The following is a 72,089-nucleotide window of genomic DNA, read 5'->3' on the forward strand; positions in this document are numbered from 1 at the left end:
CCATTTATCCATTCCTCCAGCCGTTTCCTCACACCTCCTTCATCCCACTCATTTCCAATCACATGCCCAGCCCCTGTGCATCTGCATTTGCAGCACCTATTCCTGCCATCATTGCTGTCCTGGCCACTTGTCACCAGTTCCCCTGGGTCCACACAGGGCCCTGGACCTGCCCTCCCAAAGTTACCTCCCACTCTGATTCCTCTTGAGCCCTCCAGGCAGAAAGGAAGTTCACTCCTTGATCCTTGAAAAGTCCCTCCTTCCTCCAAGCCTCTGCTCATGCCATTACCCTTGTGGGGCAGGCTTTCCCTATTTTTCCTTTAGCAACTAAATTTTTTTTCAATATTACTAGCATATATATTGTTACAAATCGTAATTATTCTTTATGCCCCTTGTCCAATCTTTCTCCTTCCCCCATTTCCTCCCCCTCCCCCCTCTAATTGCCCTCGATTTCTTCTCTCCTTCTGAAAGAACAATGGTTACTCTGTTAATTTGCTGCCTAGATGATCTGTCCAATGCTGAGAGATGTGATCAGGTCCCCCAATATTATCATAGAGCAGATACTTCTTTAGTCACTCTGAAATGGGCTTTGTGGAAAGAGACATCTTCTTTTCTTTGTCTCTGCTGGTGACTCTCCTTGTGTGAATGCACTCCAGTGGTTGGCGGACCATCTGCATGGTGGTTGTGGTGTCTAGTCACTTTCGTGGCAGCTATGGTTATTGCGGAGGCTGTGGTGGGCCACGCACATGGAGGTGCTGTTTTTGGCATGCTCCTTGGCACTGGTGGTATGCCTGGTTGTGGGGTGTGTCTGGTCCCCTTCTCCATGCCTCTGGTCACCAGGTGAGACCCAAGGAACTGGCTTGGTGTGCCTGGTTGGAAGGGGGGTCCAGTCCCCTTCTCCATACCCCAGGTCCCTGGGTGGGCCCTGAGGCACTGGTGTGGTGTGCCTGGTTGAAGGAGGGCAGTCTGGTCCCCTTCTCCATGCTCCAGGTCTCTGGGCAGGCCCTGAGGCACTGGCATGGTGCACCTGGTTGTGGGAGAGAGGTCCCATCCCCTTCTCCATGCCTTGGAACCCCGGGCATACCCTGATGCGCTGGCATGGCATGCCTGGTTGTGGGAGGAGGGTCCGGTCCCCTTCTCCATGCCCTGGGTCCCTGGGTGAACTCCAAGGTTCTGGCGTGATGTGTCTAGTTGTAGGAGGGTGGTCCAGTCCCCTTCTCCATGCCCTGGGTCCCTGGGCAGGCCATGAGGCACTGGCCTGGTGTGCCTGGTTGTGGGAGGAGGGTCTGGTCCCCTTCTCCATGCCCTGGGTCCCCAGGTGGGCCCTGAGGCACTGGCTAGGTGTGCCTGGTTGTGGGAGAGAGGTCCGGTCCCCTTCTCCTTGCCTCTGGTCACTGGGTGGGCCCCGAGGTGCTGGCGTGGTGTGCCTGGTTGTGGGAGGGGGGTCCAGTCTCCTTCTCTATGCCTCGGGTCCCCAGGGTGGCCCCAAGGCACTGGCACAGTTTGCCTGGAAGTGGGAGTGGGGGTCTGGTCCTGGGATCCAAGCCTCCAGTTCCCAGGCAGGACCGAAGGTGCTAGTGGTATGCCTGGGGTGGAACTAATTCTTTGTCCTTTGCTTCTAACACAGGGGAACTTCCTGTGGAACCAGTACTTGAGCTGTGTGGTTGTTTAAATTGTTGCTTTGCTGCTGTTTCCCTAGGGAAGGCTTTTTGTGCAGCTCAGGGTTTAATGGTTGACCTTATAGGTACTTCCAGCTCTCCAGAGACCCGGTGGATCTGTGTTCTGTAGAATCTCTGATCTGGGCCTGAGTTTTTTCATCAAACTGCACCCCGTGCAATTCTGCATTCCTGACCATTCTCCTCTGAGTGGTCCTGTGCTGATTGGTGGGCAGATCAGCTGTCCTTGCTGTGCCCCAGTGTTCTCCTGGTGTTCCCATCTTGCCCACCACCCATGCTCCAAACACTTCCCATGGGAGGGGCCCTGCACCGGTCCCTTGCAATGACTCACCGGCCTCTGAATGGCTCCCTTTTTTCAGTTGTTCTGGCTCCTCGCTCCTGCATGGGCCTATGGGAACGCTATTAGTGGTCTTGCTGTCCTTAGGGTGCCAAGGCCCTCTTCTCTCCTGCTGCCTCCAAGTAACTCAATTTGAAGGGCACAGCTGTGGCTTCTGCTGGCTCCTGCTCCATGTGCTCATCAGCTCGAGCCTTAAAGCAGCCACAGCCCAAAATGCTCAGAGCAGTTTTTTCTTTCTCTCATAGTTTCTCCCGCCTTCATGAACTCCGTAGGTCTCTCCTCCTCTTCCCCTGAGCTCCAGTGGCCCCAGCTTGGCTGATGTTATAGTTTTATAGTTGTAAATTGGTTGATTTGTGGGAGAGAGAGATGCTGGGAACTGTCTATTCCACCATCTTGACTGGAACTCTGAGATAAAGGATTTTTAAGCATTACCTGATGGGGAAATTTTTTTTCTTCCTTTTTAAAATTTTTATTTTTTTAAACTTTTTTTTTTGTTTTTTACTTTTTCTTTTTTGTTTTTCCTTGGCAATTTTTTTTTTATATGAAGTGTTTCTCTCTCTCCTAATATCCCACCTCCCTGATAAGGAGAATCTATGATTAAAGAGAAGAATTTCAAGGGAAGAGGATACAATTTCTAGCAGAAAGCCATGCAAATTAAGGAGACTAGAGAGTAAGACCTCCATGGTCCTTCAGCTGTTTTTCTTCCTCTGACAGCTAGCAGTGGGTATGGTTACAAAAACTGCTGCCTTCCCTGAGCTGGATGTGTCAAATGGTTTATAACTCCAAGGTAACCATCATTAGAGTCCCCTCACCTCCTGCCTGTGCCTGTCTGCCAGTGCACAGGTGCCACAGAAGAGGAGCACCATTCAGAGGATCATGCATTTGCCTCAGAATCTTAATCCCAAACCCACTTCAAGATTTGGGGGAAAATGAACAGGGGCAGCTACCCCTGATGTTAAACATGAAAAGTCACTCTTTTGTAGAAGGCATGATTGAATTGTCACGATTTGGAAAGGGCTTGTAACAGTGTGTAATTTGCCTAGAGGCACTCTCCAAAACACCAAGAATCCTCCAGGAATCCTTTCATCTTTTTGAAGCCCAGTTTGCATTTCCGGGAGCCATGCTGACCTGCTGAGCACAGTGTTTTGTAAAGGCAGAATTTGTTTTTCAGTTAAAGATGGTGGGAGGAACAGCAGAGTGGTGTCCATATTTTTTAGAAAGAGATGGGAACTCATTTCTGAAAGGGAGATGGGCATAGAGAGCATTAGGCTGCCCAGGCGTGTGGGCGAGCAGTGGGGACATGAGGCATTAGCAGACAAAAGTAACTCCTGTGCTAGGTTTGCCAAGAGAAACAGAAACTGGTCTTTTCAAGATGAGATTCCCCCTCAGGGGTCTAGGAAATATGGTCTGCTGGGTATGGAGGCACTAAATAAACAGTAATGAGTAATGACTCCCTTTGTACCAGTCACCAACCCTGGCAGCAGTGCCAAAATGCCTTACTGCCTGAGGAATTTACAACTCAGAGCGGTTACGTCACAGGCCAACGTGGTAGGTGGAGGATCTGGCTATCAGAAGATAGAACGCTGCCCTCATGCCCAGGTGCCTACTCCTCCTGTACACCACATAGCATTTCCCTTAAACTGGTGACTGAGACTTGAATTTTCATTAACCTATGTTAGAAGGCAAGTCGAGAATGACTAAGCCAGCTGAGCTGAGGGAAGAACTGAAGGCTGGGGCATGCTATTTGTGAAACCTGTCTTCTTCCCTTGGTCCCCTTCTTAAAAGCACCTGTGCTGTCCAGCTGCATCCTTCTCTTTCCAGAAGCTGGTGGTCCAGTTTTTTTTTTTAAAAGATGACCGGTAAGGGGATCTCAACCCTTGGCTTGGTGTTATCAGCACCACACTCTACCGAGTGAGCCACTGGCCAGCCCTGGTGGTCCAGTTTTAATTGTTAACAGAGATGGTTCAAGTGTAGCTAAAGAATGACTTACTCCATCAGGATCTCTGCTGTGGCTGAGCGAGGCGCGGTGGAAGGGCAGGAGAGCGTACAGATGGCCTGCAGAGGCTGTGTGGGTCCTCCCTGCTCTGGCTGGCTTTTCTGAGCCTGTTTCCTTCGCTGTAAAGTCAGGGCTGTTAAAACTGTAAGAAGTAAAGAAACTAAAGTGCTTAACACAGGGTCTGGCCCAGTGGGTTTTAATTTCCTCCTCTTCTCTGGGTGAGGGAAGGGTGATGAGGCCAGGTGGCATGGAAGGGCCTGCCTGGGAGAAGGCGCCGGCAGGTGTGGGTGCGCCGGGGCGGGGGTGGGAAGGCTCCTGGATCGTGGAGGGGCTAGGGGCTTCCTTGCCAGCTGGGAAGCCCTGGCCCGACTCCTCACACACCGGACCTCCAGGGCAGACCGGCGTGAGAGCTGAGCCGCGGGCTGAATTCTCACCGTGAGAGCGCTCCCCGGGGCTCTTTGGTCTCCTCAGCTTCTTGGTAGGCGTGCGAGGCTGGCCGTCGGGTCTCGGGGTAGGGTCAGGGGATGACTGGGAGGCGGTGACTGGAGGGAGTCCTAGGCTGCTGATGGCTGGGTATGAGGAGGCTGAGCCCTGGACCCTCCCCCAGGTGCCTGCAGGAGACTTGGTGGCACCCTCTTCGGCCTTGCCCGGGGTTTACACCTCTGCTGGAGCTGGGGCACGTGGGCCGCAGGTGTGGAGACCTTCTCAGGTTTGGGGTGGTGGAAGTGTAAGACCTGTGCACCGTGCACAAATCCCACACGTCGGGATGGCTCACCTCACAAAGACCATGAGACAGAGACTGTTGCAATTAAGCAAGAGGAGTTTATTTCAGCATGCTGTGGTTGCTCAGTCTCCTGGACAGGAGCGGCCCCGAGCCCTTAACACAGGTGCCTTTTATACAGTTTTTTAGACAGACTTTTGCAACAGGATGAGTTGTATACTGCTTATGGGTTATCTGTGGTGACCTTTAGATTTATTGGTGGTCCTTAGTGGGCTGGCACACCGATAAGGAGCAGTATATTTCCCAGTTGTTTATCTTTCTTGTGGTCAGGCCAGGTGGCCTCTAGATAAGGAGCTGGTCCCTGGAACCGGGTGGTGGTTCCTCCCTTCCTGGAATCTAGCATGCCTGGGCCCACCTTGACTCTGCTTGGCCTCTACATGACCCCTTAGAAACTGCCTTACTTAAAATGGCATTAGTTATGTTTTCTCGTTTTTAGCAAGCATTAGTACAGAAGCAAATTGCGTATGTTAAAGTTATATTTTTCTCTACATTCCCCCCTTTTTCTTGTGCGTATTTCAGTCATGAAATACTGATTCCTGTTGGTTTAATGCCTGATATTGTTGTCTTAACATCATAATCTGAACAGTGTTAATGCGTTCCCTAACAAAAGCTAGTAAGTGATTTAAAATTCAGGGACCAAAAGTCAGAAGCAATATTAAAATAATTAGTGGTCTTAACAGGGTCGACACGAAGGTCATGAGCCAGGGGGAAGAGTTGAACCATGACTGAAACCAGCCCTGATTTTGTTCTCTCTCTCTCTTTCTTTTGGCTAGGCCTTCCCTAATTTTGGCCATGGAGTTTTTAATTACCCCTGAGTGATCAATGTAAAAACAACATTCTTCTTTTAGTGCAGTGCAGAGCCCCCCTTGCTGAAGGAACAAGAGGTCTAATCCCCTTCTATTTTGTAGGACCACCTCAGAAAGAGAGGTGAGGGACTCTTGTAATTTAGTGATTGAATTTTCTATTTCTTTAATATCAGCATCTATGGCTGCCTGCAAACTTTGGTAATTCTGATGTTGAATAACTAGAGCTGAAGCTCCTGTAGCTGCCCCAGCTGCTCCCAATCCTAAGCCTAAGAGGACAGAGAGCGTGATACTTAGGGGCTCCCTTTTGGTTCAGTAGTTCCTGTTATTTTCATCCCAGCATGATAATAGTTCTTCATAGGGATGGTAAACAAGCCAAGGCAACAACCGAACCAAGACACAGAAATCTTGGGTCTCCTCTAGGGCCTGTAAGCTAACACAGGGTGTGACCCCAGTAGCACAGGCCAACCATCCTTCTGGAGGGGGTAACAGATATGTGTCACCAGACCACTTGGTCAAGTTAAGAGGCTGGTTGCACAGCTGGCTGTGTTAGGAGGGGATCTTTCCCACACATGTTCCTTGCCCCGTAACAGCTGACAGAGTGAGTTTGACCTGTCGTTGCTGCCAATGACAGTTGGAGACATCAGTTGTAGTATTAACTTCACTTTTGAAGGCTATTCCTTCATAATATGGGAGTGCAACATTATAACAAAGCCAGCAGGAGCAGGTAGCATTGGGGTTGGTACTATTTAAGACCTTGAAGGCTTCAGAAATTAAGTGGAATAACCCAGGTTGTTTTTGAGGCCTAGGCTCAGGGGGCTGAGTTATTTCTGCAGCTTTTGACCCTACAGTGGGGATTGAGGATGGGGTAGTCTTTGGCTTAACCCCTGGAACTGGGGTAGTCCTTGGCTTAACCCCTGGAACTGGGGTAGTCCTTGGCTTAACCCCTGGAACTAGGTATTTATTTGGCCCTATGGCAGTATACTGGGTTTCTATTTTGAGCTTGATGGTAAACAACAGCCCATCATCATTTCCCTCTTTATAAAACCTTAATCCCCACATAAACCCTTTTTCCCATCCAGTGGCCCTTTTTCCTGGGTCTTTAAAAGATACTCGGAGGGGGTGACACCATCCACTGCAGGCAGGAACGTTGTTCCCACCTGGATTCGTATGGTCCCACTGTTGGTGAGTATAATTAGCAGTTACCCTAATATAGTCCCAGGATGATGTCGGGTCCCAGTATGTGTCCCCCGATGTTTCACAGCCCCAGCTTGCACAGAAATAGTCTAGTTTTTCTCCACAGTTGTAGTTTAGATGGTGGAACACAGGGCACACATAAAAAGTAAGCGTTCTTAAAGCGCTCCTCCTCCTCTGGGTTGAACAGCCCATTCTTGCCCCTATGACAGACTGGTGGTTAGGAGGAGCAGTAGAGGGGGGCTTACAGCTATCAAAGTGTGATTCTAAATCCCAATTGGGTGGGGCTCCCAAAGCTAGTTTGCACACATCTGGAAATAAGTCAGGCCACCACTTTCCCATAGTGACCTTGGATTGGCTCCAGATTGTGTTTCCCACTCCATTTACAACATACCAAGTTAAGTTTTTCGGGGTATGTGGACTGCTAGCTCCTGGGCCCTCGGAAAAGATTTTTAGGCATAAGAAAAGCAAGAGAGTTTTCATCTTACAACACTTAGGATGTCTGAACAATTTTCAGTCTTAATGGGTGTTCCTTGGAACTCTGGACTCTCCAGGCAGCGTCTCTTGGTCCTTGGTCCTCTGGCAGTGCAGGTTTCACGTGCGAGGTGTGGATCCAAGTGGAGATCCCGTCTACCTTTACAGCCGATGGTGTCGTAAAGAGCACCAGGTAAGGTCCTTTCCAGCGGGGTTCCAAGGTCTGGGAGTGATGTCGTCTCACATAGACTGTGTCTCCAACCTGGAACTGGTGAGAAACCTCAGGGGTCCCAGGTTCATAGGCGGCTGCCAGCTGCATCCAGACTTCCTTCTGCACCACTTGCAGTCCTTTTAACCTGGCATATAAGTCACTATTACTGTGGCAAGTGGGTTCAAAGGCATCCCCCAGTAAAGTCAAGGGGGCAGGGGTACCATAGAGAATTTCAAAGGGAGTCAGGTTGAACCGGGAGGGGGTGTTCCTAGCTCTAAATATGGCCAAGGGAAGGAGCACCACCCAGTCCATGCCAGTCTCCATGGTTAATTTAGTCAGGGTCTCTTTTAGAGTTCTGTTCATCCTTTCTACCTGTCCTGAACTCTGGGGTCTGTAGATACAATGTAATTTCCAATCGACCCCTAGGTATCTGGCCACTCCCTGGCTTACCTTGGCAACGAAGGCAGGTCCATTGTTGGACCCGATTACCTTGGGTACCCCAAAGCGTGGGAAGATTTCTTCCAGGATTTTCTTGACCACAACTGTGGCTGTTTCTTGTTTTGTTGGGAACTCTTCTACCCATCCGGAGAAGGTGTCTATAAAAACTAGGAGATACTTAAAAAACAAAACAAACAAACAAACAAAAAAAACCTAGGAGATACTTGTAACCATATCTGCCTGGCTTGATCTCTGTAAAATCTACTTCCCAATACATCCCTGGTCTGTCTCCCCTGAGTCTCTTGCCAGGTCCTGCTGTATTTTTGCAAACATTTACTTTTTGACAAGGTACATAGCTTTTAACTATCTGCTCTGCTAATTGTTTTAGCCCTATGATATGATATTTTGTCCTTAGGGCAGTCTGGACCAATTTGTTTACTCCCAGATGAGTCCATTCCTGCATTTGTTTGATCATGGCGCGTGCTTGTTCTTGTGGCAAGATAGGCTTGCCTGATGCTGCATGCAAGCACCCCTTTTCCCGATCATAGTAGTTATTAGAGTCCCTTGAGATCACTGCTACGTTCTCAGCAGAGTATTTAAACTTGGGCTTTTTAAGCTCAGGGACGTTAACTAACAGAATAGACATGGACCCGTGGGCTGCCGCCCTTGCCTCAGAATCGGCCAAGTTGTTTCCCCTGGCGATGGGGGAATCCCCTTTCTGGTGGCCCAGGCAGTGTATAATACTCACTTTTAGTGGTCAGTGAAGGGCCTCTAGCAGGGCTACAATCTCTGCCTTGTTTTTGATTTCTTTTCCTCCAGAGGTTAGCAGACCCCGCTGTTGATAGATGGCACCGTGCACATGGGCAGTGGCAAAGGCATACCTGCTGTCCGTATAGATGTTGATTCTTTTGCCCTCTCCTAGTTCAAGGGCTTTTGTGAGGGCGATGAATTCTGCCTTCTGGGCGGACGTTCCTGCAGGTAAGGTCTGTGCCCATATCAGGTTCTGGCCATCTACTATAGTGGCTCCTGCCTTTCGTACTCCTTCCTCCAGGAACCTGCTGCCATCAGTAAACCAGGTGGTTTCGCGTCCATCAGAGGCTGATCTGACAAGTCTTTCCGCCATCCATGTGCCTCAGCAAGCACTTGTTGGCAGTCATGGATAGGAGGGTCAAAGTCAGGGTCTGGGAGCAATGTGGCTGGATTTAAGCTCGCTGGGGGAGCGAAAGCAACCCGGTCTGAGTTCAGTAACAGAGTCTGATAGTGAGTCATGCGAGCATTTGTGAGCCAGTGGTCGGGGGGCTGGCGGACAATACTCTCTAAGGCATGAGGTGCTGAGATTACCAACTCTGTCCCATAGTCAACTTGTCAGCATCTTTTACCAGAACTGCGACTGCCGCTGTGATTCTTAGACAAGCTGGCCACCCCGAGGCTACAGGGTCTAATTTTTAGACAGATATGCTACAGGCCTTTTCCAGGGGCCCAGTTTTTGAGTTAGGACCCTCTTTGCAACCCCCTTATTTTCTGCCACATACAAGTGGAAGGGCTTGGTTACGTAGGGGAGCCCCAGAGCCGGTGCGGACATCAAGGCCATCTTGATGTTGTCAAAAGCTCCTCTTTTCCCCACTTGAAGGGCTGACTGTTTTTAGTGAGGGGATATAATGGGGCTGCCATCTCAGCAAAATCAGGTATCCAAAGGCGGCAGAACCCGGCAGTACCTAAAAATTCCCTTACTTGTCTTGGATTAGTGGGTGGCGGAATGTGAAACACTGTCTCTTTTCTGGCCTCAGACAACCATCTTTTCCCATCTTTAAGTAGGTATGCCAGGTAACTGACCTGTCACTTGCAGATCTGAGCCTTTTTGGTGGAGGCTCGATAGCCCAGTTCTCCCAACTCTGTGAGGAGACGCTTTGTTCCTTCCAGACACAGTTCTTCATCGGCTGCTGCCAAGAGGAGATCATCTATATACTGTAACAGAGTTACCTGGGGGTTAGAGGCCCGGAACATAGCCAAGTCTTGGTGGAGGGCCTTGTCAAAGGTGGTAGGCGAGTTTTTGAATCCTTGAGGCAAACAGGTCCACGTGAGTTGCCCTGCTAGGCCAGTCTCTGGGTCTTTCCACTCAAAAGCGAAGTATTCTTGACTTTTTACAGCTAGCAGCAGGCAGAAGAATGCGTCCTTGAGGTCCAGCACTGAGTACCAGGTCCTGTCTGGGGGTAGAGAGCTTAAAAGATTATAGGGGTTAGGAGCTGTAGAGTGGAGTTTGGCCACCTGCTTGTTTACCTCTCGGAGGTCTTGGACCGGTCGGTAGTCATTAGTCCCAGGTTTTCGGACGGGCAGCAAGGGCATGTTCCAGGCTGATTGGCACTTCCATAGGATCCCCAGCTGGAGCAAATGGGCAATGTGGGGTCAGATGCCTTCATGTGCCTCTCGGAACATTGGGTATTGTTGGACAGCTATAGGACTGGCCTGAGCCTTCAGCTCTACGTGGATGGGGGGCCGGTTTTTAGCCTTCCCTATCCCTGCAGTTTCTGCCCACGCCTGAGGATAGTTTTTTAACCACCAGTGCATCTGTCTGGTCACCCGCCCTTGTCTTTCAAACAATTGGTATTCATCTTCCAGCCTGAGAGTTAGTACCTGGAGAGGCTTTCCTTGTCGATTTAACACCTGAGGTCCCTTGGGGTCAAAATGAATTTGAGCACCCATTTTGGTGAAGAGGTCTCTTCCCAGTAGTGGGTAGGGGCACTCAGGAATGACAATGAATGAGTGGGATACCCGTCCCACGCCTAGGTCCACCGTTCTTTGGGTAGTCCATGAGTACTGCCTGTTTCCTGTAGCCCCTTGTACCCACAACTTCTTTTTTAGAAGGGGTCCATTTGCTTGTTGTAACACTGAATTTTTGGCTCCAGTATCTACCACGAACTGAGTAGGCTTTCCCTCCACTGTTAGAGTTACCCTGGGTTCAGGGAGGGAATCCGAACCCTGTCCCCTCTAATCACTGTCTTCCTGCAGGGCCAAGACTTTGGGGGCCTGAGGCTTTTTCTTTTTCTTGGGGCATTCTCGGGCCCAGTGTCCTTTCTCCTTGCAGTATGCACACTGATCCTTTGCTAGGGGTTCTTTCCTGTTGCCCGGTACTGTCTTACTGGGTTCCCTAGTTTCCCTGACTACAGTGGCCAGAATTTTATGAAAATTTCTTTCTTGGTGCTTTCTCTCTTTATTTCTTTAGCCTCCTGCTCTTTCTGCTTTCTTTCTTCTTTTTCTTCCTCTGACTCTCTATTATGATAAACCTTTTCAGCCACCTGCACTAATTCCCTCAATGACTTATCTTGTAACCCTTCAAGCTTCTGCAGTTTCTTCCTGATGTCTCTACTAGACTGGTCAATAAAAGCAACTGTCACTGTAGCTTTGTACTCCTCACTACTAGGATCATATGGGGTAAACTGATGGAATGCCTCCATGAGTCTCTCCAAAAATGCTGACGGAGACTCATTGGGCTCCTGGGTTTTGTAAACCTCCTAATTAAAAAGTTTTTTTCTTACTCTTGTAACCTAAACTGCATAGCTTGCAGCTGGACATTAGAATACAATGATTCTTCTTCACATAATTGCTGGAACATAATGGCTTTTGCTCACACTGTATACAGGATAGTTATAGAAGAAATTATTAATGCAGTTGCCCATTCTTTACTAGCTTACTAACTAGATCTTTTTGGGGTTAACAGGAACTGAATCGTGACTTGACTTCATGGCGGATGGTCACCATGAATCAGCCCCCTACCATCTGTCCCTATAAAACCCTTTGGCAAGTCTGGGGAAAGTGGAGATGGTCTTTGAGACATAAGTCCACCATTTCCCCAGGCTGCCAGCTTCCTGATTAAAGGCTACCTTTCCTTACACTAGCACTTATCTCTCAATTATTGGCTATTGAGCAGTGAGCAAACACCTTTGGGGTTTCGGTAACACAGTGGTAGTTTCTATATTAATAAATTACTATGTTTTTAAAGTGGGAAAATAATCTGAGAAGTGAAGGGTTTAGAAGAATTCACTTCACAAATGTTTGGAAAGTCAATGCCCAGTCATTTGACTAGGTGCAGATGAACCTCCCATTAATTTGTTGTGTCTGTATGGAAAGTAAACATTTTGTATAATTATTTACACCTTTTGGTATTTACACTCTGGGTCCTTTTCTACCATTTTCCACTTGTTTTATCCTCATGCAACCAATATGGGTAATAACAAAGGTGGGCATAGGGCATCTTTTCTCCTTCCATGACTTATTTCTTTCTGTCTGGGGCTACTCTACACACATAATAAAATTGTGCTTTGCACATTGTCTACTTCTTTATTTAAAGCCCAAAGAGGACCATCAAAGAGAAAAGAAAAGATCTTTAAAAATAAATAATGCAGATAAGTTCTTTGTTCACAATCACATTTGTAGACTAGCCTGACAGGACTTTGTATTATAAAAAAAAGTGTTTCTGAATTGCTTCTTAGTTTCTCACCACTGTGTTCATTATGGCTCTGTTGATTGAGAGAAAAACCTAATTTTTGTCTTTTTAACATGATTACTTAATTGCACAGTCATTTTCATTCATACAAAAGCCAACATCAAAAGTGAGCCAAGGGAAATAATTATGACTTGCAGTCTGGTAGGAGGTAAATAATCTGTAGTTTTTGTGTTTGAGGGATTTAATTTGACATGAACAGAAGAAAGATATTTTTCTGAAGAAAAAAAATCTTGTAATTTAATCTGTAATGTATTTAGCTATAGACAGTTCTATTGACAGAATTTTTAAAATTTTTTAATTCATTTTTTACTTAAAGGGATCATTTTAGCTCTTGCATCTCATTCACTGTTGTATGATTCTTTAATCTTAACTTTTATTGACAAGTGAGATAAACAAAATAATTATAGTGTGAGATTTGTATGTATATACATCAAAATTGGACATCTCTGGGAGACAAAAAATAAGTAAGGACAAATAAGAATTGAACAATTGTATGAACTTGGGGGGGTATGCACACATATGCACATATACACTCAGGTATATAGGTGATAGAAAGATCTTTACATCCTTTGAATAGAGAAGATACACTTCCCCCCATATGTTCATGGAACATTTAAAGTAGTTGATCCCATATTTGGCCACAAATAAATTCTTTTTTAAAAAATTAATTTATTATTATTATTATTATTTTACATTCTAAGATGTTGTGGAGCAGTGGGAAGGGAAGGGGGAGGTAGAAGGTTGTAGGGAAACAGAGGTATAGGTGGGGTGCAGGGCTGGCCCATGGCCAGCTCCTTTGCTAGCCTGGTTGTGGAGGTGGGGGAGGGGCAAGTAGCTGAGGCCCTCTGCCCCCTCCCACCCTGGCCCAGGGGCCATGGGGGTTTCCTGTGGTGGGGCGGTTGTTGCCGGGCTGAATGCCAGATGGTTGTGTGGCTGGAAAGTCTTATTTATTTATTTATTTATTCATTATGAATATTCATGAGGTACAAAGCTGATTGTCCTCCCTCCTGTCCATGATGTGGGGGCCAGATTCATACTAGGGGCATATCCATTACCAGAAATTACTTTTGTACCCTTTGTCCCCTCCCAAATATCCCCCAACCTCCCTCCCCTTTTCCCTCTCCCCTCAACTCCAATTTGTAGCCCTAGGAATGGTCCCTCCCTCTGTTTGATCACAGCACTACTGTGGTCTTTCTTTCTTGCCTTCCTTTCTCTCTTAGCTCCCACATATGAGTGAGCACATGCGGTATTTATCCCTCTGTGCTTTGCTTGTTTCACTCAACATAAGTTTCTCCAGGTTCATCCATGCTGTTGCAAATGGGAGTATTTCATTCTTTTTTTATGGCAGAGTAGTATTCCATAGTGTATATATACCACAATTTCCTTATTCAATCATCTATTGATGGACATTTAGGTTGGTTCCATATCTTGGCTATTGTAAACAGGGCTGCAATAAATATGGGAGTGCAGGTATCTCTTCAATATGATGATTTCCATTCCTCTGGGTACATACACCCAGAAGAGGAATTGCTGGATCATATGGAAGATCTATGCGTAGTTGTTTGAGAAACATCCAAATTGTTTTCCAAAGTGGTTGTACTAATTTACAGTCCCACCAACAGTGCAGTAGTGTTCCCTTCTCTCCACACCCTCTCCAGCATTTGTTATTCACTGTCTTCTTGATTATAGCCAGTCTAACTGGAGTGAGGTGGTATCTCAGTTGGGTTTTAATTTGCATTTCCTTGATGACTAGTGATGTTGAGCATTTTTTCATGTATCTGTTGGCCATTTGTATGTCTTCCTTTGAAAAATATGTATTCAGCTCCTTTGCCCATTTTTTAATTGGGTCATTTATTTTCTTACTGTATAATTGCTTGAGTTCTATGTATATTCTGGATATTAGTCCCTTGTCAGATGCATAGTTGGCAAAATTTTTCTCCCACTCTGTAGGTTGTCTTTTCATTCTGTTGATTGTTTCTTTTGCTGTGCAGAAACTTTTTAGTTTGATATAGTCCCATTTGTTTATTTTTTCTTTTGCCCCTTGTGCTTTCAGGCTCATGTTCATAAAGCCTGTGCCCAGACTTAACTGGTGAAGTGTTTCACCTATATTTTCCCTTAGTAATTTTACAGTTGTGGGTCTTATACCTAGGTCTTTAATCCATTTTGAGTTGATTTTAGTGTATGGTGAGAGATGCATATCTAGTTTCATTCTTCTGCATATTGATATCCAGTTTCCCAGCACCACTTGTTGAAGAGGCAATTTTTTCCCCAATGTAGATTTTTCTTGCCTTTGTCTAATATCAGATGGCTATAAGCCTGAGGAGTGATTTCTGGGTTCTCAATTCTACTCCACTGGTCTGAATGTCTATTTTTATACCAGTACCATGCTGTTTTAGTTATAACAGCTTTGTAGTATAATTTGAAGTCAGGCAAAGTTATGCTTATGGCTTTGTTATTTTTGCTCATTTGTTTTTTCCATTTCTGTGAAGAATATCATTGGTATTTTGACGGGCATTGCACTGAATCTGTAGATAACTTTGGGTAGTATAGACATTTTCATAATGTTAATTCTTCCAATCCAAGAGCATGGAATATCTTTCCATCTTTTTGTGTCTTCTTTAGTTTCTTTCAGAAGTGGTTTGTAATTCTCATTGTAGAGGTCTTTCACCTCCTTGGCTAAATTGATCCCTCGATATCATATTTTTTTGGTGATAATTTTACATGGGCTTACTTTATTTCTCTTTCTGTTAATTCATTATTTGAGTATATAATTGCTACTGATTTGGGGGCATTTATTTTGTATCCTGCAATGTTACTGAAGTCATTAACCAGCTCTAGGAGTTTTTTGATAAAAGTCTTTAGGTTTTTCTATGTATAGTATCATGTCATCTGCAAATAGGGAAAGTTTGACTTCATCTTTTCCAATCTGGATTCCCTTTATTTCTTTCTCTTGCCTGATTGCTCTAGCTAGTACCTCCAGTACTATGTGGAATAGAAGTGATGAGAGTGGACATCCTTGTCTTGTTCCTGTCCTTAAGGGGAAGGCCTTCAATTTTTCCCCATTCAGAATAATACTGGTGGTGGGCTTATCATAAATGGCTTTTATTGTATTAAGATATTTTCCTTCTACACTTAATTTGTTGAGAGTCTTTATCATGAAGGAATGTTGAATTTTGTCAAATGCTTTTTCAGCATCTATTGAGATAATCATATGGTCTTTGTCCTTGAGCTTGTTGATGTGATGTATCACATTTATTGACTTTCATATGTTGAGCCATCCTTGCATCCCTGGATGAATCCCACTTGATCATAGTGTATAATTTTTTTAATATGTTGCTGTATTCTAGTTGCTAATATTTTGTTGAGAATTTTAGCATCTAGGTTCATCAAGGATATTGGCCTGTAATTTTCTTTTCTCGTTGTGTCTTTATTTGGTTTTGGTATCAGAGTTATTTTGGCCTCATAGAATGAGTTTGGGAGAGTAACATCTGTTTCAATTGTTTGGAACAGTTTCATGAGAATTGGTATTAACTCCTCTTTAAAAGTTTGATAGAATTCAACTGTAAAGCCATCTGAACCCAAACTTTTTTTTGTTGGAAGATTGCTAATTAGTGCTTCAATCTCCTTGCTTGTTATTGGTCTGTTCAGGTTTTCTATCTCTTCTTGGTTCAGTCTTGGTAATTACATGTTTCTAAAAACTTATCCATATCTTCCAGATTTTCAAATTTGTTGTCATGCAGTTGTTTATAATAGTCTCTAATGATTCTTTGTATTTCTGTGGTGTCAGTTGTAATGTCTCCCTTTTCATTTCTGATTTTTGTTATTTGGGTATTCTCTCTCCTTTTTTTTTTTTGTTAATCCAGCTAATGATGTGTCTATTTTGTTTATCTTCTTGAAAAACCAACTTTTAGTTTTGTTGATCTTTTCTATTGTTTTTTGGGTCTCTATTTTATTTAGTTCTGCTCTGATCTTATTTCTTTCCATCTCCTGCCTTTAGGTTTGGATTGTTGTTGCTTTTCAAGTTCTTTGAGGCATAGCATTAGGTCATTTATTTGGAGTCTTTCCATTTTTTTGATATAAGCATTTACTGCAATAAGTTTGCCTCTTAGTACTGCTTTTGCAGTATCACACAAGTTTTGGTATGACGTATCTTTATTTTCATTAGTTTCTAGAAATGTTTTGATTTTCTGTTTAATTTCTTATTGGACCCATTGGTCATTCAGGAGCCTATTATTTATTTTCCATGTATTTGTATAGCTTCCAGTGATTTGCTTATTGTTTACTCCAGTTTTAGTTCATCGTGGTCTGAAAAGATTGTTGTAATGATTTCAATTTTTAAAAATTTGCTGAGACTAGATTTGTGACCTAATATGTGGTCTATCCCGGAGAATGTACCATGAGCTGATGTGAAGAAAGTGTATTCTTTAGCTGTTGGGTGAAATGTTCTGTATATATCTGCCAAGTCCAGTTGGTCTAGGTTGTAGATCAAATCCTGTGTCTCTTTGTTGACTTGTTGAGTGGAATTCCTGTCCCATACTGAGAGAGGGGTGTTCAGATCACCCACTATTAATGTATTAGGTCCTATCTCTTTCTTTAGGTCTAAGAGTGTTTGCTTAATATATTTGGGTGCTCTGGTATTGAGTGCATACATGTTTATGATTGTTATGTGTTCTAGCTGGATAGTTCCCTTTATCATTACATAATGGCCTTCTTTGTCTTTTTAAATGTGTTTTGGTTTAAAGTCTATTTTGTCCGATATAAGAACAGCTACTCCTGCTCATTTTTGGTTTCCATTTGCATGGTATATCTTCCGTCCCTTCACTTTTAGTTTATGAGTGTCTTTACAGGTGAGGTGGGTCTCTTGAAGACAGCATGTACTTGGGTCTAGCTTTTTAATCCTGGCTGGAAAGTCTTAATACATTAAAAAAACAAGAGGTATACTGTAGGCCATATTCTTTGATCTTAATTTAAATAATGAATTAATAATTTAATAAGTATCTAAAAATCTTGAACACTTGAAAATGAAGAATTATGTTGCCAGATAACTTTTAGATTATTAAATAAATCAATGCTGAACTTACTCTCTTAACAATGTGAAATCTAACATTTTATACAAGAATCTGTACAGCAAAAGCTGTTCTCAGAATAAAATGGATTGATTTAAAAACCCTTCATTATGCAGACAAGAGTCTGAAGGTAACAAACTCATCTGAAGAATTTAGAAAAAGAAAAATAAAGATAAAACTATCCAAGAGAAACAAGGAAAAGTTACAAAATTAAAGCTGAAATTAATAAAATAGAAACCAAAAAACTACGCATCAAAAGGTTACATAAATTCAGAAGTTGATTTTTAAAAAATAATATATGTATTTTTAACTTTATTAATATTTTTTACATTCTAAGATGTTGTTGCAGAGTGGTTGGGGGTAAGGAGAGAGGAGAAGGGGGAAAGAAATAGGGTGGGAGAAGGAAGAATGGGGTGGGGCACAGTTGAGCCAGTGGTATCTCCCTCATTCCTGCACTCGAGCCAGGGGTGCTTCCTACAGCAGCTTGGTGGTCATTGCTGGACTGGTTTTGGATGTCGGGGGTCATGGCTGAGGCCCCCAGCCCTCCCTTCTCTCCGCTTGGGAGCCCTGGTGGTTTTTGGTTCTTCTAGGTGTTATAGGTGTTCTTTGGTGGTGTTAGACCTTTACTAGTTAATATCAAAGTTTGTCTCTGATCTGTGGGTATTTTGTTTTTTCTTTCAGTTCTGTGTTGGATTATTTGCTGTTCCCACCACTTAAACTCTACACTGGAACTAATTTGTTGTCCTTTGCTTACTTCTAAAATGGATGAACTTCCTGTGGGGACCAGAACTTGAGTCCTGTAGTTGAGTTAAATTGCTGTTTCGCTGCTGATACCCTGGGGAAGGCTTTTTGTGCAGCTCAGGTTTTAATTGTTGACTTCTGGGTCTTGTGAGTTCTGGTACACCTGGGTTGTGTGGGAACTCTAGTCTGGGCCCGAGTCTTTTCAGCAAACTGCACCCCCTGCAGATGTGTATTCCTGACCAGTCTCCACTGAGTGGTCCTGCACTGATTGGGGGGCATATCAGTTGTCCATCCTGTGCCCCATTGTTCTCCCAGTGGGCCCGTCTCCCCCACTGCCTGCACTTCAAACACTCCCATGGGATGGGCTGTGTGCTGGTCCCTTGTAATGACTCACTGGCCTATGAGTGGCTCTTTTTTCAGTTTTCTGTGGCCCCTTGCTCCTGTGTGGGTCCACAGGAACTCTTTTAGTGGTCTTGCTGGCCTGAGGGCTACCAAGGCCCTCTTCTCCCCTGCTTCCTCCAACCAACTTCATATAAAGTGCACAGAGGTGGCTTTTGCCAGCTCTTGGTCCCTGTGCTCATCAGGGCTAGGCTTGAAGTGGTCGGGATTTGAAATGGTGGTAGCAATCCTTTCTTTCTCTCATCGTGGCTTCTCCTGCCTTCGTGAACTCCATAGGTCTCTTCCACTTCCCCTGAGCTCTAGTACTTCCAGCTTGGCTGTTGTTGCTTTTTAATAGTTGTAAAGTGATTTGTGGGAGAGAGTGACACTGAGAACCACCTATTCTGCCATCTTGATTGGATGCCCCCAGCAATTGATTTTTTGAAAAGAGCAATAAAGTAAATAAACCCATTTCTAACAAGGTTAAAGAAAAAAAGAAAGCACAATTGTTGAGCTAGAGCCCACAGACCCTTCAAACCCATTGTGCAGACTGGGTCACAAACCCCTCACATGCCAGGCTGGGTCACAGACCCCTCACATACAGGTTGTGATCTAGGTAACTCGAAAAAACCCTGGGAGCCGTTGGCAGAGTTGACAGGTTCATTCCAAAGTGAGCTCAGGCCTTAGCTTCCACAGCAGCAGCAGCAGCAACAGCAGCAGCAGCAGCAGCAGCAGCAGCAGCGGTGGCCTCCGAGAGTGTCCCAGGGGCCCTGACAGCAACAGCTTGCAGCAACAGCCTCCAGCAGCAGTAGCAGCCTTCCAGTGGCCCCCTGGGGCATCCCGGGGGTGGGAGGTGCTGCGTATCAGAGCCACTCATCCTTTATACTTAAGTCCAATAACCCAGGAAAACCTGGGCGGAGTCAGGCAACCAAAGAACATCTGGGCGCACATGTGCAATTACATTAGTCAATAAACAAGGAACACCTGGGGTACATGTTTAAATTTACATCAAATGCTTGGCAAGATTCTGAACATCTGAGGGACCCTGACCATTTACATTCACTTTCCCTACACACAATTATATGATATTATGAATGAGAACAGTGACATAACCACAGAAATAGAAGAGATTAAAATTATTTTAAGAGAACATTAACTGCAACTTTACAGTACCTTTTTGAAAATCTTGAGGAAATGGAAGACTTCCTAACAAAATAAAAATGAATAAAAGTGACATAAAGAGAATTGATAGAACACTCAAACTCACTCATTACCATACGAGGAAAAATTTTAATTGGGTGTGCAGGTGCCCAAAATAAAGATTACATTTCACAACTTCCCTTAAAACTTAGTCACATGTGGCCATGTGAAGTCACATGGGCGATTCTGCCCATGGAGATATAAGGAGAAAAGTCATGGGAGAACTTCCAGGAACCTTCTTAAGAGACAATATATGTGAGCCCTTGATCTGCTTCTTCATTTTTTCGTCTATTCTGCTGCCTGGAACACAGAGCTTCTATTTGGGGCCTTAAAGTCAAAGAAAGACAATTTGATATTGTCTGGAAGAAGGATATGAGGCAGCAGAGGTGCAATAGTAGACCAGGGAGACCAGAAACATCAAATTAAGAAATCTGGACCATAGCCTTTAACCAAAAGTCTCAATCCTATCACACTTAATGTATCCTTTCTATTGAAGGATTTTGTAGCTTGTCCTTAACTATCCTGACATGAAAATCCAAGCTGAAAGACGTGCCAAGGAGGGCAGGCACATCCTGGGCACAGTGCCCTGTGCTGTCCGTGGCTGCAATCACCTGCATAGTCCACCATGTTGCCCTCGTCCAGGCTGAGCAGTGACCAGCAGTTGAAGTCACTGATTAAAGCCCTATCATTATAAAGGAGCAGGTACCAGACGATATCTCAGCTCAGTTCTACCTGACTTTTAAGGAACAGATAATACAATGTTATTTAAACCAGTGCTTCTCAAACTTTAAAAGGAATCACCTAGGGATTTTGTTAAAATGCAGATTATGATTCAATAAGTCTGGGGTGGAATCTGAAATTCTCTCTCTCTATATATTTTTCACAAGCTGCCAGGTGATACTGATGCTACTACTATCCATGTCCTTTGAGTGGCAAGGATTTAGAGTATTCGAAACCATAGAACAAGATGGAAAGCTCCTTGATTCAATTAATAAAGCCAGCATAGCTTTCATATCAAAACCACAAAATTTTCATTATTATGGAAGAAGGACAAAATGAAAATTGGAGATATTGAATAGTCTTTGTTAATGTTTCTTTGCACATGAAAAAAATTGGCTTGCCTCTTTTTCTTTTTGACTTATTTGTTACTTACGTTGCAAACATATTAGAAACATAGATCTTTGAGTCTTTTAACTTTGTTCAAGGTGTCTCTCATCATAAAAAGTTTAAAATTATTATGTAGCTGAATCAGGCCATTTGTTTTTTTGGTATAGTGTGTGATAGGGAGTCATCTTTATTTTTTCAATTTTTATGGAGTTACCTAATTTATGTATTTATTTATTTATTTATTTATTTATATATTTTTTTGGATTTTTTAATAAAACTTAAATCTATCCAGTGTATGTAAGCCTGCATATTTCTCTTTTTTTTCCCTTAATTTTATTTTGTCGATATAAAATGTGGTTGATTATTGTGGCCCATTACCAAAACCTCCCTCCCTCTTCCCTCTCCCCCCTCCCTCCCAACAATGTCCTTTCTGTTTGCTTGTCATATCAACTTCAAGGAATTATAGTTGTTATGTCTCCCCCCCCCAGTTTTTTTTTTTTTTTTTGTGTGTGTGTGTGTGTGAATTTATTTATTTCTTTTTAGCTCCCACCAATAAGTGAGAACATGTGGTATTTCTCTTTCTGTGCCTGACTTGTTTCACTTAATATAATTCTCTCAAGGTCCATCCATGTTGTTGCAAATGGCAGTATTTCATTCGTTCTTATAGCTGAGTAGTATTCCATTGTGTAGATATACCATATTTTCTGTATCCACTCATCTGATGATAGACATTTGGGCTTGCTCCAACTCTTGGCTGTTGTAAAGAGTGCTGCGATGAACATTGGGGAACAGGTATACCTTCGACTTGATGATTTCCATTTATCTGGGTATATTCCCAACAGTGGGATAGCTGGGTCATATGGCAGATCTATCTGCAATTGTTTGAGGAACCTCCATACCATTTTCCATAGAGGCTGCACCATTTTGCAGTCCCACCAACAATGTATGAGAGTTCCTTTTTCTCCGCAACCTTGCCAGCATTTATCGTTCAGAGTCTTTTGGATTTAAGCCATACTAACTGGGGTGAGATGGTATCTCAGTGTAGTTTGGATTTGCATTTCCCGGATGCTGAGTGATATTGAGCTTTTTTTCATATGTCTGTTGGCCATTTGTATATCTTCCTTAGAGAAATGCCTGCTTAGCTCTTTTGCCCATTTTTTAATTGGGTTGCTTGTTTTTTTCTTGTAAAGTTGTTTGAGTTCCTTGTATATTCTGGATATTAATCCTTCGTCAGATGTATATTTTGCAAATATTTTCTCCCACTCTGTTGGTTGTCTTTTAATTTGGTTAATTGTTTCTTTTGCTGTGCAGAAGCTTTTTAGTTTGATGTAATCCCATTTGTTAATTTTTCCTTTGGTTGCTCGTGCTTTTGGGGTCGTATTCATGAAGTCTGTGTCCAGTCCTATTTCCTAAAGTGTTTCTCCTATGTTTTCTTTAAGAAGTTTTATTGTTTCAGGGGGTACATTTAAATCCTTAATCCATTTTGAGTTGATTTTAGTATATGGTGAGAGGTATGGATCTAGTTTCATTCTTCTGCATATGGATATCCAGTTATCCTAGCACCATTTGCTGAAGAGGCAGTCCCTTCCCCAGTGAATAGGCTTGGGGCCTTTGTCAAAGATCAGATGACAGTAAGTGTGTGGGTTGATTTCTGGATTCTCTAATCTATTCCATTGATCAGTGTGTCTGTTTTTATGCCAGTACCATACTGTTTTGGTTATTATAGCTTTGTAGTATAGCTTAAAGTCGGGTAGTGTTATGCCTCCAGCTTTATTTTTTTTTGCTCAGCATTGCTTTGGCTATTCATGGTCTTTTATTATTCCATATAAATGTCTGGATAGTTTTTTCCATTTCTGAGAAAAATGTCTTTGGAATTTTGATGGGGATTGCATTGAATTTGTATATCACTTTGGGTAGTATGGACATTTTCACTATGTTGATTCTTCCAATCCAAGAGCATGGGATATCTTTCCATGTTCTTGTATGCTCTCTATTTTCTCTCAGCAGTGGTTTGTAGTTCTCATTATAGAGATTTTTCACCTCCTTGGTTATCTCAATTCCTAAGTATTTTATTTTTTTGGTGGCTATTGTAAATGGGCAGGCTTTCTTGATTTCTTGTTCTGCATGTTCACTATTGGAGAAAAGAAATGCTACTGATTTTTGTGTGTTGATTTTGTATCCTGCTACTGTGCTGAAATCATTTATCAATTCCAAGAGTTTTTTTGTAGAGGTTTTAGGCTGTTCGATATATAGGATCATGCCATCTGCAAACAGGGACAGTTTGACTTCATCTTTTCCAGTGTGGATGCCCTTTATTTCCTTCTCTTCTCTGATTACTCTGGCTAGTACTTCCATCACTATGATGAATAGGAGTGGTGAGAGTGGGCATCCTTGTCTAGTTCCTGTTCTTAAAGGAAAGGCTTTCAGCTTTTCCTCATTCAGGATGATATTGGCAGTGGGTTTATCATATATGGCTTTAATTATGTTGAGATACTTTCCCTCTATACCTAACTTATAGAGGGTCTTTGTCAGGAATGTGTGTTGAATTTTATCAAATGCTTTTTCAGCACCTATAGAGATGATCATATGGTCCTTGTGTTTGATTTTATTAATATGGTGTATCACATTTATTGATTTGCGTATGTTGAACCAACCTTGCATCCCTGGGATGAATCCTACTTGATCGTGGTGAATAATTTTACATATCTGTTGCTGTATTCTGTTTGCTAGTATTTTAGTGAGGATTTTTGCATCTATATTCATCAAGGATATTGGCCTGTAGTTTTCTTTTTTGGTTATATCTTTACTTGGTTTTGGTATCAGGATGATGTTTGCTTCATAGAGAGAGTTCGGAAGACTTGCATCTGTTTCAATCTTTTGGAATAGTTTGTAAAGAATCGGTGTCAATTCCTCTTTGAATGTTTGGTAAAATTCTGCTGTGAATCCATCTGGTCCTGGGCTTTTCTTTGTTGGGAGCTTTCTGATAACAGCTTCAATCTCCTTTATTGTTATTGGTCTGTTCAGATTTTCTATATCTTCATGGCTCAGTTTTGGGAGCTTGTGTATGTCCAGAAATTTATCCATTTCCTCCAGATTTTCAAACTTGTTGGCATATAGTTGTTTATAGTAGTGTCAAATGATTCCTTGTATTTCAGATGAATCAGTTGTAATATCACCTTTTTCATTTCTAATTTTTGTTATTTGAATCTTCTCTCTTCTTTTTTTTGTTAGCCATGCTAATGGTTTGTCAATTTTATTTATCTTTTCAAAAAACCAACGTTTTGATTCATTGATCTTTTGTATTGTTTTTTGGGTTTCAATTTCATTCAGTTCTGCTCTGATCGTAATGATTTCTTTCCATCTGCTAACTTTAGTTTTGGATTATTCTTGTTTTTCTAGTTCTTTAAGGTGAAGTGTTAGGTTGTTCACTTGCCATCTTTCCATTTTTCTGAGGTGAGCATTTAATGCAATAAATTTCCCCCTTAATACTGCTTTTGCAGTATCCCACAGGTTTTGGTACGATGTATAATTATTTTCATTAGTTTCAATAAATTTTTTGATTTCCTGCTTGATTTCTTCTTGGACCCATATGTTATTAAGTAGAATGCTGTTTAATTTCCATGTGTTTGTATAGTTTCCAGAATTTCATTTGTTATTAATTTCTAGTTTTAATCCATTGTGGTCTGAGAAAATACATGGGATAATTCCAATTTTTTTGAATTTATTGAGACTTGATTTGTGACCTAATATGTGATCTATCCTGGAGAATGATGCATGTGCTGATGAGAAGAATGAATATTCTGAGGTTGTTGGATGGAATGTTCTGTAGATATCTGCCAATTCCAATTGGTCTAGAGTGTTGTTTAGATCTTGTGTTTCTCTACTGATTCTTTGCCTAGATGATCTGTCCAATATTGACAGTGGGGTGTTCAGGTCCCCTGCTATTATGGTATTAGGGTCTATTTCCTCCTTTAGGTCTAATAGAGTTTGTTTTATAAATCTGGCTGCTCCAACATTGGGTGCGTACATATTTATGATTGTTATGTCTTCTTGATAGATCAGTCCTTTTATCATTGTGTAGTGTCCCTCATTGTCTCTTTTTATGGTTTTTAGTTTAAAGTCTATTTTGTCAGATATAAGAATAGCTACTCCAGCTCGTTTTTCTTTTCTGTTTGCATGGTAAATCTTTTTCCATTCTTTCACTCTTAGTCTATGTGAGTCTTTATGGGTGAGGTGGGTCTCTTGAAGGCAGCATATAGTTGTGTCGTCCTTTTAAATCCAGTCATCCAGTCTGGGTCTTTTGATTGGGGAATTTAAGCCTTTTACATTAAGAGTTGTTATTGAAAGGTGTTGATTTATTCCTAGCATTTTTTTGATTGTTGTTTGGTTGTCTTAGGAGTCTTTTGTTCCTTGCTTTCTGATTTACTGTTTGTTTTCTGTGTTTGTTGGTTGCTTAGGTTGTAGATAGCATTTTTGTTTGTTTGTTTTCTCTTCATGAATGCCATTTTTATTATACTAGTGGCTTTAGATTTTTCTTGGGTTTTTATGGCAGTGGTAGTTATTTTTCAGGAACCAAACCCAGTACTCCCTTGAGGATTTCTTGTAAGAGTGGTCATGTGGTTGTGAACTCCCGCAGTTTTTGTTTGTCTGAGAAATATACTATTTGCCCCTCATTTTGGAAGGATAGCCTCGCAGGGTAGAGTATTCTTGGCTGCCAATCTCTGTCTTTCAGTATTTTGAATATATCATCCCATTCCTTTCTGGCTTTTAGGGTTTGTGATGAAAAGTCTGATGTTAGCCTGATTGGGGCTCCCTTATAGGTGATTTGATGCTTCTCTCTTGCAGCTTTTAAGATTCTCTCTTTGTCTTTGAGTTTTGCCAATTTGACTATAACATGTCTTGGAGAAGACCTTTTTTGGGTTGAATACGTTTGGAGATCGTTGAGCTTCCTCAATCTGAAGATCTGTGATTTTTCCTATACCTGGGAAGTTTTCTGCCACTATTTTGTTGAATATGTTTTCAATGCAATCTCCTTTTCCCTCCCCTTCTGGAATACCCATGGCTCGGATATTTGAGCGCTTAAGGTTTTCTGTTATCTCTCTCAGATTTTCTTCAATGTCTTTGATTCTTTTTTCTTTTTTTTTGTCTGCTTGTGTTATTTCAAACAGCCCATCTTCAAGTTCAGAGGTTCTCTCTTAACCACAAGCCTGTTGGTTAAGCTCTCTGGTGTGTTTTTTATTTTGCTGTATAACTTCTTTAGTTTGGCAAGTTCTGCTACATTTTTATTTAGGGCATTGATGTCCTTGTACATTTCCTCTTTCAGGTCCTGTATACTTTCCCTCATTTCATCATGATGTCTAGCTGAGTTTTCTTGTATCTCATTCAGTTTCCTTAGAATTATCACTCGAAATTCCTGGTCAGTCATTTCAAGGGCTTCTTGTTCTATAGGATCTAGAGCTTGAGATTTATTATCTTTTGGTGGTGTACTTTCTTGATTTTTCGTATTTCTGGTATCTGTTCTTTGATGTTTATTCATTGTGGCAGGGGGTTTCACAGTCCACAGGTTTGACACTATTGACTGACTAAGATGTTGCTGTGGTTGCCAATTTGGTATCGCTACCTCAGTGACTCCCTGTTCCCTGCGCTCTGGCCCGGGCTGCTGGGATGCGCTGAGGCACCGCAGAGCATGTGGTCTCTGCAGAGCTTCCCCTTCCCCTGCAGGATGTCTCCCTGCTCTGTGCACGCTATGCCGCGCTTGGGATTTAGCCTGGTGGTGGTGGGGAAGCCTACCTGCTGCTGGATTGTGTGGCAGCAGTGTGGACTCTGTGGAGTTCCTGCCTCCCCTGCCTGAGGTCTCCCTGCTCTGTGTGCACTGGGCTGTGCTGGGAATGAAGCTGGGTGGCGGCAGTAAAGCCTACCTGTTGGATCACACAGTGGCGGCCCGCAGCATGTGTGGTCTCCATAGAACTTCTGCCTCTCCTGCTGGATGTCTCCCTGTCTTTGTCGCGGGTTGATTCGCTTCCAGCTACAAGTACGGGTGGGTGGGGGTGGGGGTCAGAAGCCGTGGTCACCGCCGCAGCCCGGGGTGACACACGCTGGCTCAGGTCTCCATGTTTCCACCTCTGCGGCTGTGGCGCACGGCGGGTCGCGCATGCGTGTTGAGGGAAGATTCCCGGTTCTCAGCAGGGTAAAGACACCCTTTCAAAGCCGTTCTTTTGCACCGATTCTGCTACAGCTGCATCTGGCTCAGGCCTCAGGCTGCTTCTACTCGTGGCGGAAAAGCGGCAGGAAGCTCTCCTCTTCCGCCATCTTGACCTCCACTCTCCAATTGATTTATTAAACTAGCCTTCATTTCTCATTTACTTGAAATGCCCCATTTATGCTGAATTAAATTACAAAACATACAGGAGTCTTTTATGGACTCCCTATTCCAGTTCTATTGAGCTATCTATTATTGAACTCATTTCACAATTTTCATTACTATAATTTTGTAGAAATTATTTATTTTTCCTTCTTTCTTTTCTATCTTTCTCCCCTACTTCTTCTTTTTTCTTCCTTACTTCCATTTCACTTAGCCAAGCTCTTACAGGTCCAGCTGACAGCCCCCTTGAGAAGGAAAGAAAAAAAAAGACTCAGAAGACAAGTAGTTGGTGTTAGAAAAGCATATGTATTCATCTGAAGGATATGGTAGGCTATCCTATCTCTCTGGTAAACCTGAAGGAGACTGTCCAGGCTAAAGCCATCTCAAAGACTCAGGTTTACTGAGGGGTTTTTAAAGAGGCGGATGAGGGAATGGAATGTGGGAAAATGAAAAGCAGGAGGGAGGGACACGTCAGTAGTGAGGGCTTCAAGCAAGGTCTCAGGTGCAAGGTCTCACTAAGACGCCATCTGATTTCTGTTCCCATCCTTATCTCCGTGTCTGGGTAGTGTGTGCAAGTCTGCAGCTTCAGGCCACCTGGAAAACTTTACTTTCACGTGAATAATGTCATCTTGCCCCATAACCAAGGTCCAAAATATCAAATAATGATGGGAAAAGAGGGAACTCAGAGCCTTTTAAAATTTGCTTACAGCTTAGGCAGTTTTAGGTTCCAATATGGCTTCAGTCCTGCTCACTCCAGCAAAGCTAATGTGATGCTCCCATGAAGACAAAGCTAGCTGACACATGCTTCAATCTCTATTTCCTTAACCATAGGTTCTTTTGTCCCTTTCCTTCTTATCACCCTTCAATTTCTTTGTTGCCTAGCGTCCTGCCTTCCAGGTCTTGCATTGCATGGGAATGCTGGGATTGGAAGGATTGCTGATTGTACTTCAGACTTTTTCTTTGCACTTCCTGTTTTTTCATTCTTTGGACACTGCATTGTGTAAAATTTTCTATTTCTCTTTACTTCTGGATTTAAAATTTCTCACTAGGTTTTCTAAAGATAAAAAACATAATTGACCCCAGTATATGTGGATTCACTTCTTCCTTCGTTTTCTCTTTTATTCATTCTCTTAGATGGCCTGACAGATTTCTTCAGGAAGGATGCAACTCCTTTCTGAATTAGTGAGTAGGGGAATCTCAGAATCACATGGCATATGAATGAGTTACATGGTGCTCAGTGATCTCCTGTGGTCTTGGAAACAATTTGCTGCCCCAAATTCTGAATGAATTTATCCTGGATGCAGATAATGAGAAAGTTCTGGTGTGTGGTTCATCATAATGAGAAATAGGCACACCTCTCCCTAGAGCTCTACCTCCCTGGTCTCTTTGGGCTATCCTACTGCCATCCACCTTGACTTTCTGTATGGTCATAGCCTATCTCACCAGCATTCTTCTTTAACATTTTATTGGCACTAATATAGTTAATCATCCAGGTGAACTTACTATTCAACTTGTCAGATTCTATAAAAAAAATCTCATTAGGATTGTCACTTTGTTTTTAATTTATCAATTAATGGGAGGGGTATTAACCATATTAACTGTATTGGATCACCAGAACAGATTCTGATGACAGGAACTAGGACTCTACTGGGTTTTGTGTGTGTGTGTGTGTGTGTGTGTGTGTGTGTGTGTGTTTGTGGAATGGTGGTGGTAGTGGGAGGTAGGCATGGAGAACTTTCCCTCATTGTGTTATTTCCATAGCAATTTTAGGGGGAAAAGGAAATTTTCAGGCTCAGTCAGCCATCTTGAACTGGAAGCACTGATAACTTTTATGAGACCAAACAATCTATATTTAAAATGGAATCAAGGCCAAATAAGCCAATACTGTCTGGCTTACATTAAAATGTTAATATATTATAAAGTCACAGTATACACATTGAAAGGTTGCCATAGTTACAGTCATTTTCATGAAATGATTTCAGATACTAGATTCTTGAATGGTAATGTACCTTATTATTTGCTCAAAAGCATCTTTAGTGCTCTCTTTCTCTCTCCCTCCCTATTCTCTTTGGTGAATAGAAAATGGGAAAGGCACCTGTATCTGATGCGATTCTTTGATTAATAGCAACAGAAATCAACTTTGGCTCATTTAAACAAAAGATATATTTATGGGTAGGATGAAGGGATGATTCACAGAGCTGAAAGGAATGTGGAAGAGAGGGGCTTCAGAGGGGTCAGGAATGTGGAGCACCTCTGAGGACCTGGGGAGCAGTAATCATGGGACAGCCTCTTCTGGGAAACCGTAAGGATGAGTGAGCTCTTATGTTCAGTTTTGTTTTCATATGTTCAAGCTTCAAATTGTAGGGAGTTTCTGTTCTGCCTGGATACACACACGCACACACACACACACACACATGCACCTTTTTTCTTGTAGAGAGGATACTAGCAGAGATTCTTATAGGGGTTTGCAACCTCTTTCAGATTATAAGTAGTAAACCATAGGTAATAGACTAGGGATGGCCATACAAGAAGTGTTAGTTTCAAATTATGCCTGAAAGGTTTTGTTTCTTTGTATAGATTTTAAAAACTTGTCTCTTTCTAGGGTTTTCTCTCATCTCTCCTTTAGTATTTTCTCTCATCTTTCATATATCTATGTTTTCCTGCTGTACTATTTTGTTTTTCTTCACTTCTGAATTTTCATCAGTGAAGTTCATTCATGCGGGTGTTCTGCTTTATGATGTTCTCTTCTAGGGACCTCCACTGTGGCACCTCCCCTAGCCCTTCCTCTCTTAGGAAATGTCCAAAATGTCACAAATTTCTAGATCCTATTTTTCTCCCTTCCTTCTGTCCTCTTTCCTTAGTTTTTCTTTTAAGACCAGCTAAATATGAAAACACTTTTGAATACTTTTGGAAGATTCCATTATTGTGCCCAATTCTTCAATGCTCCCTGGGTCTCCACCCTTTGCTGTGTGACTTTGTGGTTTCTCTCACTAGAGATGGAATATATTTTCCTGTCCCACTGATATTGAGATTGGCCACATGATTTGCTTTGGCCAATGGGTTGTTAATGGACATAATGATGGCAAAAGCTTCAAATATACCTATGGGTTTTGGCTTGCCTTTTTGTGTTTCTGCGTTGCCCTGAACATACGCTGGGTTTTCTGTTGTTCCCAGGATGAGCGACATGTGAAACAGAGCTGCCCTAACCAGTTCACACAGCCAAAGCCTGAGGCTGAGCCATCCTGGCAGACCTGCAGACTTATGAACATGAGAATAAATGCTGCTTGTTGCTTGCCCCTCATTTTTGGGGTAATCTGTTAAGCAGCATTTTTGTGGCAATACTTAAGTGACATATTACTTTTACTAGGGAATGCATTTTACTTAAACTGTGATGTTCTGAATTTTATGACTGTATCCATTTGCCCTATTTTTTAGAGATTCATGCAGGGTAGAGGGAAAATGCTGGGCAAGAGGTGTCTTGTGGGATCCCCTTAGTATGCACCAGGAGGTAAAAATCTACTAAGTATATGTTGGTTGTGAACGCTTAATGATCAATGTTTTTTTTAGAAATGAAGCAGATTGTGAAAAACCTTTATGGCATAGTATATTATCCAGAATTCTTTTCTAACTAAGTACGTTTTCATTGTAGTTCTAGTATAGATTGGAGTGTGGCTCTGGTTATTATAAGCTCCTTTGATAGGCTTTTGAAATTCTGTTTCATATGGTATCCAGCAGATTTCCAGGCAGAAGTCTTCCAAGGGTGAAGTCATCAACACTTTCCTGGAACTTGTCCTGTCTATGAGATTGACTTTGACTTAATACTCTAGTGATTTCTTTCTTTCTTTCTTTCGTTTTGTATATAAAAATTAGTGTTTATGTCTTTCTCCACAAAACCCATTCCAAAGTGACAGAAGCAGCATCTGCTCTATGATAATACTGGGGGACCTGATCACAGCTCTCAGCATTGGACAGATCATCTAGGCAACACATCAACGGAGTAACCATTACTCTTTCAGAGGGAGAGAAGAAATCTAGGGTTATCAGTGGTGGTAGTGGGGAGGGAGATGGGGATAGGGAGAGATTGGACGAGGGGAATAAAGAATAAGTACAATTTGTAACAATATATATACTAGTAATATTGATTTGATCAACATATGTCAACATTGAACCCCCAAAATATGTGTAATCAATTATGATTCAATAAACAAACAAACAAACAACAAATAAAAAATGAAAATAAAAATTAGTGTTTATTAAGAGGCTTCTTATTTGTGGCAGCAGGCAGTATATAGAGTAGTGCTTATCTGTCATTCATGTCTTCCAGGAGCTTATGCTATGAGAAGACAGTGTGAACTGTATTTTAAAATCTTTATTGTTTTTTATGCTTACAAAAAAAACTTGCTTCTTATGGAATAGTCAAACATTACATAAATAAATGACATTGTAAGTAAAAGTTTTCAGTAAACCTACAGCTCAGAGATAACTGCTCTCAATTCCTTCAGACTTTTTCTGTGTATTACAGACATATGTTTTTTGTTTGTTTGTTTTTTTACAAAAATGTGCTTACACTACACTACCATTTTGTAGTTTGCTATTTTCTATGTAACAGTATATTGCAGACCTATTTCCTTGTTAGCCAATATTCTAGTTTTGTTATTTTTTATTTTTTAATGTTTTTTACAGAAAGTGATTCTCTTTGAGGCATAATTTTGTTCTCTTTTCGAGGATTATAGCATAAACCAATGTAATTGTTTATTTGCAGCTGCTGAAAACAGTAAAAACTTAGAAGAAAAAATTTGACAAAGATATTGGATAACCAAAATCAATGCTAAAAAGTCAGGTGATAAAAATTCATATTCTTTACTCAGGAGTGGGCTTCTTAAAAAGTCTGATTAGCATTTTTTTTCACTTTAGTCACAATTTTTATGCCTTAGTATAAACCTTGACTAGAAGCAAGACATTAGAGGGGAAAAGAACTGTTAGAAGCCTGCATGATGACAGCAGCAAAAGGTGACAGATGTCATTTTGACTCCAAGGAAGGATTCAGAAAAAAACATTAAAAATTTTTTTAAAAAGAGAGTTTTAAAAAAGCAATCCAGGGCCTTTTAGTGTAGAGGTAAAGGACAGCAATTTCTCGAGTGTTCCTGAAGGTAGTCCCAGTGTGAGAGCTGGTATTCATGATGGTCCCAGCCATAGGAGAAGGGCTCATCTCCCACTCTGTGAAACAGTAAAATTATTATGCATCTTAGGAAAAATTTCACCAAAACATGTAAAATTGAAAAATTAAATGTTTAAAGGGTAAGCTCCAGTAATATGAAGAAGATAATTGGGTAGGTCCTACTTTACCTATTGAGTAAACCTTGTCATCTAGTGGGGAAGCAGTATAGGTCCCCTTCTCAGGCTCACTTGCAGTTAGGTTGGCCAGAAGGCTGAGTTGTACCCAGGGCAATGTGAGAAGAAGTGAAGGGTGTCTCAGTCATATCTGGCCCATTAACAACATCCTGCTCCCTCTTTCCCCATCTGTTGGTGGGAGCTCTGTGTCTAGGCTAAACTGAAAAGCCATATATTGAAGGTGACAGGGACACCATGAGCCTGGCTCATTCCTTTCTATCCCCAGACTGATTAGACTTTTAAGTAAGCAAGAAAGTAACTTTCATTTTGTTCCAACATGGACAAAATAGGGTTTATCTTTACAGAAACAAGTATTACGTTCACTTACAATATAATATGGAGGAACATTCTCCTACCCTTGGAAACCTGGCAATCTATGGCTTGTTTGTATTCTTTTGTGTGAAGTCTCATCACCACTAAAACCTGGTGACAAATGGACCTTTTGTCAGCACCACGCTCAGCCAGTGAGCAAACCGGCCATCCCTATATAGGATCCGAACCCGTGGCCTTGGTGTTATCAGCACCGCACTCTACCGAGTGAGCCACGGGCCGGCCCACAAATGGACCTTTTGGCATAGTGTCCTCCCATCCTCCAGTGATTGATAACTAGAATCCTGCAGGAAGTCCAGTTCTCTAGGTTTGGCATTACAGTTAGGTTTTGGCCTTGAATGGGGCCTCAGTGGGCCTGGGTGGAACTTGAGTTGTACAACTCTTGAACTTCCCTGGAAACTGCTTGGTTCAAATCTTCCTTTATGTTTTATAGCATAGATTTGTAGTTTACACTCAATCTATACCATCCACGTTTCTTGTTAGGTTTATTCTTAGTGGTTATTCTTATATGTAAATAGATCTTGCTGCTATTGGAGTGGGATTTATATTTTTCATAATATTCATCATATTTGGCTTATTGTTCATCTGTAGGAAAGTTAGTGATTTGGGTAATTTATTTCATAAGCAGCCTTTTAGCGAATGTTCTGATTAGTTCTGATAGTGAGGTGGTTGATTTATTGAAGTTTTTAAATAGACTGTCATGTGATAACTCTATCTCCTTTCTGATAGTTACACTTGTTTCTTTTTATTGCCTTCTCCCCACTCTATTTGCTAAAATATTAAAAGCAAGGTTAAATAATAGCTGTAATATTAGATACTGACCATAAAACATATCTATATTTGTAAGGAGCTTGATTTCTCTCTCTCTCTCTCTTTCTTTTTCCTATTTAGGGATATGTGAATTTTGTTAAATGAAAAAATTGCTTCCTAATTTTAATGCTATGGAATGAATTACAGAGCATGGAAATCATCTGTACCTTGCATGTGTGTCATTTTCAAGTTATGTCAGTTGGGGTATGGAAGAAAATCACATGAAGCCTTCTTTAGGAATAAAGAAAACTGTAAGAATGAAAGTACAATTTTCCCCTTTAAGAGTCAAAGTCAACTTAGTAAAGTGCTTGTTAGCTGGATTTTGAAGGTTCAAGAGAAGAGTGCAAGACAAATGCAGTTACTTTGATTGATCTAACTTCTTCAGCTCCCGACACCCAAGGAGAAGATGAGAATTTTTCTGTACTAAAAAGTCCTGATAATTCATTTCTTATAGCACACAAGAGAGAAATTTTAATTTACTAACACCTGTGAAACATTGTTTAGATAAATTATGTTATTTTAATAGTAGTTTTTATGAAGAGGGATAATGAATGGCTCTAATGTTCACAACAAAGTGCTGTAAATGATTCACAACAAAGCTCTGAGACCTCCCTTGAAGGCTAATTGTAATCAATGTTTATATAAAAAACATAACCTGATTTTGTCTAAATTGTAGATTAAAAAAAATTCTTGACAATTTTTGCCTCCTGAAATATAAACAAAATGCAGTCAGTAATATGATGAGATGATCATTCAGCCACAGATAACCCCAAATTACAACGTAAACCAAACCCATTCAGACAGTGTACAAAATGAACTTAATGTAAACTTATTTGGCACGTATTGTGTCCAGGAGTAGGCACACACCTATTGGATACGTGCATAACTCACGTCCTCAACGCTGTGTTCTTCCCTCCCCCGTTCCTTCCCAGCCATCCCCCTCTGAGAAACCTACTCATGGAGGAACCCACTCAGCTAAACTTCCTTTTCCTTCCTCCATTCACCCTCCTCGGCTCTTTTTATTTTTTCTGTCTCAGCTTTGTCAATTTATCTTTAAAAAGTTTTATTGAAACATATTGATTGTGCATATTTATGGGTTACAGAATTATATTTCAGTACATGTATACATTGTGTGCTCCTCATTCAGGGTGATTAGGCTATTCATCATTGCAAAACTTAATCATTTCTTTGTGATGTGCACATTTGATCTCCTCTCTTCTAGTTTGGTTACATGCAACCATTATATCATTATTATTATTATTATAATATATTATATTGTTATTATATCATTATTGATTATAGATTTTTGGGTCAACTGTACATCAGTGGGGCTTACGTCTCCTACCTCACAGTACCTTTTTTTTTTAAAATTTATTTTTTTAAAAATTTTATTTTGTCGATATACATTGTGGCTGATTATTGCTCCCCATCACCAAAACCTCCCTCCCTCCTCCCTCCCCCCTCCCCCCCAACAATGTCCTTTCTGTTTGATTGTCGTATCAACTTCAAGTAATTGTGGTTGTTATATCTTCTTCCCCCCCCCGGTTTTTTTTTTCTCTGTGTGTGTGTGTGAATTTATATATTAATTTTTAGCTCCCACCAATAAGTGAGAACATGTGGTATTTCTCTTTCTGTGCCTGACTTGTTTCACTTAATATAATTCTCTCAAGGTCCATCCATGTTGTTGCAAATGGCAGTATTTCATTCGTTTTTATAGCTGAGTAGTATTCCATTGTGTAGATGTACCACATTTTCCGTATCCACTCATCTGATGATGGACATTTGGGCTGGTTCCAACTCTTGGCTATTGTAAAGAGTGCTGCGATGAACATTGGGGAACAGGTATACCTTCGACTTGATGATTTCCATTCCTCTGGGTATATTCCCAACAGTGGGATAGCTGGGTCATATGGTAGATCTATCTGCAATTGTTTGAGGAACCTCCATACCATTTTCCATAGAGGCTGCACCATTTTGCAGTCCCACCAACAATGTATGAGAGTTCCTTTTTCTCCGCAACCTCACCAGCATTTATCGTTCAGGGTCTTTTGGATTTTAGCCATCCTAACTGGGGTGAGATAGTATCTCAGTGTGGTTTTGATTTGCATTTCCTGGATGCTGAGTGATGTTGAGCATTTTTTCATATGTCTGTTGGTCTCACAGTACTTTTGTGCCCATTAATCAGCCTCTCACTATCCCTCCTATGCCCTCTCCTTTCCTGCCTCTAGTAATCATAGTTCTTCTCTCTCCTTTTAAGAATTCAACTCATTATTATTATTGTTTGTTTGTTTGTTCATTTTGTTTTGTTCTCTTTTTTAATCTTCCACATATGAGTGAGAGCAAGTGGTATTTCTCTTTCTGTGCCTGGCTTATTTCACTTAACATAACTTTCTCTAAGCTCATCCATATTGCTGTGAATGGCAGAATTTCATTCTTTCATATGACTGAGTAGCAGTCCATCATGTATATGTACCACATTTTCTTTATCCAGTCTTCTGTTGATGGACATTTAGATTGGTTATTGTGAACAGAGCTGTGATAAACATGGGGGTGCAGGTATCCGTTCGACCGATGCTTTCCATTCCTCTGGGTATTCACTCAGTACTGGGATTTCTGGGTCATATGGTAGTTCTATCTGTAGTTGTTTGAGAAACCTCCATACTGTTTACCATAATGGCTGTGCTAATTTACAATCCCACCAACAATGTAAAAGGGTTTCCCTTTCTCTGCATCCTTTCAAGCATTTGTTATTCTCTGTCTTCTTGATAACAGCCAGTCTAAATGGTGTGAGGTGATATCTCAGTGTGGTTTTGATTTGCATTTCCCTGATGATCAGTAATGTTGAGCCTTTTTTAATATACCTGTTGGCTATTTGTATGTCTTCTTTTGAGAAATGTCTATTTAGCTTCCTTGCCTATTTAAAAAATTTTTTTTCTAAGAATTAATATATTTTATTCCTTTGAAATAAATACAAACCAGTTTAAAAGGTGGGGAGAATCTATGGGAAAGAGAAGGGAAATAGGGACAGGCCTCAGTCTTTTTTTAGTACCAAATGACTCTGGCATGACCCAGAAATGCAGTTACAAGTGAGAATAATTTAAATTCTCTGATAATTACACTATTTACAACAGTAGGGTAGGGGGTCACCTAGCGTCCTTCTTCCAGGCCGGACAGACATCAATCCCACTGCTAGGCTGGGCAGATGCCCACTCATCTCAATACCTTCAGGGCCTTCAGGCCTCTAGGCAGTTATAGTTTCTCCTGGTATGAGCAGGCAGAGGTGGTGGGATAGCCTTTTTAATGCAGCGTCCTAATCTTGGCCCACCACCCTGCCCTACAATGCCATGAGGTCTCTGGAGCTCGTTCTGACTTGTGGGATCTTCTCTCTCCTTGTGCTGAGCTGCTGAGGATCCTTGCCCATTTTTTGATTGGGTTATTTGTTCTTTTACTATTGAGTTACTCGAGTTCCTTGTATATTCTGGATATTAGCCCCTTGTTGGATGCATAGTTTGAAAATATTTTCTCCCATTCTTTAGGTTGTCTCTTTGCTCTGTTAATTGTTTCCTTTACTGTGCAGAAGCTTTTTAGTTTGATAAAATCCCGTTTGTTTATTTTTACTTTTATTGCCTACGCTTTTGAGTTCTTATTCATAAAATCTTTATCTATTCCTCTGTCCTGGAGTGTTTCCCCTGTATTTTCTTCTAGAAGTTGTATAGTTTCAGGTCTCGCGTTTAAGGCTTTAATCCATTTTGAGTTGATTTTTGTGTATGGTTAATGATAGTGGTCTAGTTTCATTCTTCTTCACATGGATATCCAGTTTTCCCAGTACCATTTATTGTAGAGATGGTCCTTTCCTCAATATAAGTTTTTAGCACCTTTATCAAAAATCAATTGGCTGTAAATATATGAATTTATTTTTGGGCTTTCTATTCTGTTCCATTGGATTATATGTCTGTTTTCATGCCAATACCATGCTGTTTTGATTACTGTAGCTTTGTAGTATAATTTGAAGTCAGGTAGTGTAATGCTTCCCACTTTACTCTTTTTACTCAGGATTGCTTTGGCTATTTGGGGTCTTTTGTTGTTCCACATAAATATTAGGATGGTTTTTTTCTATTTCTGTGAGGAATGTCACTGGTAATTTGATAGGGATTGTATTGAATCTGTAGTTCACTTTGGGCAGTATAGACGTTTTCACAACATTAATTCTACCAATCCATGAGCATGGAACATCATTTCTTTTTTTGTGTGTCCTCTTTGATTTCTTTCACCAGTGTTTTGTAGTTTTCATTGTAGAGGTCTTTACTTCCTTGGTTAGTTTTAAGAAAATCTTGATCTTGGCAGCCTTGGCCCCGATGAGGGGAAATGAGGTCCTGGTTGATGACTAAGATGAATTGCAGGCTGGTGATCTCTACCACAGAGTTGTTGCTGAAGTGCCATTTGGAGCCACACTGCATAGGCTGTCCATTGGTGTAGATGGGCTGCTGGCCCTCACTGGCAAATATGAAATTGCTGTTGTTCTCAGCTTGATGACCCCTTGCTTCTGGGAGATCTTCTAGGCCTCCAGAGACAGGTCCACATCAATCTGGTTATCCTTGGTTGCTCTGCCTAGGTTGATCTCTCCTGAACACATCAGTTACCAAACCATACAGCCCTGTAGCACTGCCAGCGTCTGATTATCGAAGTTGGGAAAGCTCATGTCTGTGATGCTGTCTAGCACCTGCCACTTATGTAGTTCCTCTTCCAGCTGCCAAATCTCTCACTTCTGGTGCTGTCAGCTCATGTTCCAGGACCTCATTCTGCATGTCTTTGAACTTGCTGTCATCAGTCAGGTCTTCTGCATCAGTGAAGTTCAGCACTTGGTCCCCCTTGGGCAGCAGCTGCATTGTCTGGTCCTCTAGTAGATAATACTATTTTCATGAGCTGCCAGTGGGCCTGCAAAGCCTTGGCAGTATGGGCTAGGTAGATGGCATCAGGATGTCTACGCAGCAGGTCCTGGAAGGTCTCCAAGGTGTGTTGGCTGGTTGATCTCATTTTGCTCAGCAGCTGCTCCTCAGTCTTGCTAAATAGGTCCTTGCCCTGTATAGCTGCAATGGCCTCTAGATGCAGCTGCCTTATGGCCTGGCAGGCCAGGTTGGAGATGACAGGATCATAGAGCAGGGCATACCAGAGCTCCTGGACTTCCCGAAGGGTGAAGTGGCAGGTGAACTTCACACCTAGGTGGAGAGATGTCAGGTTGTTGGTCTGCAACACAGCATTGATAAGCAGGAGGTCATCTGCAGGCTTCTAGCAGCCCAGATCCTTGGCCACCTGAAGTGGCTGTTTGCTCTTTGTTTTAGTCCATTTTGTGTTGCTATAACAGAAATACCTGAGACTGGGTAATTTATAAAGGAAAGAGGTTTATTTGGCTTACAATTCTGGGACAGAAGCATCTGGCATGGGCCTCAGGCTGCTTCTACTCATGGCAGAAAGTGGCAGGCAAGAGACAGAGAGAGAGAGGAGGTGCCAGGGTCCTTTAAACAATCAGCTCTCGTGGGAACTAATAGAGTGAGAACTCACTCACTACCCCTCCTCCCCCAGGGAGAACATTAATCCATTCATGAGGGATCTGCCCCCATGACTCAATCAGTTTCCAACACTGCCCCATTGGAGATCAAATTTCCACATGAGTTTTGGAGGGGACAAATCATCCAAACTCCATCACTCTTTTTCATACACTTGGTGAGTCCAGGGCTGGCACTGGGCTGGGTGGCACAGGAGTGCTAGGGACCTTGGATACCTTCTTCTAGTAGAGGAGGGTTCACTCCCTGAACAGCACTCTGGTTCCACCCCACTGGCCCCTTATCCCAGGTAGAGGACTTTGCCAGGCTGCTCTCCACTAGCTCATCATTGAACTTCTTCCTCTTAATGAGCCTGGAGGAACTTCTCTGCTTAGGGATGGTGCCCAAGGCCAGGGAGTAGGTTTGCTTCTGCCCTGTCAGTAACTCCTCATCCTCTGAGTGGCTGGCAGTGCCTGATCCAACAGGGACGAATCTAGCAACCCCTGAGAATCTTTGTCCATCCTCTTATAGTCCCGAAGCCACTGGTTCCAAACTACAGGGCTAGGAGGAAGGGTTCCACAGGCTCATCCAAGGATTCTGACCAGGTGAGCTTAGAGGCTGAGAGGAGATTCATTCCTACGCTGTCAGCTCCAGCAATTTCTCTGTGGTGATGGCAGCAGCTGCAGGGCCAAAGCTGGCTTCCTTGAGGTATGTCTACTTCCAGGTTACAAAGTAGTACTGCTTGGTTCTTTTTTGATCATTTCTATTTCTTTGTTGAATTTCTCATACATTTCCTCAATGGTTTTTTTTTACTTCACTGTGATTTCCATTTGTTTTTTCTTGCATTATGTTGAGTTTCTTTAAGATTGCCATTTGGGATCCCTTTTCAGGCATCAGTTTCCTGTTGTTTGGGGTCTGGTATTAGAGAGTTATTGTCTTTTTTTGGGGGGTTTTGGGTGTCATGTTTCCCTGCTTTTTCATGCCTCTTATATCTCTGTGGTGATGTCTGGGCATCTGGTGGTGTAGTTGCTTCTTTTAATTTTTTGGAGTAGTTTTTGAAGAGAGAGACTCTTACCTGTAGAAGTGTTCTTTATTGATAATTGGGTTGGGCTGTAGGTTTGGTTCTGGATGAGCATGGTAGTAGGTGCTGGCTTGCTCCCTGCACCTTCTCTGTTGGGGTGGGTGGGCTTCATGGATCAAGTGGGACTCTCAGCTCCCAGGGGAAGGTGGGTGTGGATCCATGGCCTGTATACCCTCCACATGCTCTCTGCTGGGGTGGGTGGACCTGTTGGGTAAGGAGGGACTCTGAGCTCCTGGGGAAGGTGGGCATAGATCCAGACAGCCAGTGTACCCCCTACATGCTCTCTGCTGGGGCAGGTGGGCCCACTGCCTCCCCAGATTTAAGCTTGAAGGCAGTTGAAGCCACTCACAGGTGAGTATGTCAGGTGTGCAGCTGGCTGAGTGGGGTCCTCTCTTCCTGCAGGGAAATGGAGCACACCTTGGAATGACCTGCCAACCCTCCTGTCCTGCCCTGACCTATTGCCCCTCCCATCCTTCCAGAAAGGATTTGGGAAGTCAGCCTTCAAGCTCTCTGGGTCACCTCCCCTGTGCCTGAAATGTCACTTAGACACAGTTGACAGGTGGTACTCAAAACTGTGTGAGGCTGGGAGGAAGAGGTGCACTAGGAGCTGGAGCTGTCTAGTGTCTGGACCTGAGCTGCCAGGAAGTTGCCCTGTGTGGGCTTCCTTGCAGCTGGACTAGTTCATGCAGCCCCATGTGTGGGGACTGCAGAGGACAGCAGTATGGGAAGCAGGTCTTACTGGGTACAGCAGTGCATGTTGCTCCTGTGATAGGGAGAAAGAGGACTGTTATGAGCTGAATATTTGTGTCCTACAAAAATTCATGTGTTGAAGCTGTACCCCCAGTGAGATGGTATTTGGAGGTTGGGCCTTTGGAAGGTAATTAGGTTTAAAGTAGGTCATGAGGATGGATCTTTATGATGGGATTAGTGTCCTTATAAGAAGAAGACAGAGAGCTCTAACTCTCTCCATACTCACACACTGAGAAAAGGGCATGTGAGCATACAGTGAGAGAGGGGCTGTCTACAGCCAGAAAAAGAGCCCTCGCCAAGAACTGAATCTTTTGGCACCTTGACCAGCCTCCAGAACTATGAGAAATAAATGTGTAGTTTGAGCCACCCAGTCTATGGTATTTTGTTATATCAGCTCAAGCTGTCTGAGACAATGGCCATTCCACACAGTAGAACATTCAGTGTTCCTCTGTTGGCTCTATTTTTTTGAGATCCCCTCCCCCAACCCCATAATAATTCTAATTTTTTTCCGCACAAATTCACTACTATTGCTTCACTACTTCATGTATCTTAATGGAATTAACCTAAAACATGGAGACCTAGTTCTGGATAATTCAGAATCTGATCCATGTGTATGTCTGCTTTTTTAATGCTGTGTATCTTCTCTTACAAGAATGTGACTTTTTAAATAGCAATATCTATAATTATTTGAGCTTGCTTTTATGTTGATAAGATTGTAGTGCTGACTGCAGCTTTTTATTCCATGACTTCCCATGTTCTGGTTTCCATCCATTGGCTGGAGGGACCCTGTCTGCATAGTTTCCTAGGAAGGTTGTGTGGGTGGTGAGCTCTGAGGCCTTGCACATCTGAGCATTTCCGTGTAGCTTTCTATGGGAAAATAGAACTTGACTGGTGGAGAATTTTTGGATTACAACTTTCCCCCTTAAAATTCTGGTTTATATGTTGTGACAAAGATTAGTCTGTCTGTTCTTTCTTTGTAGGTAACTGTTTTGCTGTGTGGCTGCCTCCAGGATTCATTTCTTACCTTAAATTTCATTATTTGCATCCTTGTACAACTGAGAGAACTGGGAATTGGCCTTCTGTCATTGATTCTGGGCTGCACTGGTGCCTGCAGCTTTTCCGGGCCAGTGTTGCACGTTACCAGTGTCCCTGCAGTTCCAGGGTCTTGGAGGCAGCCCCGCTGCCTTGGCTCTGCTAGACATTTCCCTGGTGGGGGCTCTCTGTGGGGGCTCCGACCCCACTTTCCTGCTTTGCATTGCTCTAGTAGATAGACTCTGCAGTGGCTCCGCTCCAGTGGCAGGTCTCTGCCTGGGCCCCCATGCTTTTCCATACATCCTCTGGAATCTGGGTGGAGGCTGCCATGCTTCCACTGCTCTCATGTCCTGCTGGCCTGCAGACTTAACACCAGGTGAATGCCACCGAGGTTTCAGGCCTCTACTCTCCAGGGCTGCTGCACGAACCACACTTGGGGCTGCTCTAGCTGGATCAGCTGGGATGAAGGGAGCAGGTTCCTGAGGGCAGTTGCGCCCCAGGTCTGTCCTCTGGGACAACTCAGTCCTTCTAGGCCTTTGGGCCTGTGATGGGTGGGGCACCCTTCCAGACTTCTCAAATGCCTTTAGGGCATTTTTTCCATTGTCCTGATTCTTAGCATCTGGCTGCCTCACTGCCAAGATAATGTCTTTAGCAACCAGTTTATCTGCTTCACCCTTGCATTGTTTGCTGGCTCTCTGCTTCTTTACCACATGGCCCGGCCGCAAATTTTCCAAGCCTTTACGCTCTGCTTCCCATTTAAATTCTGGCTTTACATCATGATTTTGCTGCCATAAGTCAGAGTAGGCTCCTAAAGGGATCCATGCAGCTTCCTTAATGCTTTGCTGCTTAGAAATTTCTTTGGCCAAATGCTCTGGTTCACAACTCTTAAGTTCCAACTTCCACAAAGTCCAAGGGCATGGACATCATGCAGCCAGTTTCCTTGCTATGGTGTAGCAAGAGTTATCTTTTGTCCAATTCCCAATAAGTTCCTCATTCCTATCTGAGACCTCATCATCCACATGGCCTTTACTGTCCACATTTCTATCAGCAGTCTGCTCACCACCACAGAAGTCTCTATGACATACCAAACTTTCCCTTGTCTTTTTCTCTTCTTCTAAGTCCTCCAAACTCCTCTAACCTTTGCCCATTACCCAGTTCCACAGCTTCATCCACATTTTCAGGTATCTGTATAGCAACACCACAGTCCTTGTTACCAATTTTCTTTTTTATTCTGTTGTGTGTTGCTATAACAGAATACCTGAAACTGGGTAATTTATAAAGTAGAGAAGTTTCTTTAGCTTACAATTCTGGGACAGCTGTCAGCTGTATCTGGCATGGGCCTCAGGCTGCTTCTACTTATGGTGGAAAGTGGCAGGCAGCCGGTGGGTACAAGCAGATCACATGGCAACAGGAAGCAAGAGAGAGGAAGCAAGAGAGAGAAGGTGCCAGGGTCTTTTTAAGCAATGAGCTCTTGTGGGAATTAATAGAGTGAGAACTCACTCATTAATCCATTCATGAGGGATCCGCCCCCATGACTCAATCAGTTTCTAACACTGCCACATTGGAGGTCAAATTTTCATATGAGTTTTGGAGGGGACAACACATCCAAACTCCATCACCCACTGTTCCTTCATGTCCCCTCAGAGAATCTTTTCTCCCTCAGGACATTTGGCAAATCTCTCAACTGTCTTAGGCTTTGGAGTAACGATGAGGAAAGGAAGAATTGCAGCAACTTCTACTTTCCGTCCTGCCACAAACCTCCACAAGGAAGGAAGCACGGAGCTTGCTACGGCTTGAAAGAGCGAAGAGAAAAGGAGAAAAAACAAATTTATATTATGCAGTGTTATGCTATTTTCATTGCCTCTGAAATTCTATGTTCCTTTACGTTTTACATGAAAAAAATAGGCCCCATCAATAGTTATTATTGTTGTTTCTAATTACTCAAACTGAATCTATGAGATTCTATCCAAGTTCGGTGTTTATCCTCAAAACAGGCAAGTGTACTTTTCTTGGGCATTCTCACTTTCCACTCGGATGCTTTTGGGATCTACCTCCTAACTGGAGCTGGAGGCTGGTTCCCTGCTCAGCGGTGGGACTACCTGAGGGGACCATGCAGGTTGTTAAGCCTTTGGCAGTCCTGGTGGAACATAGGCACAACTGTCTCTGAGGAAATGACTGTGCTAGGAGCCAGAGTTGCTGTGGCTGGGCTTCTTCCTCAAGCTCCTGACCAAAGAGTCCTGCTCTTCTGGGTATTTACTGTCAGAGGACCAGGGCTGATCCTTGCTACATTGGGAAGATATGCCTCTTTCCATTGCTGCTGCTCTGGGCCTCTGCTCTCCTGCTGTCCTGGTCTGCTGAGCAGAAGTTCTCCAAAGGAGAGGGGATGCTTCCTTGTCTTCTTTCCTTCCCCTCCTTCCTTCTCTCCCTCCTATTCCTCCCTCCTTCTCTCCTTTCCTGCCCTCCCTTTCTAATGTCCCTTTCTGTCTTCCCTCCTTTCCTTCCATTCCTGCCTTTTCTTCCTTCCTTTCCTTTCTTTCTTTCCTTCCTTCCTCCCATCTTATAAGACTTGTAGAACTTTTCTCCAATATTGTGGGTTTTTTTCATTTTCTTTCATTTTTCTTTTTACTTTCTTGATGGCATTCTTTGAATCACAAATTTTTAATTTTTCTTTTTTTTAAAAAGATGACTGGTAAGAGTATCTTAACCCTTGACTTTTTGTTGTCAGCACCATGCTCTCCCAAGTGAGCTAACCGGCCATCCCTATATAAGGATCCGAACCCATGGCCCTTGGTGTTATCAGCACCACACTCTACCAACTGAGCCACGGGCCAGCCCCCAAAAGTTTTTAATTTTGATGATGTTCAGTTTGTCCATATTTTCTTTCATTGCTTGTGTTTTTGATGTCACACCTAGAAAACCATTGCCTAATCTAAGACCATGAAGATTTACACTTACGTGTTCTGTGAGTTTTATAGTTTTAGCCCCCACCCCAGTTTGGTCTTGAGGCATCTGAGGGAAAAGGCTGATGGGACCCAGAGCCTGTGCTGGGAAGAAGGGGGTGCTGTGGGGTGTGAGAGGAGGAGCAGCTGGCAAGCAGGAGTGACCTGGATGGGACCCAGCTGGGAGCAGGCAGCTATGCTCCTGGGATCAGTGAAGGCACCTTTGAGGAAGGGGGCGAGTAGAGAAGCATCTGGTGGACTGGATGGGGGGTCTTTGGAGGTGGTTTCTGGGATGAGAAAGTCTGGGGCAGAGCTGTGAGGAGTCTAGAAAGGGACTGTGAAATGACACACTCTCCCTTGCTGTCCAGTCCTCATCCACCTCCTGAACCCTGGGGTCCTATGTCTCCAGGTCAGGATTGAACTGGCACCGGACAGTCCAGGGTGGGGGCTGGAGAGCAGACTCTCTGCTCTGCCGGGTGCCTCGAATTCTGTGACAACCACCATGAAGGGTCACACAGGAGCTGCATGGGCACAAAGTGAGAACTCTGCCCATTTCCCCAAGGGGGGCCACTCCCTGGGGTGGGTGGGGCCAGCAATCACAGCTTTCATTGTGACTCCACCTTTCCCTGTGTTCTGGCCATGCCCCTATTAGTTTCATCTTTCTCATCCACCAATGGGCTGTGAGCATTGAGGCCACGCCCACTTCAGTGTTGCCTCGCACTGCCCGCTCCCACTGGCTCTGGCTCAGCTGCACATCTGCACCGTTACCTGAAGGAAGTGATTCTGCAGTACTTGGATGATGGTGATGCTTCCCCCCTTTACTTTTCCCTGCCATGAGATGTCAGAGGAAACCCAACAGAGGAAATTGGCTGTGGCCAAGAAAAGGTATAGCATGTTGGGTCACAGGCTCCAGACCCAGCCTGAGGCTCCTCTGATGGTGGGAAAGGGGCATTACTCTGTGTCACTTGGGGCTTGCCCCTCTGCACCTCTTGACTCTCCTCACCAAAGTCTTCTCAGCCATCCCTGCCCCCTCAGCAGCCCAGCCCCTGCCCTCACCAGGCACACCCTGTCATTACTGCCTATAGCCCAGCCTTTGACCTGTGGACCCAGTCCCCTAAGTGTTTTCACCCTCTTTCCAGCTTCTCTGGTCATGGCATTTGGAAGGGTACTCAGGACTAGGGGACACAGGACTGAGAGGTTTCTGGCTCACTTATGCCCTTCATTTAGACATTGACAACCTGAAAAGCCTACACTTCACCAGTGGGCTCAAAATGTTGACAGTATCCCTGGGTGACAATTTGGAGAATGGATTTAGTTTGGTTTTCTACCAGGTTTCTACTCTCTAGAGACATTTTACAATTTATTTCTGAGTCTGTATCTCACATTAGAATTCCCTAGGACTCTGGGACCAGAGTACCTTTCAGTCAGTGTTCTCTGGAGGGACATGTGCTTATCTTCTGTGGAACAAATCCTGGGCAACTGAACTTCACAGCTTGAATCTTGCCCAGATCATTTCAATCTGTGGTGCCACAGGACTCATAGGCAGCATCTTGCTGAAGCATCAGATTTGCTTGATTCTTTTGAGAGAGAAAAAACCTATTAATATACTTAGGGGTGACATTCACCTAGATTTGTAAGATCGTGATAGAGTTCTCTCTGAGATGATGCTTGGGTTGTCCTCTTTTTGTTAGGTCCCCAGATGTTTAAGGGTGTGCCCTCACTGACTTCTGCCATTAGGATACAATGATGTAAACATTTGAGAAGTACTGGTGTGCAGCTCTCATAGCTCTGTAAGACAGGACCCCAATGTCTGATTTGTATTTTGCCACCTGGCAGTTGCTGATTCATGACAAAGCCCCAGAAGACCAAAGTTAAATTCCATCATTGCCTTTTTTTAGTCATGTTATCAATCCATTTCTTCAGTCATTTAGTGATCATTACAGCACCTTATAGGGTTGCTGGTGGCATTAAAGCAGATGGTATAAGTAAGAATATTTTGTAAAAACTGTAAAGTAGGATGCAAGTATAGGGGCTTATATGTTCTCCTGAATATTACTGCTTTTCTTTTTCACAGTTAAGAGATTACCAGTAGAGAAACAGCCTTGGTGGTCCTCCAGGAGCAAAGAACAAAATGAAACTGGCAGTAGCCCTGATTCAACCACTTCTGGGGGTTGCCATTTGCCTAAGGAGGTGAATCTCAGCTGGTCAGGCTCCTGGGAACAGCATGCTTAAGGGGCAGTAGTGGGTAATGGTAACGACTATGGAAGAAGTATCAAGGACTGGTTAAAAGTCTGGGTTTGAATCCTACCTCTCCCTCTGCTAGGGATATGATTTAGGACTCTTATCTGAGTCTTCTCCCTTGAAGCTGTACACACAAAGATGGGCCACGAGTTTGGCTCTCATTGGACCCTGCTGCAGGAAGCACAGGATGATGTTGGTAACACCAAGGTCCAGGGCTCAATCCCTGTACTGGCCACCACCTCCAAAAACAAAAACAAAACAGAATGAAAGCTGCTTGGGAGGGGAGAGACAATGGGGGAGAGAGACCTTGAGAAGTGGGCACAAAGGGGCTACAGGAAGAGGTCCTGGTCCAGGTCAGGCAGAAAGAGGCTTTTGCCAGCTGATGAGAAAGAAAAAGGACATCAGAGGGCTTAGCCATTGAGGGAAACAGAGCATCTCCATGTGTGCTCTCATCTCTTCTAGCCCACATCATACATCAGAGGGGAGGCCTTTGTGAGTTCAGTTTACGTGAAGGAGCTGGAGGTAAGTGCCCCTGCAGACCAGCCACCTGGTCACCTCTCATGGTGGGGGCTGGGTGCTCTACTGCCAGCTGAGACAGCCCCCACCCCCACCCCTAATGATTGCTCTCTCTACCTCTCCCCTGACCTTCCTCCAACTCCTCTGCATGCACCTCAGAGCAAGTGTCTAGATCTGGCAGTAGCCCAGTACTCCAGCTATGTAGAAAACAAACATCGAAGGAGCATAATCCAGGAATTGCTAAGAGTCCAGTGGGGACTTCTGATTTCACACTACCAATCCTGGGCTCTAATTTCCTCTTGGTGCTCTGAAGAAAGGGGCTGGGGGTCCCTGGTGCCAAGGGAGAATGGGATATTGGGGGGCCTAGGTCTCAGTGGGAGGGAACCCAGACCATGCAGCATGCCTCTTTCTGTTGCTGCCCTGTCTGCCCACTCTCTCTTCTCCAGACACCCCTGCTTGAGTTATCACCACATGTGCCCTGGGCTGTGCTCCTGCTGGAGACACTAGGCTGACTGTTGTCAGAAGCCCTGTGTTCCCACCCTGACTTAGTTCCTGCTTTGCTTTGTCTTTGGTTTTGGACAAGCCACCTCTCCTACCTGGGCTTGAGTGTCCTGAGATAGAATTAGAGGGTGTCAAAAGTCCCTTTCAGCTCTAAGAATGAAAGATTTCTAGGCACACTTGAAACATCAGGGAGACAGGGAGCTTGCCTGTCCTTTTCATTCCTGGATCCCTGCTATTAAGAACAGTCCCTGTCCCATAGTGTGTGGTTCATGGTGAATACATGCACCCTTGTGAATCACAAGCTGAGAGAAGGGTAGTCTTTCCTTTCTCACCCTCCATTTCTAGAGATTTCTGTGGTTGTCCTTTAAAGGGAATCCAGATTCAGACATTCAGCTCTGTAGCTGTGAGCAAAAACCAACAAAGACCCAAATTCTCTTTCCTTGGGAGCTCGAGGAGAGTTTTCAATTTGTGACCCATAGGGTCTGACAACTTTTTCTTGAAAATCCATTCCTGTCCCCTGCCCACCACTCTGGTCTGGGGGGTGGAGCCAAGGGGGACAGCCTCAGTCACCTTCCTGTGGCTCTGAACACAGAAAAAATGGCACCAGGAAACTGGATCAACTGGGAAGAGGAACATGATTTCTTTGCTCATTCCATGTCTAATGGGTTTGGGGAAAGACTCAGATGGAGAGGTCAGTCACAGGTTTGTCTTGCCCAATCCCAACCTGGAAAGTGCTCACCCCCTGCACCCTACCCTCAGCCCCACAAGATCCCTGAGAATCTGGTCTCACTGGTGGGTCTGTCCTGGACCACTAGTGTCATTCCGGGGTCCTGTTCCTTGCTGTTACATCTTTGCCTCCCCAGTAAGAGATGTTTCTTTCATCTTCCTATAGCAGGAGAGTAGATGTTAGCAGGTGAACTTGCAGGAACAACTGCAGATGAGTGGACTGCATGGCATCCCTCACATCCCCTAGAGAACCTTCCTTTCCCTCTTTCTCAGCACCTGTTTGGCTCTGGTTCAGACCACTGATGTGTCAATGTCCAATAAGGCACAGTTACAGAGAGCCCTGGTCATCATTCACCATGCAGTCTGGCAGAAAGCAGGTGTAAATCTGGGCACCCTTCCTCCCTCAACCTGGTGCCTTGGCAGGCCTTTGGGGGAGTCCTTTGGGCTCCGTCTTGACCTCTGTCATTCCAGGGGACTGTGAACATCTGGCAAGCTGCCTGTGCTCATGTGAACAGCAGATAAAAGAGATGCAGTGGAATCTGACTGCTGTCTCTGCATGGCAGAAAGAGGCTGAGAAGGTAAGCCCCGCCACCTGCCCTCGTGCTTGTGCCTCCATCCTCAGTGGAAATAAATGGGCTTAGAGAATTAGATAGACCTGGATGTTCACATCCCAGCTGTAAGTGATCTTAGCACTTAACCTCTAATACTTTGTATTTCATCTACAAAATGTAGATAATAATAGTAACTCCCTCCTATGGTGGTTGTGAGGATTCAATGGATTGTTAGTATGGTGCCTAGTGATGCACTCAATACAGAGTCAAATGATGGTGATGATAGTCATAACAATGGCAATGTGACCTGATATCCCTGGGCCTCTGTCAGCCAGCTGTAAATCAGATCTCTTTCCCTGCCTCTTCCACACTTATTGAGTTCTTAGTAAAACCAACTGAGAACATGGGCTTGGAAATGCCTTGAAAAAGATGTCAAGTGTGATTCAGGGGGAGGAAATGTTACTGCCAAATGGTAACGGTAGGTGTCAGTGTTAGTGAGCCCTTACTACATCTCCCTGCTGAATCCTGACTTTACCTTTCTGTATTTGCAGTCCTACCATGACTTGATAAGAGAACAAGATGCTCTCCAACTACACTTGGAGAACAACAAGTAGGTGGGGGAAGGTGGATTGCAGGTCTGGGAGGCCTCAGTGAGGATGATGTGGTGGGAGGTGGCAGAGGTACAGGTGAGCATGATGAGGTGGATGCACAGGATTGGACCTGAGCAGAGCCAAGCTCTGACTCCAGCTGTGCCAGTGACTCATGTGTGGCCTCAAGCAATTCATGTCCACTCTCTGGACTGGCATTTGTGACTCTTGATTCCTGGAGTCCCTTTCCCATGCCATGGCCCTCTGGTTGTGGGTCAAAGTCAGTGCATTGATGATCAAAGTGGTCCTTTCTGTTCCTTGTTTTTTCCATTCTTTACCACCTCTGGCCTTAGGAACAACTATGAGGACCTCAAGTGTCACCAGTCCCAACTGAAGAGGAAGCTTCAGGTCCTTGTGATGGAGAAGGTGGCCTTGCAGCTCTAGATGAAAAAGCTCAAGACATCCAAGCTCCTGCCACAAGTGAGTGGCTGCACACAGGGTTTTGGTTTTATGGGGGTGGGGGTAGAGAGGAAGGTGGCAGCCTGTCTGTTCTGCAGATGCTCCCTCCATGGCTCACACCCCTGTGCTCTGGGCAGGCGCATGCTTCAAGGGAGGAGCATGGCCTGAGTCAGGTCCAGGAGCTGGAGACCTGCTTGGTGGATGTAAGCAGGTGGACAGGTAAGCTGGGGCTGGGGTGGCCTGGGAGTAGGTGGGGGAAGAGAAAGAGGTATATGCTAGCAGATGGCAAGTCTGCTCATCTGAGCCTCAGCGTCCCTGTCTACAAAGAGGGGTAGAGTGCCCATTGTCAGCCACCCACAGTTGTCTTGAGTACAAGCTTGTGAATAACTCTATTTGAAAGTGGTTTGAATGATGGACCATCTGGCCACGAGGAATGATGAGCTAGGAAGCCATGGTCTTGGGTGAGGAGCCTGAATTAGGAGTTGTAGGTTGAGAAGAGGGTTTTTTGAAACCCCAGAGGCCAGAGGCCCTTATCATCTGATTCCTTTCTCAGTTGAACCTCCACTCCTGGAGCCTCCATCAGGGCCCAGTGAGAAAGAACAGTGGCTGCAGGTGGAGGCTGAGCAGCTGCAGAAGCAGCTGGAGAGCATGGTGGGTCAGCTCTAGGCTCAGGTAAAGGATAATGAGAGTCTGAGCCACCTGAACTGGAAATAGGAGGAATGGCTGTGGGAGCTGGGGCAGGCTGCTGGGCTCTGAGGCAACCAGCACAGGCAGGTGCTGGAGGGAATGCAGTGCCAACATGCCACCACCAGCTGAGTGCTGTCCCAGGCCTGTGAGCTCCAGGAGCAGCTGGCTAAGCTGGAGACTGGCTTCATCAGGCTGGTGTGCCACCTGCCCTGCCAGCCTGCCCTCCACCCTCACTCCCTGGGCCTTTGTTTCCCCATCTGTAAAATGGGGTGTTGGAGACCTCACATGAAATGTTACCTGGGAAGGCACCCTGTGAGCCAGTGCCCTGTGCCCCGTTCCCTGTGCCATGGGTCTCCAGCTGCATCAGGTGGCCACTCATTGCTTCTTTCCATCCAGAACAATTACAGCATGGAGATTACCAGTGCACTGCAGTTGGGGCAGCATGTGAAGATGGAACTGGCTGAGAGGTTGGGCCAGAAAAGAAAAAAAAAGGGGGGGAAAACACCAAAAAGGAGAGAAAAACACCACGATGAAGGAGAAAACACCCAAGAGGAGAAAACACCCAAAAGGGAAAAATGCCCAAAAGAAAAACAAAACACCCATAAAAGGAAGAAAACACCCTAAAGAAAAAGAAAACACCCAAAAGAAGAAACAACCAAAAAAGGAAGAAAACCCCAAGCAGAAGAAAACACCCAAAAGAAGATGAAAACACTCAAAAGAGGAAGAAAACACCCCCAAATTGAAGAAAACACTCCAAAGAAGTAGAAAACACCCCTAAAAGGAAACCCCCAAGAAAAGAAAACCCCAACATAAAGAAGCCCCCCTAAAGAAAAAACTCCAAAAGAAGACAACCCCAACAAAGAGAACCCCAAGAGAAGGAAGAAAAAATCGTCCCAAATAACCCCCCCCAAAAAGCAGAACCCCCCCAAAAGAATAAACCCCCCAATAAGTAGAAAACCCCAGCAAAAAGAAAACCCCAAAGATAAGAAGAAAACCACAATGAAAAGAAAAACCCCTCAGAAAATAACCCACCCAAAAATAGAAAAATCCCCCCAAAGAAGAAAACCCCAACAAAAAGAAAACCCCAACAGAAAGAAAACCCCAACATAAAGAAGAAACCTCCCAAAAGAAAAAACTCCAAAAGAAGACAACCCTAACAAAGAGAACCCCATGAGAAGGAAGAAAAATCCCCTAAAATAAGAAAACCCAAACAAAAAGCAGAACCCCCTCTAAAAGAACAACACCCCCAAAAGAAGAAAGCCCCAACAAAAGGAAAACCCTAATGAGAAGAAAACCACAATGAAAAGAAAACCCCCTCAGAAAAGGATGCCCCCAAAAGAAACCCCCCCAAAATAGAAAAATCCCCCCAAAGAGGAAAACCCCAACAAAAAGAATAAAATCCCCAACAAAAAGAAGAAAAAATCCCCAACAAAAAGAAAAACCTCAACAAAAATAATAAAATGCCAGTAAAAGGAAGAAAGCCCCCCAAATAGGAAAACCCGAATGGAAAGAAAACCCCAATGAAAAGAACAAAACCCCAATGAGAAGAATATAACCCTAATGAAAAGAAGAAACATTCTTCACACAAAAAGAAAATCTCCAAAAAGAAGAAAAACCCCTGGGGAAAAAAAAAAAAAACTTCCAGAAAAGAAGAAAATCCCAATAAAAAGAAGAAACCACCAGAAGAAGAAAACCCTAACAGAAAGAAGAAAACCCCCATAAAAGAAGAAATAAACCCAAGTAGAACAAAATCCCAATGAAAAGAAAAAAACTCCAACAAAAAGAAGAAAATCCCCCCAAAAGAAATCACCAACAAAAAGAAAACCAAAAGAAGAAAACCAAAAACTCCCCAAGAAGAAAACTCCCACAAAAACAAGAAAACCAGAACAAAAAGAACCCCCCCAAAGGAATTGCCCCTCAAAATTAGAAACTCTCCCAGAAAAGAAAACCCCAACAAAAAGAAAACCAAAAAAAGAGAATCAAAAAAAGGAGAAAACAATAAAAAAGAGGACAGAAAAGTACAAAAAACAACAAAAAAAGAAAAAAACCCAGAAAAAATACAGCAAAGAAAAATAGTAAAAAAACAAAGAAAAAACCTAAAGAACAAGAAAAGAGAAAGTAAAAAACAATAAAAGAAAAACTAAAAATAAAAAAATAAGATGAGAAATAAACAAACTAAAAAAAAAAAAAAAAAAAAGAAAGGAAAAGAAAAAGAAAAAACTGCAAAAATGAAAAGAAAGCAGCAGCGTGATCTTACCAGTAGTCCAGCCTCAGGGACCCATCTTGGAAGACCAGTACAACTGGTGCCTTGGGCAGGCTAGGCCAGGGTGGCCTAGGGTCAGGCCAGGGCAGTGGAGCCTTTAGTGCCAGGGCAGGCCAAGGAAGCACTGCCAGGCCAGGGGTGCACTTAGTGGCAGGTCAGTCCAGGCCAGGCCAGGGTGGCCCTTAACACCAATAAAGGCCAAGGGGTCCCTGGACAGGCCAGTCAAGGGGGCACTTAGTGGCAGGGGTGCCCTTAGTGGCAGGATGGCCTTTATGGCAGTGGTCCACCAAGGGGCAGACCAGTAAAGGGGGGGCCATGTGGCAGGCCAGGCCATGGGGGCACATAGTGGAAGGCAAGCCCAGGCAGGGGGGCCCTTAGCACCAGGATAGGACAAAGGTGGCCCATAGTGCCAGATCAGGCCAGCAGGATTCTAGGGACAGGCCAGACTAGGCTAGGGGGTCCCTAAAGGCAGGCCAGGGAGGGCCAGGCAAGGGGGTACTTGGGGTAGGCTTGCCTGACCAGGGAAGCCCTAGTTGCTGTCCAGGATAGGTCTCAGGCACCCTAGAAACAGACCAGGCCACTCTAGAGGGTCCCTAATGGCAGGCCAGACAGGGGGGCCCCTTAGTGCCAGGTCAGGCCAAGGAAGAACTTATGGCAGACGGTCTAGGCCAAGGGGCCCCCAGGGGGCCAGGCTGGGCCAAGGAGGCACTTGGGCAGGCTTGGCAGGCTCTTAGCAGAAGGGAGCCCTTAGTGGCAGGGGGGCCCTGAGAAGTAGTTCTGGCCACAGAGGCCCTTAGCACCAAGTATGCTAGGCCAGGGGACACTTATTGCCAGATCAGTCCAGGGAAATTCTGAGGCAGTGGTCTCTGGTGCAGGCCTGACCAGTCACACCTTTAGTGGACGTGGGGCCATTAGAAGAAGGCCTGGATAGGGCAGCCCTTAGTGGCAGGCCAGGAAATGCCAGAGGTGCCCTTAGTGGCAGGGCAAGTGAGACCAGAGGCTCTCTTAGAGGGAGACCAGGCCAGGGCAAAGGGGCCCTAGGGGGGCATTTTATTTCTTTCTTTCTTCTTTTTTAAATTTTATTTTGTCGATATACATTGTGGTTGATTATTGTTGCCCCTTACCAAAACCTCCCTCCCTCCTCTCTCTCCTCCCTCCCCCCAAACAATGTCCTTTCTGTTTGCTTGTCATATCAACTTCAAGTAATTGTGGTTGTTATATCGTCTTCCCCACACCCCCGGTTTTTTTTTTTTTTGTGTGTGTGAATTTATATATTAATTTTTAGCTCCCACCAATAAGTGAGAACATATGGTATTTCTCTTTCTGTGCCTGACTTGTTTCACTTAATATAATTCTCTCAAGGTCCATCCATGTTGTTGCAAATGGCAGTATTTCATTCGTTTTTATAGCTGAGTAGTATTCCATTGTGTAGATGTACCACATTTTCCGTATCCACTCATTGGACACATATGTCATTATGTAGAATGCTGTATAATTTCCATGTGTTTGTATAGTTTCCAGAGTTTCATTTGTTATTAATTTCTAGTTTTAATCCTTTGTGGTCTGAGAAAATACATGGGATAATTCCAATTTTTTTGAATTTATTGAGACTTGATTTGTGACCTAATATGTGATCTATCCTGGAGAATGATCCATGTGCTGATGAGAAGAATGAATATTCTGAGGTTGTTGGATGGAATATTCTGTAGATATCTGCCAATTCCAATTGGTCTAGAGTATTGTTTAGATCTTGTGTTTCTCTACTGATTCTTTGCCTAGATGATCTGTCTAATATTGACAGTGGGGTGTTCAGGTCCCCTGCTATTATGCTATTAGGGTCTATTTCCTTCTTTAGGTCTAATAGAGTTTGTTTTATAAATCTGGCTGTTCCAACATTGGGTGCGTACATATTTATGATTGTTATGTCTTCTTGATGGATCAGTCCTTTTATCATTAAGTAGTGTCCCTCATTGTCTCTTTTTATGGTTTTTAGTTTAAAGTCTGTTTTGTCAGATATAAGAATAGCTACTCCAGCTCGTTTTTCTTTTCTGTTTGCATGGTAAATCTTTTTCCATCCTTTCACTCTTAGTCTGTGTGAATCTTTATGGGTGAGGTGGGTCTCTTGTTGGCAGCATATAGTTGGGTCCTCTTTTTGATCCAGTCAGCCAGTCTGTGTCTTTTGATTGGGGAATTTAAGCCTTTTACATCAAGAGTTGTTATTGAAAGGTGTTGATTTATTCCTAGCATTTTATTGGTCGTTTGGTTGTTTTAGGTGTCTTTTGCTCCTTGCTTTCTGATTTACTGTTTGTTTTCTGTGTTTGTTGGTTGCTTAGGTTGTAGATAGCATTTTTGTTTGTTTGTTTTCTCTTCATGAATGCCATTTTTATTATATTAGTAGGTTTTGATTTTCCTTGGGTTTTAATGGCAGTGGTAGCTATTTTTCAGGAACCAAACCCAGTACTCCCTTGAGGATTTCTTGTAAGGGTGGTTGTGTGGTAATGAACTTCCGCAGTTTTTGTTTGTCTGAGAAATATTCTATTTGCCCTTCATTTCAGAAGGATAGCCTTGCAGGGTAGAGTATTCTTGGGTGACAATCTTTGTCTTTTAGTATTTTGAATATATCATCCCATTCCTTTCTAGCTTTTAGGGTTTGTGATGAAAAGTCTGATGTTAGCCTGATTGGGGCTCCCTTATAGGTGATTTGACACTTCTCTCTTGCAGCTTTTAAGATTCTCTCTTTGTCTCTGAGTTTTGCCAGTTTGACTATAACATGTCTTGGAGAAGGCCTTTTTGGGTTGAATACTTTTGGAGATCGTTGAGCTTCCTGGATCTGAAGATCTGTGATTTTTCCTGTACCTGGGAAGTTTTCTGCCACTATTTTGTTGAATATGTTTTCAATGCAATGTCCGTTTTCCTCCCCTTCTGGAATACCCATGGCTCGGATATTTGAGTGCTTAAGGTTGTCTGATATCTCTCTCAGATTTTCTTCAATGTCTTTGATTCTTTTTTCTTTCTTTTTTTGTCTGCTTGTGTTATTTCAAACAGCTCATCTTCAAGTTCAGAGATTCTGTCTTCAACTTCGACAAGCCTGCTGGTTAAACTCTCCGTTGTGTTTTTTATTTCGCTGAATAACTTCTTCAGTTCAGGAAGTTCTGCTACATTTTTTTTCAGGACATTGATTTCCTTGTACATTTCCTCTTTCAGGTCCTGTATACTTTTCCTCATTTCATCATGATGTCTAGCTGAGTTTTCTTGTATCTCATTCAGTTTCCTTAGAATTATCACTCGAAATTCCTGGTCATTCATTTAAAGGGCTTCTTGTTCTATAGGATCTAGAGTTTGAGATTTATTAACTTTTGGTGGTGTACTTTCTTGATTTTTTGTATTTCTGGTATCTTTTTTTTGATGTTTATTCATTGTGGCAGAGGGTTTCACAGTCCACCCGTTTGAGACTATTGACTAACTAAGATGTTGCTGTGATTGCCAATTTGGTATGGCTACCTCTGTGGCTGCTCAGTTGGCCTCTAGTGCCTTGTGTGTATGGTTGCCTCTGGTCTTGTGCCTCTCCGGGGAGCCACCTCTCTGGTCAGCTTGGACTCTGCTGGGCTGCTGTATCATGGGGCAGTACTGCAGGGTTTGTGTTCTCTGCTGATCTTCCACTTCCCGTGCAGGACTTCTCCCTTTTCCGTGCACTCTGGCCTGGGCTCTTGGATCACACAGTGGCCACCCCACAGGGTGTGTGGTTTCTGTCGAGTCTCCGCCTCCCTAGCAGGACTTCTCTCCGCTCTGCGCGCACTGGGTTGGGCTGGAACGTGTCTTCTGCAACCCTTGTCTATCAGCTGGGCCTTCACCACCCTGCTTGGCACCGCCTCGTCCAGGAAGTCTACCAGGTTTCTGCTAGGCGCAGACGACCGGTCGCTCTGGGTGCCTTTGTAGCACTGTGTAGATCTTTCTCAGGACTTATCACCTTCCTCCTGGTATCGCAGTTATTTTTGTACTTGTCTTATTTCCCACACCAGAGCGTGAGCTCCTCGGGGGAGGAGCCTGCAGCACACAGTTCACCCTCAGTGTGGACCAAGTCCGGTGCCCCTCTGTAGTCAGCTCTCTGGCAGGTTCAAGTGAACTCGGGAACTCTCCGACCACATTATTCCTAACCACAAATTGGTTAGGCATTTTTCTAAACTGGTGGCCACAGAGATGGTATCTTCTTCCTGGTAACAGGAAGTTTACCAGGAGCTGGAGCCCACATGTGGTGGAGGTACAGTTGGTCCAGTCCGTACTTCCTTGCCCTCCCGACGCTGGCCGGGGACACCCCACGCCACCAGCCCTGCCAGAGAACCATGGAGGGAGAGGGAGGGGAGGCCAGCCTGCAGGCCCTGGGAAGCCCCGCACCTGGGCAAGCAAGTGGGAAGGCTCAGTGAGGAGTCGAGCCGGGCGAGGAGGACAGGCCTGGCGAAGCCGGGCTGGAGCCGCCACCACCTGAGAAAATGGAGGCAGCCCCAGGGCCGGTGTGTGGCCTGTGGGGCAGGCCGAAGCTGGCCAGGCATCTGCCCCCCGAGCAGGGCCATGCCGGGGGTCACTCACGGGGCTGTGCCAGGTCGGGCAGCTCCCTTTCTGCCTCTGCATCATCGCCGTCCCCGTTCTCGGCTGCTGCTGCCTCGGGCTGCTCACTTGGTCTCACAGCGTGGCTCGGGCGCTCCCAGGAATTTTCTTTTATGCCGGCCTTAAACCTCAAATCCAGAATAGGGCAGCCGGCCGCCTTCAGCGTGGCCCCATCCTCCGGGATCCTGGCAGCGTCAACAGCAGCCCCAGCTCTGTGTTCCCTGTTTAGAGACTCACTTTTGCAGCTAAGAAACAGTTCTTTTCCTTCTCCATACTTCAAAGCTGTTGCCTCTAAATGAGGCAGCCTCTCCACACGCAAAGTGGCGGTCAACCCCCAAGACCGACCACCAGCCGCAGTCCTCTCTTTAGAGACGGCAAGAGGAAGTTCCACAAGTTTCCTGGCTGCCTAAGGCCCAGTGGTTGCCTTTTCCACCTCAGCTACTCTGCGCCAATCTCCGCAGCCACCGCCATCTTCTTTCTTTCTTTCTTTCTTTCTTTCTTTCTTTCTTTCTTTCTTTCTTTCTTTCTTTCTTTCTTTCTTTCTTTCTTTCTTTCTTTCTTTCTTTCTTTCTTTCTTTCTTTTCTTTCTTTCTTTCTTTCTTTCTTTCTTTTCTTTCTTTCTTTCCTCTTTCCCTCCTGTCCTGCCTTTCCTCCCTGCCTGCCCTCTCTTCCTGCCTTCCCTCCCTTCCTGCCTGCCTTCCTTTCTGTCTTCCCTCCCTTCCTTCCTCTTTTTCTTCCTTTTCTTTCCTTCCTTCCTTCCTTTACTTTTTTTTAAAAAGATGACTGGTAAGGGGATCTTAACCCTTGACTTGGTGTTGTCAGCACCACGCTCACCCAGTGAGCTAACCGGCCATCCCTATATGGGATCCGAACCCGTGGCCTTGGTGTTATCAGCACCACACTCTCCCAAGTGAGCCATGGGCCAGCCCCTCTTCCTTTACTTTCTTTCCTTCTTTCCTCCCTTCCTCCCTTCCCTTCCCTTCCTTCTCTTCCTTCCTTCCCTGCCTTCCTACCTTCCCTGTCTGCCTTCCGTTTCTTTGCTTCTCTTCCTTTCCTTCTTTCCCTTCCTTTCATTCCTCTTGTCCTCCCTTCCTGACTTTTCTTCGTTTCCTCCCTTTCTTTTCTTTCTTTCCTTCTTTCCTTTTCTTTCTTCCTTCCCTTTCTTCCTTTCTTCCCTTCCCTTCCTTCTTTCTTTGCTTCCTTCCTTCTTTCTTTAGGGGCTCTTTCTTTGTTCTTTCTTTCTTTCCTTCATTCTTTCTTCCTGCCTTCTTTCTTTCTTGGAGGCCCTAGTGGACATCAGGCCAGGGGAGCCCTTACTGGAAGGCCAGTTCAGGCCAGAACAGGGGGTTACTTAGTGGCAGGCCAGTCCAGGCCAGGGGAGCCCTAGGGGAGATCTTTCCTTCCTTCCTTCCCTCATTCCTTCCCAACTTTCCAGCCTTCCCTTCCTGACTTCCCATCATGCCTTCCCTTACTTCCCTCTTTTTTCTCTCCCTTCCTACCCTCCCTCCTTCCCTCTCTTCCTGCCCTTCCTTCCTACCCTCCCTAACTCCCCTTACTTCCTTCCCTTCTTGCCTTTCCTCCCTTCCTTCCATTCCTGCCTTTTCTTCCTTCCTTTCCTTTTCTTTCTTTCCTTCCTTCTTTCTTCATGGGTTCCTTCCTTCCTTCCCTCCTTCTTTCTTCTAGCCTGCCTAGGTCCCTCCTGGCCTGCCCTGCCACTAACAGCACCCCTAGCCTGGCTTCCCATTGGGCCCCCAAGAAAGAAAGACCCCCATAGGGCACCCCCAACCTGGCCTGCTTCTAAGAGACCCTCTGTCCTGTCCTGTTCTGCCACTAATGGTGCCCCTGTCCTGTCCTGGCCTGCTACTAATGGTGCCCTGGCCAGACCTGTTACTAAGGGCCCCACTGGCGGGCACCTGGCCTTTCCTGGCCTGCTACTAATGGTGCCCTTCCCCTGGCACTAAGGGCCCCACTGCCACTATGGGTGCACCTGACCAGGTGTACAGAAGAGGAGACCCACTGGCTGGGCCTGCTTCAGGGCTGCCCTGGCCCAGACTGCTGCTAAGAGACCCCTAGGGCAGGCCAGGCCAGTCCAGGGGGTCTCTTACAGGCAGGCAGTCCAGGACAGGGGAGCCATAGCACTAAGCAGGCCAAGGTGGCCATGGTCCAGGCCATTCAAAGAGGGCCCTTTGTGTCAGGGGAAGCCAGGCCAGGTGATCTCTTAGAGACAGTCTGGAGGGGGGCCTTAGCACTAAGACAGGCCAAGAGGGCCCAGAGACAGGCAAATCAAAGGGGGCACTTAGTGGCAGGGGTGCCCTTAGCAGCAGAGTGGCCTTTATGTCAGTGGTTATCCAGGAGCAGACCAGTAAAGGGACCCCTATGGCAGGACAACCAGTGGGTTCCTTGGGCAGGACAGGCCAGGCCAGCCCTTAGTGGTAGAAGGCCCTTGGCAGCATGTCTGGCCAGGGCAGTCCTTAGTGGCAGGTGAGGGCACAGGGGCCCTAGGGGCAGCCCAGGCCATGGGTGCCATTAGTGGAAGGGAATGCCAAGCAGGGGTGCCCTTAGTGGAAAACCAGACCAAGGCAGAGGTGGCCAATAGTGCCAGGCCAGGACAAGCCATCAGGGTCCTGGGGACAGTCCAGGACAGGTTAGTGTGGTCCTTGGCTCTGAGCCAGGCCAGGCAGGGCCAGGTCTTCCTTAGGAGCAGACCAGGCCAGATTAGCGGGCACTGGTGGCAGGCCAGGCTAGGCCAGGAGGGCCCTAGGAGCAGGCCAGGCCACTCTAGGGGGTCCCTGGAGGCAGTCCAGGCCAGAGGTCCCTAGGGGCAAGCAAGGCCAGTGGGGCTCTTAGTGCCAGGCCAGGCCAGGGAAGCCCTAGAGGTAGGCCAGCCAGAGGACCCCTTAGTGCCAGGTCAGGCCAAGGAAGCACTTGGGGCAGGCCTGGCAGGCCCTTAGCAGGAGGGGGACCATTAGGGGCAGGGGGGCCCTGAATAGTATGCCTGGCCACAGAGGCCCATAGTGCTAGGTATTCTGTTATAACTACACAGAATGGACTAAAACAGAAAATTGTTACAAAGAGTGGGGAGTTGCTTATAACTGACACTTGAAAATGTGGTAATGGCTTTGTAACTGGGTGTTGAAGAGAGTTTGGAGGAGTTTGGAGGACTCACAAGAAGCATAAAAACATGAGAGAAAGTTTGAAATGTCTTAGAGACCAGTTAAATGGTGGTGAGCAGAATGCTTATGCAAATATGGACTGTAAAGACCATTTGAAGGAGGTTTCAGATAAAAATAAGGAGTTTATTGGAAACTGGGGCAAAGATCACCCTTGCTGTGAACTGGAAAAGAACTTGGCTACATTGTGTCCATGCCCTAGGACTTTGCGGAAGTTGGAAGTTAAGAGTTGTGAAGAAGACTATTTGGTGGAAGAAATTTCTAAGCAGCAAAGTGTTAAGGAAGCTGCATGCCTACTTGTAACAGCCTACTCTGAGTTATGGCAGCAAAGGCATGACATAAAGCCAGAATTTAAAAGGGAAGCAGAATGTAAATATTTGGAAATTTTGTAGCCTGGCTATGTGGTAGAGAAGCAGAGAGCATTTTTAGAAGGAAAATTTAATGGTACTAAGAAGATTAACACAAAAGAACAGGATTATCAAGAAAAGGAGAAAAAGGCCCTGAAGGCATTGTAGAAACCTCTGGGGCTAACTGTTTGATTTCGGGGCCAAAGATCTAGGGAGACAAAATGGTGTTGGGGAACTGGCTTGAGGAGCGCTCCATGGTTTCACTGCTCAGGGTCACCTTGGGAAACTGCTTTTAGCACCAGCACCCTAGCTGCTTTGGCTACTCCAGCAGTGGCTAAATTGGCCCCAGGTTTTCCTGCAGCTTTGGAAAATACAAGCCAGAAGCCTTGGTGGAGTCACATTTATTTAATTAAAAGAAACACTGAAAGTGAATACATGGTTTTTGTTGGGTTTTTATTATTCAAATAAACAGTTTTCAGATTTACTAGTCTATCAGTTCTGTCACTTCCCCCTCTCCTGATAATTTGATTTCATTCTTTTGTGTTTAGTATATCCATTCTCCTGTGAATCTTAGGTTTGTTATTATTTTCTCACCTTCTTATGATGAATAAGTAGTTTTAGAATATTTTGATATTTATTGGTTTTTTTATTTTTTATTTTTATTATTTATTATTTATTTATAAAAAAAGATGACCAGTAAGGGGATCCAAACCCTTGACTTGGTGTTGTCAACACCACGCTTTCCCAAGTGAGCTAACTGGCCATCCCTGTATAGGGATCTGAACCCTTGGCCTTGTTATTATCAGCACCACACTCTCCCAAGTGAGCCATGGGCTGGCCCTGATATTTATTGTTTAATAAGACATACAAGGGTGTGAATTTGCTCTATAAAAGAAATTTGACTTTATCTGTGTTGTTTTAACAATTTAACTATGATGGGCTTTAGTTTTAATTTCTCCTCTTTTATTCCCAGTTGGGATTTGCCAATCTAATTGGGGTTCTTCAATCTGTGGATTGATGTATTATGCCCATTTTGGAAAATCCTCAGCAATTACACCTTCAGTAATGGCTTCTGCCCCCTTCTCTCTCCCCTCTCTGTCCCCCTCTGAGTCCAATTACCCATACACAGTTGTAATGAGGTTCATCCACCTCTTGTTCTTCCCTCTACATCAGGGAAGGCCCTTCAGGGGTTTGGATGGAAATTCTAGTGCCTCACCACTGGTCAACCATGAAAGATTGTGACAAATCCACTTGTGACCTTTAGAGGTTTCAGCTTGCTCCCTTAGCACACACATCCTGCAGCTTTAAAATGTGCCCCAAATCTTGAGGCACCAATGAGCAGCCCTGTCCCTCTGGGGAAACATATTCTCCCAAGCACTTTGAGATTCTGGAAGATTTTACTCTGACTTTTAGGAAACCTTGACCTAGCTCCTCAATCCTTTATGTTCATATCCAGAACATACAGAATGTCTTGTAGAAAACACCAACCACATCGTGAGATAGGAGGTGCTCAGTTTCCCTGTGTTCAAGTTTCTGGACATGCAACTAGGTTTCCAGCCACTCCTCAAGGTCTCATGCCCCTCCTCTAGGCCCTCACCTAGAGGAAATCTACTGCTGCCAGTTAGACCTATTTTCAGCACCACATGGGGAAAATGAGACCACAAAAGGCTGGCTTGTGCAAATCTAGTGGCTGGGCATGCTCAGTAGAGAGGGGTTATGTAATCCTCGTAGCTGAATGACCTTCCACTATAGGAGCTAGAGAGCACAGAATATTCTCAAATATGTCTGGTGCCTGTGATAGGACTTGACCAATGAACATGCTCCAAGAGGACACCAGCCGAGCATGTGGAAGACTGTGTTGCATAACTGGGAACAACACTTTTCATTGACTATTCACTAGACAGTGAAACTATAAAAGCCAGATCCCAGCAGAAGGTGGAGCTGATGCTCACTCTCCTGGAGGCAGCCTGCGCTCTGCCTGTGGAGTGTGTATTTCTTTCTCTTTGTATCAAACTTAGCTTCAGCAAGTGGCTGCTCACTCTCTTGAGCCAGCCTGCACTTGGTACTGAACTTTAAGTGTGTATTGCTTGCTTTTGTGTTAAACTTGGTGTGGGCCCTGCTCAGTCTCTGGAGCTAGGCTGCACTCTCTGTCTCTTTGTCTCTCTCTCTCTCTGTCAAATCTATATCTCTTCTTTGTTACATTGAACCTGTTCTCACTTTGTCCTGTGACTCCACTCTTGAATTCTTTCCTGTGGTGGAGTTGAAAACCCGGTAAGAGGATGGGGTGAGTAGAGACCGACTATTGGGACCCCCCCAGACATCAGTCAGTGCTTCTTGAGTTGTGTGATTACTCACGCCAGCACCAACCATGACCAACAAAGCCTGCAGATCCTGTGCAGCTGAGGTGCAGCCAGGGCTGGGCTCCCCACCTGTATTCCTGCTTGAGGCCACTTACCACCTGTGGTCACTGTGTTGCCTGCCCAAAAGCTGAGCATCCTTTTTTAAACACTTTTAAAATTTTATTTTGAAATAATTTTAGGTTTAAAGTTGCAAAAATAATTCCCTCCACCCAGCTTCCCCTCTTAACATCTTACATAATCATGGTACAATTATTAAAACCAGGAAATTAACATTAACACAATGCTAGCAACTAAATTGCAGACCTTATTTGAATTTCCCCAGCTTTCCCCCAATATCCTATTCTTAAGCATCCTTTTAAAAATGATTTTTTAAAATGTAGTGTTTAGATAGAAAGTTATTTTCTCCACATAGAAATAAAAGAAAATATCACAAATTAATTTTAAAGTGAATTGATAAGGAACAGATGTAACACAAAAATGAGCATCCTTAATGAAAAAAGAACTCTTAAAAATGAATTAGAAAAATCTAAGCAGAAATTTGGTGAAGGACAGGAGCAGATTAAATTATACACCCCATAGAAACACACATCACTAATAAGTACATTCTAAGATGCTGTTGGGGGTAAGGGAAAAGGGGACAAGGCTAAGGCCCTTGGCCCCCCATCTCAGGACCCCAGGGGGTTTCTGACTCTGTTGTTGGCCTGGTTGCAGTGGGTGGTGGGCAGGGCCATTAAAATGATTTTTAATGCATCACAAATGACTTGCATCAGATCTATTGTCATACGTGGAGACCAAAAGTGGGACATGTTAATTTGAGTTCTACATTTGGTCATTCATGTATTAACTTTGAAACCACAGGCGAGCATGGTGCCAGGAATGTAGTCTTGGCTGAATGAACATTGATTGCGGTCCTGTGCTACCAACTAGATGGCATTTCTGACCTTGACTTTAAAACCTTGAGAAGAAATCATTTTCATATTTTGGTAATTCCAAAGAGGAGTTGTGGTTTTCTGTAAGCAGTACTTTTGGAGCAATTGCTCTCTAGAGATCACGTGGTGTTGCAAGGAAACTATCTTTTTCTAAAAATCAGGAGCTGAGTGTGATCAATAGAAAATCCAGTGGGCCAGTGATACTAACTTTTTTTTAATTTTTGTGACTGGGAAGGGGATCGTAACCCGTGGCTTAGTGCCGTCCGCACCATGCTCACCAAGTGAGTGCACTGGCCATCCCTATATAGGATCTGAACCCGCGGCCTCAGCAGCGCCGCTGTGCTCCCAGTGCCGCACTCTCCTGAGTGAGCCACAGGGTCGGCCCATGATACTTTTAAACAAATGGTAGAAACTGGGGTGGAATTGGGAGGAGAGGTATCAGGTGTCAGGAAATGTAGCCTTGGCTGGCCTCCCCACCACACCTGGAAACACATTATTTTTAGAGCAAACCAATGGTATTCCTATATTTATGGAATGAGAATGGCAATGACATTTGGAATAATACTTTATCATCAGTGGTTTTCCATAGAGTATCTCATTAAAAATCATCCTCTGAAAACCATCATGCTAGTTTTGTATGCAGAGTGAAATAAAGCATCCTCACTGGCTCAGTTTCTTTACAGGCTTAAAGATGGCCTGGATCCAGAGTCCCCCTGAGAGTGTGGTCAGAGGTGAGTGTGACCCATGCGGTGACTTATTCAGACAACTTGTACGCCTAAGCTGTCAGGACTGGAATCCTCCCCTACAGGTATGGCCTTGCCCAGGGCTTCCCTAAATGTTATCATGTTTACCTGTGCTGTGTAATTCAAATGTCCTTTTAGTTATCTGAATGGCCCACTGATAGAAAGTGGAGAAAGGTGACAATTTAGGCATTCCCCCACCGGACGAAATTGTTTCTAAACATTCAGAGAGACTTGGGTGAGCAGTTGAAGTTCACGGCAAGCACAGAAAATGTTGTGAACGAGGCCCACTCTTTATTAATCTTGGTTATGAAGATGATTTATTAGTAACAATAATTGTAACTATCACTTATAAGTCCTTACTCTGTGCATGACTTGAATTATTTCCTTTAATCCTGACAATCTATCAATAGGTAGTGTTATTATCAATTTAATAGATGATGTTTAATAACTTGGGCAACTGGACCAAGGTCAAGCAGCCAGTAAATGCACAGTGGAGCTTCCCTTTACACCCAGGCAGCCTGCCTAAGAGCCTGCCTTCTTAACCACTAGACCACGCTGAGGCAAAAGCAATCCCAGCATCCTTCTATTTGATGTGACCTTCAGCATCCTCGCCTCTGACTTATTTAACACTCATACTCAGGGCCTGGTTTTCTCATTACCTATTTGCACGCACTCTTTGAACTTTTGTTTCTTATGTCCTTGTAAAATGAGGGGACTTTGCTGGTCAGTCTCTAAGCTCGTTTCTAGGGTTAAAATTCTACAGTCCTACAATTCTTGGCACCACTTTCTAGGTGTAGGTTTCCTTTAAAATCGCTGCTGAAAACATGCTAAAAGCAAATTTCAAGCTTGCAAAAATAAAAAAGTCTGGATGGACTCAACAGAATGTTACTTAGGGTTATTTCTGGGTGGTGGGATTATGGTCATTTTAAAAAAGATTGTATTTCATTTTTGGCTTGTCTTTGTTTTCTAGTTTTTTTCCAACATATATTTGTATAACAAAAAAAATTAAAAGTTAAAAAGTTGTAATTCTTTTTTTTTTTTTTTTTAAAAGATGACCAGTAGGGGGATCTTAACCCTTGACTTGGTGTTGTCAGCACCACGCTCTCCCAAGTGAGCTAACCGGCCATCCCTATATAGTGATCTGAACCCATGGCCTTGGTGTTATCAGCACCACACTCTCCCAAGTGAGCCACAGGCCGGCCCTAAAAAAGTTGTGATTCTTTATTGTGGGCTGTAGCTTACATTCAACCCTTGATTTTGATGAATGACAAAAGAATGAAATACGATATTAGTTCCTGCTATGGGTCAAATGTGTCCCCCCCAAATTCATGTGTTGGAAATTTAATCCCCACTGTAACATTGTTAAGAGGGTGAGAAATCCTATCATATTTGAAAAGTGAGGACTTTGAGAGATGAGTGGATCATGAGGACTGTGCCCTTGTAAATGCATTGATCCATTCATGGAGTAGTGGGTTGATGGTTTAATGGTTGTCGTGGGTGTGGTTCTGACGGCTTTGTAAGGGGCATGTAAGAGAGCCCTTATGATTCTCTCCATGTGATACCTTGTGTTGTCACGGGACCCTGTAGAGAGTTCTCATTCAGAAGAAGGCCCTCACCAGATGCACCTCCGGGACCATGGACTTCCCAGCCTCTGAAGTGTAAGAAATAAATTTTGTTTCTATATAAATTACCCAGTTTCAGGTATTCTGTTATAAGCAAAAGAAATGAACTAGTACAGCCCCCTAGGAATAAGATAAAAATATTAAAAAACTTTTAATCGTGGTAAAGTATACATAACAAAATCTATCATCTTAAACATTTTTAAGTGTATAATTCAGTAGTGTTAAGTACATTCGTGTTGTTGTGCAACCAGTCTCCAGAGTAATTATGTTCTTGCAAAACTGAAACTCTGTACCCATTAAACAACCAGTCCCCATTTCCTCCTCCCCCAGTCCCTGGTAACACCATTTTACTTTCTGTCTCTATAAATTTGTCTACTCTAGCTTCCTCATATAAGTGGATTCATATAGTATTTGTTTTTTGTGACTGGCTTAGTTCACTTAGCATAATGTCCTCATGGTTCAAGCATGTTGCAACATGTGTCTGAATTTCCTGCCTTTTTAAGGCTGCATAATATTCCACAATATGTATATATCACATTTTGTTAATTCATTTATCTGTCAATGGGTACTTGTTTTATTTCTACTTTTTGGCTATTGTGAATACTGCTGTTTACAAGGATTTTTAAAAAATATTGGGGCTGCTGCCAAATTCAGGAAAAAAAGAAAGTAATTATACACATAGTTTATCTGAGCACACTGGCTCTTGGGAGTTCTTACATAAAATTCATTTAAATGATTTGCTGTGGCTTTGGTAAAGAACCTAGCACCTGTTAGCACCATGTGTGAAATCATAACATACATGTCAAACAGCAAGAGAGTTTGCATGGGAAATGAGTAAAAGCATAAAAAAAGAATTGAAAAAAGATTTTTCAAATAGCTTAACCAGATATTTAAAATTATCCAAGAAACAAGAGGCCATGATCATACTATGCCTAAATAGCCTATAAATTCCATCAAAAGTGATGTTGCACCAGGTATTCTCTTTATGTAAAGAAAGCATAGATAGAGAGGGAAGGTATTCTCTACCATAAATATTAAAAAAAAATATTTTGAAATAATTTTAGATTGACAGAAGAGTTATAAAGATAGCACGAAGAGTTTCCATTTACCCTTCATCTAGCTTCACCTAATGGTGACATCTTATGTGACCATGGTACATTGTCAAAACTACAAAATTAATGTTGGTACAATACTATTAAAGTACAGAACTCATTTGGATTTTACCAGTTTTTCCACTAGTGTGTTTTCCCTATTCCAAGATCCAATCTGGGATAAACCAGTTTGCATTTAGCCATAGAGATTTTAAATTAGGAGAATAAAGGGATTATCAGTGGTTAGGTCTCTGTTTTCAGTGGATACGCAGGAGTGTTGGTCAGGACAAGTTTAAAAATCATTTCTTTTTTGCACTGGTGTCCTATGCAGCTGTTCCCAACTCTGTGAGAGTATTTTTTGACATGAGGTGGGTGGTCCAAGGAGCCCCAGCTCAGGGCAGGCTGGGAAGTGCTTGATTCACCAAATGGCTCCTCTCCTGTTATTGAAATTCATGTCACGTATCAATCTGATTATTTTCTTTTACATTTGCACAAGGCATCTATAGCATGAGTCATAGTAAGAAACATCATAAGAATGTGCCAGACTGCAAAATAGATTTCCTTTCCTGGCCTAATGGCAGATTCAAGATTTTTAAATTACAGTGAAGCGGAAAGCTTAAGAGCATGATTTCTGAAGCCCCATACCTCTTTTTATCTTATTTGCTAATGTAAACTGCATTTTGGATTGTAAAAAATTAACTAAAGTTGTCATTTAATTCAGGCATTCTCAAGTTTGAAACAATTGTCCTTCAGAGCTCTTCAAATTGAAAATAAAAGGTACAATTACACCAGAAATGGATGCAACGAGGGGATCACAGGAGAGGCGGCACAAGACACCTTGCTGATTGGAAGCTTTGAGTGTGTGTGTGTGCGCGCGTGCATGCGCCCGTGTGTGGGTGCTGTGTCTATATGTTGAGTGTATGTTGTTTGTGTGGTTTGTGTGGCATGAGTGTCTTGTATGTATGGAGTATGTGTGTATATGTGGTGGGTGTGTGGTTTGTGTGTTGGGTATATATGTGATGTGTATATTCCTGTGGGGGGTGTGTATGTGAGTTTGTGGTGTAAATGTGTTGTGTGTGTGATGAATATATAGAGTGTGTTTGTGTATCTGTGTGTGTGGGCACAGTATCTTGTGCAGGGAGTTGAGACCTGGGCTTAGAATTGTTGTTTTAAAAGTGTCTCTGCATTGAGACCAGTTGGTAAAGTCTTTTCAAATGTTTCATCTCCTCTAAAATCATTTGGGAGGTGTTTTCTTAAGCAAAAATTGTTTTTTAGGAGGGAACGACACGTATCATAAAATAGATTAAAGTGAAAGTGATTGCTGCATTACTGTAATTTCAGCCAACGCTGTAGTTTAATTTAGCAAACAAAGTCACTTTTATTCAGAGTTATGCTCAGAGCTTCAAGAGAGCCTATCTCTTCTATCTCTGATGTGCAAATCTGTTTCTCCTGTCGGTTGCAACCATTTCTTGCTCTTAAGGGATGGTCGTGTGGGACGATGCACCTTATGTGCATCTCTCCCTATCAGCCCTGTGCCACCCTGTAGGAGACAGTGTTGTTTAAAGGTTAAGAATGGAGCTCTCGAGTCAGACCTCCTGGGCCCAAATAGTGGCGCCACCAAATGAGTGAGGGCTTAACCTTGACAAGTCTCCTCATCTGTGAAATGTGATAATGGTGAAACCTTCTTTGCAGGGCCGCTGGGAGGCTTATCTGAGATGATGTAAACATGGTGCTTGAACATAGTGAGTGCTCAATGAACATGCACTTTGATGATGGAGGGGGGTATAGCTGCGTCTCTACAGGTATAGAGAAGAGGGGAGTGGAAGCCATTAGTGGACCACTTCTTTCAAGATTTATCGTGAATTTATGCCATTGGGCCTGCTATGCCAATTAGATTCATGAGTGACCTCTCATGCTTTCATCAGTGTAGCCTGCCCCTTGGTGGGATAAGTAACGTGTCACTTAATGATGCTCGAAAGAGGTTTGAAGATGTCAATGGGTCTAGGTCTGGTCCATTGTTAGGGTGAAAGTCCTCTGGGCAGAGGTGCTCTCCCTCACATGTTGAAACTGGCCCTACCATCTGTTTCCTGCCCTGGAATAGGTAAGTATCTCAGCAGCTAAGAGCATTAAAACACCACCACTACCCTTCCCACCCCCTGGCATATTATGTAAGTCACTCAGACTCTGAAGTTATTTGGAACAGTTTTCAGAAGAAATTTCACATTTTGTCCCTGCTATTTCTGGGCCCCTATGTAGATATTAATGTCTGCGCAAAGTGCCCATTAGAAGACTCCGGATGCTGGAATAGAGTGTGGAGGAGGGATGTCTGCTGTGATGTGTTCATTTGTTTTTACTTTTCTGTGCTGTTCAATGAGGAGGATCTTCAGGCCCTCTCCTGGTGTGAGGAATGCAAACTGTGAACTCGGGGTGGGGGTGTGGGTGGGGACACCCCTGCAGAATCTCAAAGGCTTGCAGTTGTCCAGCATGGAAGCTGCTGCAAGAGAGTTTTGTGAGGATGTGAAGTGCCCAGCCAACTGGAAAGATGCCGATGGGGACAACTGCTGCATGTACCATGCCTACATCTACTCCTGCCTGCTGGCCTTCGTGGTAAGTGCTGGTCTTTAAAAATCACTGCGGGCCTTTTGCTGAATGTCAAGAATTAACACAGAGAGGGCACTCCTGCCAGATTTCCATCAGAACTCACCTCTCCCTCTCTCTTTTCTCCTGTCTTGTCTGCTCTAACCTCAGTCTAGGTACCACCATCGGGTAGTCTTCACTCACTGTTAATGACAAAGCCTTCTACTGCACCCAGCCCTTTAATCCCAAATTTATCCCCCTACCCTCAATCCCATCCACTCTGCCAAGAGTTCTTCATTATTTCTGTAGCAAGATCTGGATCAATATCTTTGCCTTTTTTCAGCCTCCCCCCACCTCCAGGTGGCCTCAGATTACTTTCCCTCCCTTATTTCACTTTCTCTCCATCAGTTTTCCAGGGGCATTTTCTTGTAGTACCTTTCACCCCTTCTAGGTTCTCTGCTGCTGAGCTTTGCATCAGGCTTAGCTGTGCCTGTGATATCCTCCCTGCCCAGCTCACCAAGTCAAGTTCTCTTTTTTATGCAGATAATTCCTGCTCTCTCACTTTTAACAAATCTTCACTCAATTTTTCAAAGGGCGATAAAAATTTTCTCTAGACTGTGGCTTATTTACTTGTAAGCAAAGTGTGGTTATGCTATTGATCAGTCAGTCAATTAATGAGAAATCAGCAAATTAAGAATGTAATTGAGTAAATGTAATATGTGCTCTGAGGGCCTATGAAGGGATATGATACATAAGCTTACTTTCAAGGAGCTTATATTCATGTTAGAGAGATGATATTAACATATATGAATCAGTAAAAGAGCAGAAGACAGTATGAATTTCTATAGCCTGCCTACACCAAGGAATTGAGGTAGTTTACAATAAAAGATAACTATATTCATGTTATAATAATAATAAAAGATCAAGAGTCACGTAATAGTGGAAAATTAAAAAGGAAACTCAATTTAAGGTAAGTTGTTGGG

At 43.8% G+C, this 72,089-nt stretch overlaps 1 pseudogene; it reads right to left on the bottom strand.

The window, feature by feature from the left end:
- Nucleotides 1-3,996: 3,996 nt before the first annotated feature.
- On the bottom strand, nt 3,997-39,985 carry LOC134365597 (microspherule protein 1-like; annotated as a pseudogene).
- Nucleotides 39,986-72,089: the final 32,104 nt, after the last annotated feature.

The sequence above is a fragment of the Cynocephalus volans genome, chromosome 17 (genome assembly GCF_027409185.1).
Source record: "Cynocephalus volans isolate mCynVol1 chromosome 17, mCynVol1.pri, whole genome shotgun sequence".
NCBI lineage: Eukaryota > Metazoa > Chordata > Mammalia > Dermoptera > Cynocephalidae > Cynocephalus > Cynocephalus volans.